Here is a 72,089-nt window from a genome sequence, read left to right as displayed (position 1 = left end):
CTTCCTAAACTTACGGGGTATTTACACTTTATCCTCCTCAAGCTCAAATATATACACTTTACCCACCATGAATACTAGTCAAAGTTAAAAATACAACAAAAAAGTGTAATGAAATTATTGCCCATTTATTCATGAAATTATCCATGGAGATAATTTCAGAAACCTCTCATTAGGTTCCTAATAGTTCATTGCCCTCTCTTAAGGTTCTAAAACTATCATCGACCTCCCTTAGAACCAATTTTCTGGTAACAATTCTGCCCAATCTTAAAAAAGCAATAATAAGGAATAATTTTAGGTGTGGAAATTATTTATGTCAAAAGTGCCCCTCAACTATTATACTAGTTAAATTAAATATTTGATTTAACTTGTTAATTCAACTTATAGGGTCATTACTACACATGGTAAACAAAAATTTTCCATTATCCATAACAAAAAATAACAACTTTCAAAATTTAACAAAAGAAAATTTTTTTGCCATACCTTAATATTCTTGTTATTACCACAATTATATGAAAATTTAGCCTAACTAAAATCTCTTTATATTTTATTCCTTTTATTTATCAAGTACATAAATTGAAAAAGGATGTCTAGTATTCGATCCCTTTTTAGATGTCAAATTAGATTTTCTTTTTTTGTATTTCAAATTATGATTAATTTAGTTTGTAAATGGCTTAATTGTTTCTCATGTCTTTAATTTAATTTATCAAGTGCATTATGCCTAATTCTTTTATTTGTGAAGTATATAAAAATTTAAAAATATACACCTAGAATTGGCTTTATTTTTAGATGACAAATTAATTAAATTTTTACAATCCAAATTATGGTTAATGTAGTTAGAAAATGTTTAACTCTTTTCATTTACATGTATGTGTAAAATATCCTAAATTATAAGAGAAATAAAGCCATTTGGCCATTAGTGATGTAAGCGTTGTGTCCCAAATAATTGTCAGGAGAGGTAAGTAAAATTTCTAAAACCTCAAGGGAAAGCAATGAAATTGCCAGAAAACTCAGGGAAGGTTTTTGAAATTATCCCTTATCTATAACTTAGTAGTATTTCCTTTCATTGCTAAAAAATATACATCTTCTTTATCATATCAACTATACAATAATATCAAACTAAAAAAAAGCTGAATAAAGTTTATATTTAGTTTATATTCTTAAAATTTTTTCTATCAGTTAGTATTCATTTTTATATAAGCTTTGTTCAATTTATTATAATTTAAGTCCTTCAATTAAAATAAATAACACAAAATACAGTAAAGTAAACATAGATACCAAATTTCTTTTCAGGAAAGAGGTAATACTAAACTTGTTTTTTGTTTAAAAAAGTAGTTTTTTATTATTTAGTTTATGTGAACTTTTGGGTTAATACTATTGTCAATTTTGTTGTAGTATTTATAGTTTACTATTATTACCTTTTCTTCTCAAAAAAATAAAATTTTGATTTAATCTTGATTTTTCTTCTCTAAGTTTAAAAATGAGGTATATCAACCATTTTTTAGCAAATTTGATTAATAATTTCATATTCGAGTAATTTGATAAAAAAATGACAATGATATTAGTCTAAAAGTTTAAATAAATTAAAATGATAAAAAATTACTTTAAAAATGAGTTTGATATTACCTTTTTTATATAAATTTTAGCGATTATATTTATTTTGTTTGGCTTAAAGTCTAATATATCGAACAAAACAAATATAGAAGTAAAAATTAATCCAACAGGAAAAATCTCAAGGATATAAACTAAACATTAACTTTCTTTAACTTTTTATTGTTTGATATTTCGGTATAGTTGATACAATAGAGAAGATATAAATCTTTTCGCAATGAAAGGAAATGGTATTGAGTTATAAATAATTTCATTAACAAAAGTGCAAAAATATCATTGCACTCGCTTTTTTCGTATTTCTGACTTTGATTAGTTTTTGTGGGAAGTGAAATGCATATATTTAAGACTTGGGAGGTAAAGTTTGACTACCCCCTAAGTTTAGGGGGCAAAGTGTTATTAACTCAAAAAAAGAAAAAGCAAAGTACTCTCTTGTCCAGTTGATCATACCGTACGTTTCTTTTTGAGTTGTCCCAATTCTCAAAATCTATCACATTAAAAGTGCAAGTTTCCGAATTACCTTTAACTCTCAAAATTTGTCACATTAATATTGCTATTTTCCAACCTAACGTTACTAAGATGGTTAAAATTTGGACAGTGCACATGAAACACGTGAACTATGTGGGTATTTTTCATTTTAATTGAATTTGTCCCAAGTATCAATTCACCAAAAGTGTTGCGTTTGTGGGCAAATGTGGAATGTGATTCCTCCACAAAACAATCAAGCAACCATACATATTGCTTTTATTCGGAGAACATCCATATTTGACAAAGTATGCTGCATATTTCATAATGTTTTTACCTTTCGGGAAAAAAAAAGGAAAAATTGCAAAAACAATCCTTAGACTATTTTTCTAGTCCTGATTTAGTCCTCACTATTTTCTGATTCTTCAGCCTCTCAACTTTTGGTTTGTCCTAAAGTAGAGTTCATTAATTTTCTAATGGGACTTACATACCTTGTCTAAGTAATACTCCATCGGTCCTACTTTGATAGTCCTAGTTGTTTTTTCACACAGTTTAAGAAAAAGTAGTTAACTTTGTTGGAACAATCAATTTAGGTAGCTATTTTCCTAAAATACCCTCACATTAATTAGAGTACATCTTATGGAAACTTGAATTGATGGTAAAAAAAAAATAAACTCTCAAGAAATGGGGTAGGTTTATAGTAACAATAACTTACATTGAATAAGGGTATTTTAGGAAAATTAAAATACAACTACATTCTTCAATTGGAAAGTGGACTACAATTTGGAACAGACGAAAAAGGAAAACAGGACTATCAAAGTGGGACGGAAGGAGTAACAATCACATGTTTTTCACATTTTATTGATTAAAGGGGTAATTAGCATGGATATTTAATAAATCGATCTCCTTCTATTAATTGCCTTGATTTGTGTATGCACGTGTAATATCTTATATGTGTATAATACAACACGATATGTAACTGTCACATACATATTCATTTGTAGACATATGAGAGTGTGTATACACTACTCTTTAATCAAGCAGAGAGATTATACATGCATCTCTGCTTATGTTTGTGTGTGATTAAATAAGAAGCAACAAGGTATTTTATTTATATATGATTCAAGAATTAATTACTTTCAAATCAATATATATGATTTGCAAATCAATGTGCCTCTATATGTGTATATTTATAGTTAAGAACGTGAAAAAAAGTATACATTTAATTGGTGTCACAAGTGCATATATGGTTATCTTTTATGACACTACAATATCTCACAAAATAGGTTAATTGTTGTACATGGAACAGTATATATGGTACAGTTCATCTATTAAAACAGCAATGAAATCAGATGATCCTCCACCAATAGCAATTCAAATTTGATTTAATCGATAATGAAGACAATACCGATTTTCATTTGGTCAATATTCACTTGTAAAACCTGAAGGTTAATAAACCAAAAAAAAGAAAAAAAAAAAAAAGCCATCACACCCTATTTGAACAGCTATTTTTTGAAGGAGCACATCCTTAGTTTGATCACCACAGGCCTAATGGCCGATCTATATGTCCTCTAATCAACTGTGCATTACCTCATCCTATAGTTTTCGAGCCTAATGATATTGGAATATTTCCTCCAAATTCATAAAATAAAGTAAAATATGGTGCCACACTGCACATTATAATCATCAACCTATATCTACAGTAAGCAACTCATGATTAGAGAGTATTAATTTTGCCTTGCAGAATAGTTACTTGTTAATTCTCATTAGCTTTTGTACAACGGATTTAAACTTTTCACACTTAAAAACATGCCAATGCTTGAAATCATCTTCTTTTCTTTTTTTATTTTTTTAAGAAAAAAATTTAGATAAATTCGACGTCGATTACCGTCACGAGCCGGAAAGGGCATGTTCTATAATCATAAGTTGCTTATCGAATACACGACCTTTGTTGAAGATGAAGAAGTCGTATATTCACATTTGAAACCAACCTTGATTTGTCACGCTTACCTAGAGAAAAAAAAACTGTTACTGCCCCATCTTCTTCCTTTTGTTGACAAACATGAATATGACTCAGGAAACTGACGAGTGACGACAAATCATCCATACTCCCTTCGAGGTGGCCAGTGGATTTCCCAAGCATTGTTACATCAGCAATTTGTGTAATGCCAAAAAATTTTGCCATATTGATAAAGCCTTAGCTATGAGTGACGTGAATAGTCTCACTTTTCTCGCTGTAACATCCCATTTTCCAACTGGGAATCACCATGCAATTTGTCCAGGCATTCTTTAGACCCTTCCTCGAATTAACGCTCCAATGTTGAACACTACTTTGATTCTTTCCTCATTTTTCTGCACTTTTTCAATACTCTTATAGCCTATAAATTGTCAATTCTTCCATAATCATGAACTATTATTGTCTTCTTTTCTTGCTCCATCTCCCAGTCTTAATCCTACTAGATCCGAATGAGTCAGTTTTGGGCACTTTTTCCTGTCACTTTCCTCGTGTTCATCCTTGCTTCTGTTGAAAGTAGCAGTGGTGAAACAGATGCTCAAACCTACATCATCAGAATCCAAAATGACTTAAAACCATCTGCGTTTTCTGATCCTGAAGAATGGTACAGTGCTACTCTTCAAAGCCTGGATTCAACTTCACAGGCATTTGATCAAGAGCCTAAAATTTCCCATACAAGAAAAAAATCCCAAGATTTCCTCCATGCCTACAAAACTGTTTTTCATGGCTTCTCTGCTAGACTCACGCTAAAACAGGTGCAAGAGCTCAAAAACCGCCCTGGTGTTCTTGCTGTATTACCTGACAAACTTCGCCAACTCCAAACCACCCGGTCACCTCAATTTCTAGGAATTTCATCTTCTGACAACCCAGCTGGGCTCTTGAAAGATTCTGATTCAGGATCTAATATTGTGATAGGACTTTTAGACACCGGTATTTGGCCTGAACATCGGAGTTTTCATGATGAAGGCCTCGGTCCTATCCCGAGTCACTGGAAAGGCGAGTGCACTGAAGGTGAAAAGTTCACGAAAAACCATTGCAACAAGAAGATCATCGGTGCTCGGTACTTTGCCTCTGGTTATGAAGCTAGAAATGGCAGAATGGACCAGAGCATTGAGGTAATGTCTCCGCGGGACACTGACGGCCATGGCACTCACACAGCTGCCACAGCTGCAGGAAGAGCAGTTAGCAATGCCACCTTACTTGGTTTCGCCACAGGCGTCGCCGCAGGGATGGCTCCCAAAGCACGTATTGCAGTGTACAAAATATGCTGGAAAAGAGGTTGTATGGAATCTGATATCCTTGCAGCTTTTGATAAGGCTGTTGAGGATGGTGTCGACGTCATTTCCATCTCCGTTGGCGGCGGAGCTGCAACCTACAATCTCGATCCAATTGCAATTGGGGCCTTTGGGGCTATGGAGAAAGGTGTTTTTGTTTCTGCTTCTGCAGGAAATGAAGGTCCAAACAAGTTTACAGTCACAAACGTGGCTCCCTGGATCACTAGTGTTGGTGCTAGCACAATTGACCGAAAATTCCCAGCCAATCTTGTGCTTAAAGATGGGCAAGTACTAAGAGGATCAGCCATATATCATGGCCACCGCTCTTTCCAAAGAACACCTTTACCATTGATATATGGGGGAAATGCCTCCATAGATTTAAGCCATGGTACTCCTGGTCATTTTAGTAGCTTCTCTGCCGGTATTTGCATGCCTGGCTCTCTTGACACAAAGAAAGTAAAGGGAAAGATAGTGGTGTGTGATCGAGGTGGCTCTCCACGCGTTGCAAAAGGAGAAGTTGTGAGGATGGCTGGTGGATTAGGTGTAATTGTCGCCAATGTTGCACCACTAGGCGAAGGTCTCATCGCAGATGCCCACTTAATCCCAGGACTAGCTCTGGGTGAATCAGATGGTAATAATGTTCGGGCATATATAAACTCAACCCCTGATCCTCGAGCAACGATGGTTTTCCGAGGGACACAGGTCGGAGTAAAACCGGCGCCGGTGGTCGCATCATTCTCGTCTAGGGGTCCCAATGGTGAATCAATCTATGTTCTCAAGCCAGATATCATTGCGCCAGGTGTCAACATCTTAGCAGCATGGCCGGATGGCGTGTCACCTACTGAGCTACCCACGGACACGCGTCGTACAAATTTTAACATAGTTTCAGGAACTTCCATGTCTTGTCCTCACGTGTCTGGCATAGCAGCGTTGCTCAAAGGAGCACATCCTGACTGGTCACCGGCGATGACCCGATCAGCTCTTATGACAACGGCATACATGCATGATCGCGATGGCAGGCCTCTACTAGACGAAACATCGTACCAGGAATCCACAGTCTGGGATACGGGTGCAGGCCATGTAAACCCTGAGAAAGCACTTGATCCAGGCCTGGTATATGATTTGTCATCCATTGATTTCGTGAATTTTCTCTGTGCCTCTAATTACAGCCGTGAGGCAATTAAAGAAATTACTCGACATGGTGCAAAGTGCCCACGGAAGCATAACATGCCTTGGGATATAAATTATCCTGCGATTGTGGTAGTATTTGACAAAACAGAGATGTCTGATTTTAATCTTAATGTCACAAGAACTGTGACGAATGTCGGGGAAGGGGCATCTAGCTACAGCGTGGTGGTAACAAATCCCAAAGGTTCGAGAGTCAGTGTCAATCCACCAAAGATGGATTTTAGCACAAGAGGGCAAAAACAGAGTTTTGTGGTTCAAATTAAAGGTGACAAGTTGGAGGTGGCACCAGGGAATGCGGTGACTGAGTGGGGTATGGTGACATGGTCCGACGGTAAGCACCAAGTAGGATCACCTGTAGTTGTAGTTTGGAGGGATGTGTTTTAATGTTGAATCAAGTGCTATCTATTATTAGAAAGACAACTTTTTTGATATCTATGAAAAGATCATCGTAGAAAAATAGAGACTATAAATATATATATATATATATAAGTTAAGCTGGGATTTGAAACATGGTTTTGTTGTGGCAATGTGGTTCAATTTGTTTTAATATCATCAATATAACAATGCAATTTTCTTTAATCTTTATTGTGGCAACACTGTGTTTCACTAGTTAAAAGTTGGCGGTGGCACATAAGTATTGGTAACTGGCTGATGCATATGGTAAACTTGTTGCTTGCATATGCCTATCATTTAACAAGGGATATTAGAGTATAGAAAGAAACCCATTACAGAAATAATTGACTTCATAACCATGCATGATTTAATGGAGAATCTAGCCAGCATAGAGACACAGACATCTATATTAATTAATTTTTTATTGAAAGGGACTAAATCAACACCTCTTAATAAAAAATTCATGCTTTTCATTTTCAATAATACTATAATGCCTTAGCCTAGCGTTAACCATCCGACTTTGCCGCATTGTAATTAGGCAAAAAAAAAAAAAAAAAGTGCCATGCTTATGTATATTGATTGCATTTTTGGATTTATCGAAGCTTTGCATCATGCACAAAGTACAAACACAAAGCCAAGAAGATAAAAATTAAAAGCAAAACCAGTAGAATTTCTTATTAGTGAGAGTTTTACATTTAAAAAACAGATATAGTAATATCAATACTCAATTAAGTATAAAGAGACAATTGAATTTGGTGGGTAATAGAAAAGGAGTTATCTTCAATCAATTCAATTTGTTGCAATGAAAAAAATAATCAGCAAGAAAAAATTAAAAGTTTTAGAAAAATATTTGTTTACTTTTAGCTGCAACTTGAAAGCCAGGGACACATGAATAAATTAACTTTTGGCTTCGTCTTTGTGCACCGGCTGTGAAATGCACTTTGATTGTACCTTCATCCACATACATTCGCTGGGTTCTATTGAGTTCTTGTTTACTGCTAATTCAAAAGTTCTGAGGAAAAAAATCAATCGAGTATGTGTTAATGTGTAAATGCTCGCTGTGAGTTACCGTTTAACGATTGACAGTAACGGTGGTTCTTCTTAGTTTTGCAATTTTCATTAGTTAGACAAGGATAGAGATTCTATGCACTATGATGAAAAATGTGTATTGTTGCTAAATTTGTTGCCGTTATTTCTAAGGCTAGAAAATTTGGATTTCCATTTTAATAGCTCAATTGAGCTTTTTTTTATTATTTATTCTCAGAGGAAAGTATGAAAAGAATATCGTAAATACATCTGTTTAATGTGGAGATTGATTCTGAAGTCATTTTGAATACCAATTTTTTTTTTAAAAAAGTAAAAGTTTAAGTTGGAATAAGACCTTTTCTCTCATTTTTCTCATTATTTCAATGGTATTTTGTCTGGATGCGACAGTACAGTACTGTTATGGAGTTGAGTTAAGGTAGGGTGGCGAGGATTTAGTTTACTCATTTTGGCAGTTCCATTTAGAGTGTTATTTTTTAAATTTTTTGTAAAAAAATATATTATAATCATTTAATATACATGAAGTAAAAAGATGATTAAAAAATATGGTCACGTAAAACGTAAAATTTTTCATTTGGGACACTTCGATCCAAACAAGGCTTTATCGGGCAAGTTTTGTAGCTCTGTTATCTAGTACTGGTTAGGTGAGACCCTGCAAAACTAAAATGTTCATTTTTTTTCCCATGATTCCCAAGTTGGTTACCACCTCAGGGCTGCCACTCAAACTGCCCAATCAGCTACAATTCAAGGTCTTTCTATCAAATTAGTTTCTTCCTATTTATATAGGTATGTATTTCTGATTTCATGTTGTTGTTCTATTTAGTTTTTAGCTAAATTCACTGCTAAGATGTCTATGTAATGAGGAATACATTTAATGTGCTCTCAATATCTTGCTTTGAGGGTTATGAGGCTTGTCCGGCAAGGGTTTATGGAGGGAGATTTCTCTTTGTTTCTCATTGCTTTAAGACTACCAAATTTCCATTTAATCGAGTCTAGAATTTCATACTGTCAAAACACTTGTGTTATTATGCAATTCTTTTTTAATTTTTTTTTGTCTTTCTGACTGGGAAATTTTTTAAGTTCAGATTTATTAACAATCAAAGACATGATATATGAGAAACAACTCAGTTTTTGGGGAATGTTATCCGTTCTAGATATGCTCAGGTTCCGTTAGTTTCTTTAAATATTTTTTGTTTTGTGCTAAGGGCTAAACTTGAAAATTTCAGATAATGTACATTACAACTCTTTCTCTTCCTTCTCCTTTCTTTACATGCAGATATTTCACATTGGTTCAAAGAATTCACAAGGTTAAGCTACAAACTCTGTCGATGATGTTGTTGCATCAGCCGTTCAGTTTGGTGATTAATACCTTGTAAGCACATAATCTTGACTAGCTCCAACATTTCATGTCCATTTTTTTTTTGGCTTGGATGCATTAATTGGCATATGATATTGGCTGAGCTCCACATGAGTGTTGTATCCTGTGCTTAACATGTGTCTCTGCTCTGGTTTACTTACATTTGAGAGTGGCAGTGGTTTTGTTAATTTTGCTGTTTGGACTTTAGGAAGATCAAGTGCCTTTTGGAGGAGAACTATCCTGTTGCAAAGATGCAGGGTCAACCTAGTTATTTTATCAGATGTCCATTGATTTCATCTTCCTTTATTGACGGCATTTATTTTGTATGTTTCTGTTGTACATGGCAGTGTATTGATATCCTAATGCCACCAAGTCACTGCCTTCCAATTCGACGCTCTCCAAACCCTGACCCCTCTTTTTGACATTTCATGCTTTTATAGCTTTGTCCATAGTTGCCTGTCTTTCTAAGTTTGAAATTTGGGGCTGTGACTAGGAGTGTCAATTAGATCGAGTCATGGGTTGACGGGTTGGGTTCAGACACGGGTATTCCAGACAACTCGTCAACGCGAACACGACCCGTTTATTTTATCAGGTCAGGTGTCTTGACCTGAACACGAATCGCAATGTTCGCGGGTCACTCGAACCTGACGTATTTCAACCTGCCAAATTAATGATAAGTTGATCACCTAAAACAGAAGTATAGAACTACTACTAATTAGACTAATTACCCGTTTGGTTGCCACTCCGGAATGGCAATGATAACCACTATCAAAATCTCTTCACTCGGAATAGGTTTATGCTATTCCTTTTCAGGTGTTTGGTTTAGGAAAAGCAATGGGAATGATTATTGATTTTGTTGTTTGGTTTATTCACAATCATCAATGGGAATGCAAGCCCAATTCAACATCTATTTTCCTGTGAATAAATAAAAATGATACGAACATCAAATTTATGGCCGGATTTCATAGCTTGGTTTCGAATCCATGGCCAGATTTCATAACTTGGTTTCGAATCCATGGCCGGATTTCATATAAATCCATGGCCGGATTGTGGATTGTAACCAAATTGAATGCGTAGTCGGCCGGATTACTGAACAATGTGTTCACTATAACTCGTGTTCAAGTCGTGCAAGAGGTTGAAGCTCATTGAAGTCCAGATCCCTTCCTTGGTTGTTCTTGTTTTCCTATGAATAAATAAAAATGATACGAACATCGAATCCATGGCTGCATTGCATAGCTTGGTTTCTAATCCATGGCTGGATTTCGTAACTTGGTTTCGAATCTATGGCTGGATTTCATATAAATCCATGACCGGATTGTGGATTGTACACCAGATTGAATGCGTAGTAGGCTGGATTACTGAACAATGTGTTCACCATAGCTCGTGTTCAAGTCATGCAAGAGGTTGAAGCTCATTGAAGTCCGGATCCCTTTCTTGGTTGTTCTTGTTTGCCTTATTTTCCTGTGAATAAATAAAAATGATCCATGTCAGATTGCATAGCTTGGTTTCGAATCCTTGGCCGGATTGCATAATTTGGTTTCGAATCCATGGCCAAATTGTGGATTGTACACCGGATTGAATGCGAGTCGGCCGGATTACTAGACCCTGTGTTTAAGAAAAAATATTAAAAATGAAACACCAAATCACCAAACTATGGCGATGATATTTACATATTTCTGCATATAGATCATATGCAATTTTATTGATAAAGATCCTATTTGAGACTTGAAGTTTAATCAAACAAGAGACTTATTAGATATTTTAGGAATTAGGATTTTGATAAAATATTTTTTTTATATTTATTAAATTATTTTTTATTCGTAAACGGGTTAAGTTGGTCAGCTGAGTCAACCCGTGATTGATCTAGACTCAACCTGATTTTTTTCAGGTCTGACGAGTCTAATCTAATTTCAACCCGAACCCATGAAGGCTCAACCCAAATCCATTAATTTTGTGTTAGGTTGTTTTCGGGTCATGTCGAAAATTGCCACCCCTAGCTGTGACCCTTATGAAACATATTGCAAAAATGTTTGATGATATTGACATATTTTACTGTGTGATCAGAGGCAGTCGAAAACTACGTAACTCAGATTCTTGAGCCCGTGATTTGCAGATGAAGGTAGTTGTTTTATCCTTATAAGGTCCCTTTGACCCTGTCTATCAATTTTGAGTTTTCAAGGACCAACTTGGACTGTGACTGATTGATTCTGAATATCTGATTATTTTCTATATAAGAACTTGCATATGTTCTTGTCATACATGACCAAAGTTCGATGGAATGTCATTAAAAGGAACGGTGCTATTTGCTTTTGTGATGAAAATTGTCAAGTTGTTGCTGTATTTCTGCTAGCTACAGTTGTTCAACTTCACAACAATTCATGCCTAAGTATCAATTCACCAAAAGTGTTGCGTATGTGGGCAAATGTGGAATATGATTCCTCCACAAAACAGATAAGCAACTATACATATTTGCAAAACATCCATACTTGACAAAGTATGTTACATATTTCAAAATGTTTTTATCTCTCGGGAAAAGCAAAAATTGCAAAAGCAATTAGTCCTCACTATTTTCTGATTGTTCAGTCCCTCAACTTTTGGTTTGTCCTAAAGTGGAGCTCATTAATTTTTCTAGTGGGGCTTGTATACCTTGTCTAAGTAATAACAATCACAAGTTTTTCACATTTTCTGATTAAAGAGGTAAGCATGAAGCATGGATATATAATAAATCTCCTTCAATTAATTGCCTTGACTTGTGTGTGCACGTGTAATATGCGTATAATACAACGCAAAATGTAACTATCACATGCATATTCATTTGTATACATATGAAAGCGTGTATACACTACTCTTTAATTAAGCTGAGAGATTACACAGACATCTCTGCTTATGTTTGTGTGTGATTAAATAAGAAGTAACAAAGTATTTTATTTATGTATGATTCAAGATTTCATTACTTTCAAATCAATATATATGATTTGAAAATCAATGTGGGTCTATATGTGTATATTTATAGTTAAGAATGTGAAAAAAATACACATTTAATTGGTGTCACAAGTGCAGATATGGTTGTCTTTTATGACACTACAATATCTCACGATAGTTTTTTTTTTTAGACAAACTGTTCTAAGTTGCAATTAGAATGTTTTAAATTGAAGTTCTTTTCCATAATCAAATCACAAAAAATGGCCATATATTCATTGTAAAGAAGGATTTCTACTAGTCTAATGTACTAAAATAATCCACTAGTACTCCAATTGTTTTAGAATGTTTTAAATTGAAGTTCTTTTCCATAATCAAATCACAAAAAATGGCCATATATTCATTGTAAAGAAGGATTTCTACTAGTCTAATGTACTAAAATAATCCACTAGTACTCCAATTGTTTTAGAATGTTTTAAATTTAAGTTCTTTTCCATAATCAAATCACAAAAAATGGCCATATATTCATTATAAAGAAGGATTTCTACGAGTCTAATGTACTAAAATAATCCACTAGTACTCCAATTGTTTTAGATGTGCTCCTAATATTTGCAACCCACTGATTTACACTTTCTCTCGTCTTGAATGAGCAGCAAACATGCTTCAAGAAAGCAATTGCACTATCAAACAAAGTCTCAAGCATTACATGCTTTGCAAGTAGCTCAGCTCAAACATTTGGCCCAAGATTATACCTTTCTTGACAGATTTCCAATCAACTGCTATCTGCAATATGCAACATGTACTTCTGATTGCATCCATCATCGGGCAGAGTAGTCCTCTCATTCTCATCTCATCAAGTAAACATGAAATAGTAGGTTGATTGCCCTCCTTAGCATATCCTCTAATTAATATATCATAAACTACATGATCAGGACTTATTCCCCTTTTTAACATGTCATCAAATACTTGTTTTGCTTCAATCATGAATCCTTTGTTAGTTAATCCAAAAATCAAGGAACTATATGCAAACAAATTAGGCAGAATAACCTTTTTAACCATCAATTTCTGACTGCCATCCAAGTAGTGTAAAAATGCTTGTCAGTAGCAAATCCAGCATCTGTCATTTCTCTATCGACCATCTCAACATGGCTCAATTCCCTTTCCTTGCACATGCCATCAGTTAGGACAGTGTATGAAATTTCATAAGCATTCTCTTTGCTAAAATGCAATTTTGCTCATGCCTAAAGAAATTAGAAAGAAGTGTAGAAGAAACGTCGAACAACCTATTCACGACTGGTCTAATGGCCCTATAACAGAATGGCCTTCATTAGGAAGCTGAACACCACCACCAACCTGAAGCTGATTTCCTACCCTTCTACCCTGAGCACCTGGAGCATATTTGCATGTGATTCCACATATAAGAATTTGGTTCCCCTGCAGCCAACACAACATCAGAATATATCTCATATCATAATAACTTGAACATAATTCTTCTACAACACTACCATAGAGCTTACGTCATTCAATGTGGTATATTCCCTCAGATGCCACTACAGATTGTTGTTGTTGTTATTCTAGGAACGGAAAACAAAATTCCTTTTCCAACCAATTTGAACCCCATTGACCATGACTGGTAATAGGCCTCTACTGTACTTCCATCTACCCTTTGAAATTGCCCTATTTATCTGATTGCCGTGGTGTTTTTTGAGGGTGATAAAGTATACTGGATGAGTTAATGGAAGTTGGAGTCCCTCAAACTCTGAAAAAAAAATTTCAAAACAATGAAAAATATGGAAATTTAAAGTGGATATGTAATAAATGTGGTGTTTTGCTTTGTTTTATTTTTTTTTGTGTTTATTTAAATACCCCATTAATCCCTGTATAAGAGGTCGTATATACAAATAAGAGAAATATAGATAAAGATTCATTAATAACCTATCAAACACCCATTACTAATAATCTAACAAATTCTCCTAAAAGCTGTTACTATGGCAATGCCTACATATGCAATGCCATGCTTCAAACTACCAGTAAGATTGTGCAAGGACATAAATTCAATGATGGCAAATTTCTGGTGGGGGGAAGAGGATGGAAAAAGAAAAGTCCACTGGTGTTCATGGGAAAAGCTACCAATAGGGAAGGATAAAAAATGATTAGGATTCAGAGACCTTCAAAAATTCAACAAGTCTCTTCTGGGAAAACAGGTGTGGGATTGCTGACATGTCCCAACTTACTGCTAAGCAAAGCTCTAAAAGCAAAATACTACCCCAAGGATTCAATTCTAAACTGCAAGGTGAAAAAGAATGCATCATGGATATGGCAAAGTTTAGTGGGAGCAAGAGAAGAGGTCAAAAAGGGAGCAAGGAAGAAAATTGGCAATGGAAAGAGTATAAGAATATGGGAGGATGCATGGATGCATGGATGCAGGATGATTGAGATGGAAAACTAACATCACCCAAGCCTCAGGATTGTAAGCTCAACAAAGTGGAAGACCTGATCTCAAATTTCATATGGAAAACAAATATCATTTTCAGGACTTTCAGAGCTGATGAGACAAGTTAGATTCTGAAGATGCCTATAAGCTTAGCAGGAAGACCAGATAGCTACTTTTGGAGTCACAGCAGCACTGGACAGTACACAGTTAGATCTACCTATGAAGCAATGACCAGTGAGAAAAGCCAGAAAGGACAATAGGGCAACAAGGATGGAGAGACAAGCTTTGCAAGAGAGAAAGAAAAAGCTTGGAAACAACTATGGAGACTGAAAATCAAGTACAAACAAAAACTTTTTATCTGGAAATGCCTTAATCATGCAATACCAGTGAGAGAATCATTATTTAGTAGGATAGGAAAAAAGGGAAATGGTGTGCAAGAACTGTGGCTTAGATGTAGAGACTGTGGAACATCTCTTCTTCCATTGTAGGAAGGCTTAAGATATATGAAAAATGGCACCCCTCTAATGGGATGGATAACAGGATTACTTAGGAAACTTTAAGTGCTAGTGGACACAACTCTTAGAAGCAAAGAAAAGGACAGATGGCTGGGAACACATTGCTCTAACAGTGGACATACTGTGGCAAATATAGAAGGCTAGAACTGAAAAGGAGTTCAAAGACAAAGACAGACATCCAATGGATATAATACAAAAAGCAGTGAAGGAATGGGAAGAAAATAGACAAGTTTAACACATACCAACTCAGATGAGCATCTCAGAAACAGAGGCAGCTAATGAAGAGATTCAAAGAGAAGAAGAAGAAAACAGTACTCGTGGAATATGTGTGGAAGTGGGACAACATAAAGGACAACATATGGGGATTGGAATTTCAACAAAGAACAACCAAAACCAGTGGAAAGCAGCATGTAAATTAAAAGAAAGAACGACTGGTTCAATATTGCTGGACTATTTGCAAGCAATCAAGCTAGTACTGAGCAAGGTATGGGAACAAGTGTGGGAATGTATCAAAGTCCCGATATCATCCCATCAAATCCTAAACCTATTTAAGAAGCCATCATCGAAGGACATTAAAGTTACTGCAAATCTAGAGGACATCATCAATCTTAGCTCAATGTTTAGGAAATACTCATTTGATAAGCAGGATGTTAAACATAGTAGGCTGACTAAAAGTTTGAGCAAACTTGCTCGAAACATAACTTTTGATGAGGAATGTGTAGATCCTCAATGTATTAGTACACTCTTGTGTGTCTCAAATTGAGCCTTTGCTCAACATGTAACTTCATCTTCATTATGAATAAAGATTTCTACCGTTTTAGGAAAAAAAATAAAAAAACATCAAGATCAAGATTACAAATTCATTAGTAACACAATATACAAACGAATGAAAACATCAGAGCTAAAGAAGAAGAGATAAAGATAACATAAAAGATAAAACAATAGAAAAGAATGCTCGATGGTTTAGTGGAAGTTGGAGTCCTCCATCTCTGAACAAAATTTTTCAAAACAATGGAAATTTAAAGTGGATAAGTATTAAAGATCAGTACCTGCATAAAAAGAGAAATACAAGGGATAGAGATTCACTAATAATCTAACAAATAATGCATAAGAATACAAGAGCAAAGACAAATACAGATTCACTAATAATCTATCTAACAAACATCAATCATCAATCAATAAAGATGAACATGAAAAAATTACAAATTAAGCAAGAAAAGATATTAAAGAAAATTAAACAATAAAAGATATTAAAAATGAATATGAAGAAAATATGGCAAATTAAATAAGGAAAATATCAATCAATAAGCAAGATTACAAATTAAAATGAATACCAAACAACGTCTGGGGATGAAGGCTACATACTAAAATGTTCTCCCTCATCTCATGATGAGGAGGGAGATCAAGTCCAAGAATCTTCCGGTGTAGAAATTTGCTAATAATGGCGTTGTCCGGAGGCAAAAAGAAATGATAGTCTGATCTTAAAGCCATGATGTTGTTACAATTCTTCGAACTTGAAACTGGAAGTAATTGAATTGTGGTGGGGGCGAGATTACAGTTAACGCTAATGAATAGGAATAGACAAATAGGGGTACAGTTATTTTATGATGGTTATTATGGATTTTGTCCCTTTTCGTCTTTTTACCTCTTTCAAGACCCATCCGCTTTTATACGGATCTCTTTCCCCGTGGTTCGATACAATCAATTCGCTTTTTTGAGATGACTTTTTCTTTATATTTTTCTTTTTATGGGCTTAATAGTGTGGTTTCATGCTTCTGATAGTAGTCCCATTCGAAAGATTTGTGGAGGGAGGTGCTAAGCTGAAGAGGCAAAATTTGTTCTTTTTTAGTGTTTTTAGTTGCCGGATGAGGAATAAATATACGAGTCTTGTTGAATAGTTAAGGTAAGCTTTGTTGAGTAGCCTATAGCAAATAAGTGTCTTGAAATTGTCTTTTGCATTGTTTTAGTGGGTAATCTTTTGGTCTAGTCTGTATATTAATGAAGAATGGCTAGTGTGTTCCTCTTCATTCATTTAAATAGTTTGGGGTCTCTGTTAAAAAGTTTTCATTTTTCCCTTTTAGAGAATTTATGTCGAAACTTTATGGAAACCTGAACTTAAAAGAGAACTAGAGGGTCTTATGTATATGGAATTTTGTATAATTTGATACTTGTGATCCTAAGAACTTGAATTGGAGAAGGTGGGTTATACATATAAGTTGAGTGAATGTCTTTGACATTTCTTCATACATATTATATGCATTGATTTGCACAATAAATGGGGTTTTCATGTACTAAGAAGAAAGGGATGACGAGTCCAATTAATTTGCATTCTTATATTATGAGGAGAATAGAGAGAGTTGTGTGAGAGGAACTTGTGATCTTTATAACTGAAAATGTAAGTGGTTGAAAAATTGGAATGCTTGGCAAGCTTTGTGTGGTAGATTTAGTAGCCTCACGTTATATCGACATGTGCTGTCCTACTTAGCCTGTAATTTAATTTCAGCTGATTTGCAGTTTTTATAGCATCATCCATTGATGCTATTAAGGTTTGGTAGTTTAATATCATCCATTGAGCTATTAAGGTTGATGGCCAAGTCTAAGAGTTCTTTTCATCCCTGTGCCACATGCCTTGGATAACAAGTGAACTACTCCCCTGAGTGACCTCTGAACTTGGTTCTTTTTTGGCAAAAATGATTGTACTTGTGCTTTGAGGCTGGATTTTTCTCTCTATGTGCGCATGGAAGCGCTGGACAGAGTTTGCTGAAGCTGAGAAAGAACATGTGAATTGAGAGGATTGGATGAAAGATTGGCACATGCTTATTTGACATCAATTTTACAAATGTAGAAATTGCATTTATGGTGGAAAATCTTAGGTTAGAAGTTTGTGAGGAATGACTTACAAACATTTGTTGTCCCTCAACTTGCTGAGATAGGTTGCTTAAGTACAATGAACCGCTTACGCGAAGATGGCACTGAATTTAAGTGCTATACCTGGTTGATCTATCCTAGTTGTGTAACAGGATGACAAAGAAGAATTTCACACTGGGCTCTATTTGCTTTGGTGATAAGTTTCATGATTAACACTCAAGGTAAAATCCAGATTGTTAATTTCTGTGCACAAATAATATGTCCTTAAAGTTTTGTATGAGGAAATCACTGATCACCTTTTCCATCCAATTGAAGAGCATTTTCCAACGTGTGCATGTCAAAATGCCATATTTCTAGCTTTATTTGGTTCTCATTTAACTGTTGGAACAACAGGAAGTTTCTTGGAATATGGTTCTGGAAGATGTTAGGGACATAGGAACTGAGGTTAATTAGTAATATCCCCTGTTAGTAAACTGTTGTATCTCTCACTTGCACATCTCTGCTTATCTACAGAAGTAGTGAAAGAGCGAAGGATGTTATGCTTTTTCCTCATCGAACACGTGATTTTGATTTCCTCGTGATTTTTTCTCTTTGCACGATGTACTGGTGTTGTCTGTTTGCTTTGTTCTTTTCTTGCCTCCACTTCTTGCTTATCTCCATAGGGTTATATTCACAAAACATAAAAACCTCTCTACCACTTCTCCTCTCCTGACTTTCCTTTCAAAAATTATAATGCCAAAATCTTCAGTATTCTTAAGCCTCTTTGCTCTTTGGTTATTTCTTGTAAGTTTGCAGCTTCCTTACTTTTAGTTTCAACGCCACAAGTGGGAGAGAATAAACAATTGAATTAAAAGAAGGAGATAAAGATTCGAAAAACTGGTGTTGGAATCCTCTGGAGCATATGGATGGTATCATTTCCGACTCAAGATTTGGGATTTTAGTTTAGGGCTTTTCTTTGTTTTCCCCAAATTTATAATATTAATATGCCTTTGTTTTCTCTGATTATTTTTTTTCACTGTATTTTTTTCCTAGAAGCCACCTTCTCCGTCTGGGGATGAAGGCTGCATACTAATACGTTCTCCCTCATCTCATCATAAGGAGAGAGATCGAGTCCAAGAATCTTACGGTGTAGAAATTCGCTAATAATGGCGTTGTCTGAAGGCAAGAAGAAATGATGGTCTGATTTTAAAGCCATGATGCTAGTACAGTTCTTCGAACTTGAAGCTGGAAGTAATTGAATTGTGACGGGGGCGAGATTATAGTTAACGTTGATGAATAGGAATAGACGAATAGGGGTACAGTTAGTTTATGGTGGTTATTATGAATTTTGTCCTTTTTTGTCGTTTTGCCTCTTTCAAGACCCACCCACTTTTATACGGACCTCTTTCCCCGTGGTCCAATACAATTAATTCGCTTTTTGAGATGACTTTTTCCTTTATTTTTTTATGGGCTTAATAATGTGGTTGCATGCATCTGATAATAGTCATATTCGAAAGATTTGTGGAGGGACATGCTAAGCTGAAGAGTCAGAATTTGTTCTTTTTGAGTGTTTTTAGTTGCCAAATGAGGAATAAATATGCGGGTCTTGTTGAATAGTTAAGGTAAGCTTTGTTGAGTAGCCAGTAGCAGATAAGTGTCTTGAAATTGTCTTTTGCATTGTTTTAGTGGGTAATCTTTTGGTCTAGTCTATATTGTCGCGCCCCTTTTTTCGCGATAAAAAATAAATATTTACAAAAGATGTGATTTTATATAAAAATAAGTGAAAAGGACCTAGAATGAGACTTTAAAAAATACGATAGTTTGGGTCCAAAATTTAGTATAAAAGGGTTTTTAAGAAAAAAAGGAGTTGCCACTTGGTATTGAGTTTGGGTGTACCAAGTCACCCCAAAAATATTTTTGATAAAAATGAAATAAAATAAAATCTTTTTCGACAACTCTAGATATTTGAAAAACAAGAGAAAATGAGTTCGAGAGTCACGGTTGAAGAAAGAGAAGACAAACATTCGATTAATTCAAAACTAAGGCACCCTTTCAATCTAATCTAAACTAGTTGCGAGGTTTAATAAACAATTTTTCTAATCTAACCCTGAAATTTATCAAGTTTGAATGTTTCCTACATGGATGCAAATCTAAATTTATAAAAACGTCGAGAGAGACAAAATGTCCATTCAATGGTTTAATTGATACTAATCGTATTAATTGCGAAGGCCAAAATAATTTCTTGAAGGGGTCACGAGTATGCGAATGATGAAATTAAAAGAAAAGAAAGTTAAATTATATATATAGGTATAAGTGGCCAAAGAATAGGGAATGCAATATAATGGGTATGGGAGGCAAAAACTCGTGACATAATTTTCTTATACAGGGATTAATGGGGTATTTAAACTAAAAAATTATAATCACCCATTTTTCGTATTTGAAAAGTAATTCTCCTAACAGGAACAAGCAAATGAACTAACTTATTTCATAATTTCTTAAATGAGGTGCAATCCTAAATGATATGATTAACACATATAGAGGGTAGGGAATAATATAATAGGAATTATCATGCAAATGATAAAAGATTCTAAAATAAAAATATGCATGAAAATATAATGAATGTCACACAAAAATGAATCTAACGCATGAACGATCTAACGGTCTAGCATTGGATTAACTCATTTCTAAAAATCCTTACTAGCGTTAGACTAGCAAATAAGCGGAGGGAGAAGCCACAACGAGCGTTGGACTAGTGTAGTGACGTCATGCATTCTTAATATATAGTAAGACAAATAAGGCATAAATTAAAACAAATAAACATGTAAGAGTACGTAGTACATAAGACACAAACATAATATCTAGATACAAAATTTTAAGAAAAGCGGATAAAACACATAACACATAAGCCATATAAACACGTAAAAATCTATCTATTACAATGAAAAATCTAACTACAATCTAAAATAGGGAAATAAAAAATCATATCTACCCTATCTATTACAATAGGGGACCTAATTACAATCTAAAATGGGAAAATATAATAAAACAAATCTAATTATCCTATCTATTACATTTTTTTGAGATATTTAAATGTCTCTTAAATAATAATAAAAATTAACTAAACAAATATAATAAAATTTGAATGAACTTAAATCAAATAAATAAAGCATATAAAAATATATAAACACATAGAAACATGTAGGAGCAAATAAGAGCACGTAATTGACATTGAAATAATAATAATAGGGGTATCTCCCTTTTGAAGTAGTGACTAAATGGAGTCAAATTGCCATATTTATACTCAAAATGAACAAAAGAATCATGGCACCAATTTAATTGAAAAATAATAATAATGATAAAAAAAAACTAAATTCACCTTAATATGTCAAACGTAAAGAAATTTAAGAACATCTAAAAATTACAAGTTAAATATATTCAAAAGTAACATAATTAGCTATTAAAGAAAAGAAACAATCAAAATAAAGAGAGTCAAAATTCACTAGAGACTAAATTCAAAATTAAAAAATTTTTAGGGTCAAAAATATAATTTTTCTAAAGTTTAAGGGTCAAACTTAAATAAATAATAAAGTTCAGGGACAAAAGTGAAATTATTTTAAGAGCCTAAGTGAAAGATATTTAAAATTTTCTGAGCCACAGTAAAACTACTCCAAAGATCAAGGACTAAAGTGAAAATTTTGGTTTCTGATTTGGGCAAGAAAAAGGCCGTCAGGCCTTTCTTTTATTTTTTCTTGGGCCGGAAATTCCTAAGCCCAGCCGAAACCTAAAAGAAATAAACAAAAACCTATTCCAAAAACCCAACCAAAAAAATAACCACAAGCCCACCAGAAAAAAAAATTAGCCCAATTCATTTTCTTTTCACTTCTTTTTATTTTCTTTCCTTTTCTTTTTCCTTCTTTTTGCTTCTCTTCTTCTTCTTCTTTTTTCTTCTTCTTCCACTCTGCTTCAGCTGGCGGCCATGAAAGCCGCCGGTCGCAAAAAATTATTAAAATACACACCCCAACTCGATTTTTCGCGTAGATTCCATTTTCGGAGTTTTTTTTTACAAAAAAAACAGTCACGATTTTGCTTCTCCAAAATCACTCAAATCTCACGCAAAAATTGTAAATTTTATACCAAAACACTACTTATGACTTCTACAATCCAACCATAACCTTAAACATCAGTGGCAACAACAAAATGAAAGCCAGAGACAAATAAGCAGCAACATGCATTGAATCTAATTAATTGAGGAAATGAAAAGCTAGAAAAAGGAAAAAAGAAATACCTTAATGAAGGTTGTAGTTTTTTTTTTGACTAAAATTTTGATGAAATTCCAAGCTTCAATCCAACCGGTTGCTACCTCTCTTCTTTTTTTTTTTGTGTGTGAGTGTGTTGGGAGAAGAGGGAGATGGCCGAGATTGGAAATTGGGGAGTTAAGTTGGAGTTCTTTTTTTTTGTAGGTGTGGCCTTTTTGGAAGAAAAGAAGAAGCCTCCAGCCGAGAGCTCCTTTTCTTCTTCTTGTGTTTCTTTTTCTTTCGTGTGCCTCTGCCCAAGTCCGCCGAGAAGGAGAAAAAATGAGGTTCTCCAAAGTGGGGAGTTTGGTTCTTGTCCACTTATGGCTTTTTGCCAAATGAAAAGAAAGGTAAATACGAACATGGAGTGTAAAAATGGATTAATAGTGCATTTGGTAAAAAAAATGATTAGGATGATTTTTTTATTTCTTGATTTGTTTTGTTTTCTTTCTTTTTCTTTTGTTTGTTTTTTTTAAACCAACCTAAAAATCAATAAAATAAAAATAAATAAATAAAACCGCATTAAAATACAAAGAAAAATAACTCATTAAATAGATAAATATTCAAGAAAACATTAAAATTTAACAAAAATTTAGTGTCTACAACTTGCCTCTTTTTGTCTAGAGTTTCGAAAAAACTCAAAACAAAGACGTAGACACCAAAATGCTCACCTGTTTCTTCTAACTACTGCTGAGCTAAAACAATAAGCCAACATTTGGTTATAATTATTGGGCCAAAATGATGCAATAACGTTGCAAAAGATGTGACCGAACCCATGTAAAGTTGCCTACGTATCCCATCATGGGAATCAAGACAAACGCTGTTCGAATACAAGTGATCCACAATGAAACAAGTGCACTAACCATCTGTGATCTTTACAGAGTTAAAGAAGTCTGAGCTCTCAGAACTTCTAAATATAAAATACAAAATAACTGAGAAAGCACAATTATTAATCAAAACAGTTAAGAAAACTAGATTGTCATAATTAGAAAAAAAATGCGGGGAGGGACGCGGTTACGCTCCAAGAATGGGGATTTGATTTTCAAGAAGTGAGATAGAAGGGTGTGCAGCGAATGCTGGGACTCACCAACAGGAAATTAAATTTGATTGTTAAGAAGGGGGGTAGAGGGTTACGCGGCGGACGCTGAGACTCACCAATAGGAAATTAAATTTGATTTTCAAGAAGGGGGGTAGAAGGTTGTGCGGCGGACGCTGAGACTCACCAACAAAAAATTAAATGTGATTATCAAAAATCTAGACTGTTCAATAAGATTGAATCCAAACCCCGACGCCTATCAAGAGAATGAAAAAATGCTCGAAACCTAGATAATCAGTGGGATGAAACCCGAATCTAAATATCTAACGAAAGAAATGAAAACGCAAGTTCTATACTATCAAACTGGAAGATTAAAATGCATGTTGCTCAAGAATAACAAACCATGACAAACTTACTTGGTGAATTTGCAATCTTTTTTTTTCAAACTTTAGAAGAAAAACAAATGAAAGAAACACCTTTTTTTATTGAAAATGTCCAAAGTGATGAACTTTAAAACTTGAAGAATACCAGTGGCAACTCTTCCTTCAAGAGATTTGAGAGGCACATACATATGTCACTATCCTCTCGATTTTTAAAGACTTTTTTTTTTCAAAGCCGATTTGGAATGCATTACCAAAATTGGAGTTCACACCTTTTGATATTTGCCCCAGTGTAAATCATGTTTAACAAATGCCACATTTTTCATGCTTTCGGAAAGGCAGAAAGGGTAATCACATAATACCGATCCCTTGTGATCCCTTTGGCCTTGAGAATCATGCAAGCATGATCTTTCAATATCAAAACTGCTCTCCAGAAGTTGTGCTGCAACTTGTCTTGAATCCTCTCAATTTTCTAGCATCAGGCAGCCACACTTCACTTTGTATCACAAATCAACTTTTTCTAATGACCAGATTTGAATGAATGGCCTTTGAAAAAGAAAGATGTCGCACTTAACCCCTTTCGATGTCGTCCATCTTGATGACCTTAACCTTTTGAATTTTTACTAAGGTCACCCCCCTTTTTCCTTTCCTTTTTTTTTTTAAAAAAAAAAGGTGTCCGTTTTTACCTTGAGATATAGACAAGACAATTTTAAACTCAACTGTATCAATCTAGTCATAGTTTGACAATTAGTGGCATCAATGAGACAATCCTCTCTGGCATGTTTCAGAAAAGTTGTATTTACATCATTTGCCAATTAAAAAAAATTTTCAAAATATTGCAAAAGAGGAAGGTTGACACTATTTCAACTCTTGCAATTGGGTTCGGGTGGGGTATATCAAGAGGTTAGGACTTGAAAGCAAATCATATGATGAGTTTGGAATACTTTTGATATCGCATGCTTTCGAAATTTTGCCCCAGTGTAGGGCTGATAAGAAATGGAAATTTTTCCCCAGTTTAATTTTAACCGAACTTCTCTTTTTTTCTATTCTTTTTTTTTTCTTTCTTTTCTCAAAGAAATAAAATTGCCCCAGTATGGAGTTAGTGATCTTAAGGGGCTGCCAAGCAAAAAAGGATAAGGTACTCTGAAAAGTCAAAAGGGAAAAACTAAGGATAAGATATCAAAATGGAAAAAGAAAAGAAAGTTTGCCTTAAACCCCTCTCTTGCAGTAATTTTCAAAAGATTTTTTATAATCAAATGAAAAACTTTTTGCATATGCCTATATTGATTGGTTGAGAAAAAACTTGTCCATCCATTTTCATGAGAATAAGCGCCTCCGGATAGCACTCTTTGAACAATAAATGGTCCTTGTCAAGTTGGAGCAAACTTTTCTTTAATCTCCTCTTGAATCAGAGGAATTCGCTTCAAAATTTTATCCCTGACTTCAAATAGATGAGATTTCCCTTTCTTGTTATAAACAATGAACCATCCTTTGTTGATAACGTTGTCCATGAAAAATAATGTTCAACCTCTTTTCTTCCATTGGAGACAACGACTCATTATCCTCTTTGATCCATTCGATTTTTTCTACCTGCGCCTTCATCAAAATGCACAAGGACGGGATCTCAATTTTGGCTGGTATTACCATTTTCATTCGAAACATAAGAGGAAAAGGTGTTGCCCCAACTTAAAAATATAATCTCCAAGTGAAATGCTCCCAAAGTTCAATAGCAAAAGTTTACAAAATTGAAGGAAAAACTCTTTTTTCCTTTTTTTTTTCTTTCACTCTTTTTTTCTTTCTTTTTTTTTTAAGTTGGCTGCTGAAATATGTACTCCTTCTGAATAAATAGCCGATCCTCCACTTTACAATGTAGCATTATTGCCCCATTTTTTATTCGTGATTGATCTCCAAATTTGCAAGATTTTAACTTGCGCTTTTTCCTTGGTCTTAACCATAAACACCTGCACAAGGGGGATTTTTCAAAGTACAATATGCACTTGATTGATTTTTTTTTTTCACGAATAATTACTGTTAATGCAAAGTGTTGACTTATTAAAGTCAAATTTTGAATAATAAATTTGAAGTCCACTTGATTCTTAGGCATACTCTACAGATGTATTATAAAATTTTGCCTCGATTTAGGCCAAAAAAAATTTTTGTTTAGATAACTTATCATTTATTTGATAAAACGAGAAAACTATACTCCCCAAAATTTAGAAAACAATCAAAGTCTAATTTGTGATGTGCATTGGTGTCTCATTAAGAACATGAAATACAAAAGAAATTGCATTTTTCAAATGAAAAGAAAGCCAAAGAATGTCATGCTTAAATTCGTATAGAAGATTCCATGATGAACCTCTCAAAACAAAACCAAATTGCAATAAATCTTGTCCTCACTTAAGATCAACAATTGAGGGGCAAGGACCATTCTTTCTCGTTAACTCACCTCTGAGGATCAAATCAAATGGGTATTATTTCTAATTTTCAGGTGGCTAAAGAAACAAAAACTAAAAACTGTACACTAGAAAATCTCTTAAACTTTGTGCTTCAATTGGATCTAATCCTTCCAATACCACATTTTAATAAAAACAAATAGTTTCTCATCCCTATTTCTTATGAAAATTCAATCAACATGTAAACTCTACAGGCGTGTAATATATGGGTAGAAGAGATAGTTAAATACATTGAAACAGGTTATGACTTTGTGATCACGAGTGATTGGTAGATCCCTTAGGGGCTTGATCCTTACTTCAAGTTGTCATGAAAAATAAGTTAGCAATGGACTTTATGAGCTAACAATGTCGCTTGAAAACAATAGTTAAAAGAAAAATGACTTTTAAGGATATTGCACTTAAGATCGCATGCCTTCCAAAATTGCCCCTGTTTTGGGCTATGTTTTAAAAGATTTTTTACTTTTATCACCATCACTGAGGAGATTTCAGCATTGAATTTTCTTCTTTTTTTTTTCTTCTTTATTTTCCCGTTTCCCTTTTTTTCTTAGCATATGTTTTCTTTTTCTCTATTTTCTCTTTTTCTTTCTTCTTTATTTTATTTTTGTCAATGCTGAAATCCAAATATCAATGATAGAATAAAAAACCCCTAACATTTAGAAGATAGATGCCCTTTTTTTTTCTTTTATTTTTTTTGCTTTTTTTTGTCGAATATTTCATGTCTCTTCTACAAAAATTCAGCATATTTGCTATTATTGAAAGTTTCCAAATCTCCTTCCCCGATGTGGGGTGCGATCATAAGTGCTTTTGAAACGAACCATCAATTTAGGCTCAAATGGGGATGCAAAGGATAAACAGTATTTGGATAGCAGAAAAGATGGCCAAAATATCATTCTTACTTTACATGAAAGCCAAAGTAAAGGATAACTCATTGGGAGAATTTATTCCCTTTTGACATTTGAAAATTTCATCAATGTAGGGTTGTGATCACTAAGGCTCTTATTTGAAACAAAATTGTGCTTGTGATGGTTCAAAAAGGAGACCGAATGATAAAAACTATATGGATAGAGAAACGAAAGCATAAAGCATCATCCCAAATTCTCAAAACAAATAAGAGTAATGAACATTTTTACTTTTAACTAGATGTGGATTGAATTTGATTAGACATAATGAACCTTTTCAAAGTAAAAAATGCCCTACTCTGAAGTGTATTAATCAGGGCGGCTAATTTTTTAGGCTTGATAGAATTGGGCAATATATGAATGACAAAAAGAAAAGAAAAAAATAAAATACTAAAGCCATCATACTTAGTCTCTTGAGACAAACTAATAAGTTCAAGTGATCCCTTTTGATTTCTATTTTTGGACACTCTCATTGAATTATTTGGGCCACAAATCTCGTGCATGCGAAGACTTTAGAAAGCTAAACATATAAATTTCATGCAAGAGATGACAAAATTGGGAATCTAAATTTAGTCTTATTTCTCGAGATCCACCATGAAGTCTCCATATGAGTTGAAAAAAAAAATCGAATGCAAATAAATATATATAAAATTGTAAACAAGAATAGCCTAAATGAAAACTTTGTTATTACAAATGTTTAAAACAAAATTTTTGCTCGGCTATACAAATGAGAAAAGAAAAATTTCTAAGAAACTCCCTTTCACACATATACACGCTCTTTCTCTTTTTTTTTTTTAGACAAAATGTGCCAGAAACCAAAAACAAAAAGTTTTTATTTTATTTTATTTTTTTGTTTTTGACAAACTATATCACACAATCTCTTAGATGATCTAAACTGGCACTTCCAAATGGAAGCTCCATGTTTTGCATTGCAAAATCTACCCAAAAACCAAGTAATACTTCTAATTTTTAAAATTTATCCAACCAAAATTGTTGTTAGATATACAAAACACATTTTTGCCTTTTTAAAATATCATTTATGAATGTAGGGGAAGGGGAAAAAAGAAAAAGAAAAAGACCCATAGGCAAAACTGCAAATCCAGTATGCATGTCCTATGGGAGAACCCTTTTATGTCAAGGGTTAGCCTAATATGAAAAATGTAATCCTTTAAGATAGGCACCATACAATACCTGATGGATCCGATCAATTTACTGGCATTCGTCTGAAAAGTAATTTAAAAATTTGGCCAATTGAAACGGCAGGAAAAATTTGAGCTAACAGAATGAGGACAAAATCCGAATGGATTGATTGATTTGGATGGCGCAATAAGAGATGTCAAAAATCAATTTAGTATAAAAGAGTCAACTCTTGAAAAGATTGCAATATTTTGACTAGTTTCTTTAGTGAAACATGGATTGAAACCCCAAAAGAGGATAAACTGATTAAATAAATTGAATAGAATGGATGGTTCATTCAAAAATCGAATGGATTGCCAACTCATTGTAGTTTGAAATTTCATTGCGATGCATTAGTCTATGAACCTTTTAAAATCAGGATTTGACTTCGATATATTTATCATCTCAACAATGAGGAATTATTTCTTCAACTTAATGTCCTTTACATAAGAAATTTTTACCAATTTTGATAAAATGGCCAAAATATGATTATTAGATGCTCATATTCTAACGTGCAAAAGTTACTCTATCATCTTCGAGACCAATGTCATTATAGAAGGGATCAGATCCTACCTTACCTTGTGCACTACCCCTTTGGATGGTACAAAAAATATAAACGTGCAAGTCTCATTGGATTACATATCCGAAACACAGGGTGATTTATTTCTAATATAGGATTCCTTATATGGCATTCCCTCTATGGTTGATGTACGATGACAGTTTATTAAAACAAGTAAATATGCAGTAATGCGGATTAAATATGACTTAAAGAAACCCTTTTTATATGCTAGGGTAAGCCTAAAATGAAGTGCAATATTATGGCACTAAAATGCAATAACTTGTAATTTAGATGTGCAATAAACTATCTAATTATGTGGGTTCTTAAAAAAGTGTCATGCAGGACTCTTATTATCTAAAGTTGGTGAATGCACAAGAAAAGAAAACAAAGAGAGGTTAGTACAACAAATAACATATAACAAGTTGGAACAAGAAAATGATACAAAAATGTAAAGTAAAGAAAGAGAGGTAGAATCTCTCCCCTGGTGTCTAGTGCTCCTATTCAGATAAGGTCGACTCTATCTTAGGCGATTTCTAATATGGATGCATAAGATTTGGCTTACTAATACATCTAGACTCGATAAGGTTTCAGGCTCCCTAGCCTTCAGATCAAGAGACAAAGGGTCATCAATCCCAAGGCCTTCGGTCAGTGGCTCGAGTGATCCCTTAGGCATCGCTATGGGCTCATAGCACACCATCCGCATACCTAAGGAAATTGATCCTAATTCTACAAGAAAATGTGGGATGGTGCCTACGAAAAAAATTAAAAATAGGGTAAAGCAATGCATGCACGTATGAAGTGCTTCCTTTTGAGGAAAGGGATTATCACTAAAACACACGTAAAGGCTCTAAGGTGATATTCCTCCCACCCAAGATGCAAAACGCGATACGAATAAGTAAATAAGCAAAAGTAAATAGGCAAACCATTCATCACATACACAAAAAACAGAGAAACGAATACGAGTGTGAAATGCAAAACATCCTAAAAAATAAAAATCTAATCTAAAACATCCAAATATGATAAGTGAAAGGGTTAGAAAGAGAAAAGACAACTAAACCAAATGTTTGGACTCTCTAACGTCTCCAATGGATTCGCCAAGTTGTCGCGCACTTTTTTTGCGATAAAAAATAAGTATTTACAAAAGATGTGATTTTATATAAAAATAAGTGAAAAAGTACCTAAAATGGGACTTCAAAAAATGCGACAGTTTGGGTCCAAAATTTAGTTTAAATGGGTTTTTAAGAAAAAGAAAAGTCGCCACTTGGTATTGAGTTTGGGTATACCAAGTCACCCCAAAAATATTTTTGATAAAAATAAAATAAAATAAAATATTTTTCGACAACTCCAGGCATAGTTATTAAACCCGGCCTGGAAAGGAGACCGGCGAAGGAGGTGGGTCAACGGGTTATTGGTTCAACCAGTGGGTGAGTGGTTGAACCAGTGGGTCACTAAATATATTTAAATATTATATCTTATAATTTTTTATATAGGATATATGATATAAATTTTAATAAATAATGTCATAACAAATGCTCATTTGATTTAATTTGCTATAGAATAATTAATTCAAACAAGAATCATTAAAACATAAATTTAATTAGTGATCCACCAAATTTCAAGTGTAAAATTTTATCTATGTTTAGTGTAATTATCTAGGTTACTTACAAATTTTAAGTGCAAAAAATTATTAAAAACAATATTTGTCTTTAAAATAAATTATATAATATGTTATTTTTGAAATCTATTTTATAATTTATAGAATTTGGGGGTCATAAGTTTGTATTAAAAGATTTCAAATAAATTTGTTTTGGAGAAATAAAAAAAGAATAAAGATAAAATTGATAAAACGTTCATATAGTATAAGAATGATAACTAATTAACATGTAGCGAAATAGCCTAGTGGTGAGCTTGTCATAAACCTTGCCTAAGGTCATAGGTTTGAATTCAGCCAACAATTTGTAAAATTTTTTCCTCAAAACCGGTTTCTTCACAAAATCGGCCGGATTTCCGGTTTAATCCGGTTGAACCACTGGGTCGTTGACTAGTCAACGATTCCAGTGCTTAACCGATCTAATTAGAGATCCGGCCCGGTCTACTGGCGGGTACACCGGGTTGACCGGTTCGACCGCCGGGCCGGGCCGGATTTTATAACTATGACTCCAGGTCTTTGAAAATAAGAGAAAATGAGTTCGGGAGTCACGGTTAAAAAAGGGGAAAGCAAAGGTTCGATTAACTCAAACCTAAGGTACCCTTTCAATTTAGTCTAAACTAGTTGCGAGGTTTAGTCAAAAATTTTTCTAATATAACCCTTAAATTTATCACATTTGAATGTTTCCTACATAGATGCAAATCTAAATTTATAAAAACGTCGAGAGGGATAAAATATCCATTTAAGGGTTTAATTGATACCAATCGCATTAATTACGAAGGGCAAAATAATTCCTTGAAGGGGTCACGAGTATGCGAATGATGAAATTAAAAGAAAAGAAAGTTAAATTATATATATAGGTATAAGTGGCCAAAGAATAGAGAATGCAATATAATGGGTATGGGAGGTAAAAACTCGTGACATAATTTTCTTATACAGGGATTAATGGGGTATTTAAATTAAAAAATTATAATCACCCATTTCCCATGTTTGAAGAATAATTCTCCTAACATGAACAAGCAAATGAACTAACTTATTTCACAATTTCTTAAATGAGGTGCAATCCTAAATGATATGAGTAACCCATATAGAGGATATGGAATAATATAATAGGAAGTATCATGCAATTGAGAAAAGATTCTAAATAAAAATATGCATGAAAATGTAATGAATGTCACACAAAAATGAATCTAATGCACGAACGATCTAAGAGTTTAGAATTGGACTAGTCCATTTCTGAAAATCCTTACTAGCGTTGGACTATCAAGTAAGCGGAGGGAGAAGCCACAACTAGCGTTGGACTAGTGTAGTGACGTCATGCATTCTTAATACATAGTAAGATAGGGCATAAATAAAAATAAATAAACATATAAGAGCATGTAGCACATATCACACAAACATAATATTTGGATGCAAAAATTCTAAAAAAATGGATAAAGCACATAACACATAAGCCACATAAACACGCAAAAACCTATCTATTACAGTGAAAAATCTAACTACAATCTAAAATGATAAAATAAAAAATCCTATCTACCCTATCTATTACAATAGGGGACCTAATTACAATCTAAAATGGGAAATATAATAAAACAAATCTAGTTATCCTATCTATTACATTTTTTTGAGATATTTAAATGCTTCTCAAATAATTATAAAAATTAACCAAACAAATATAAGAAAATTTGAATGGACATTTAAATCAAATAAATAAATCATATAAAAGTATATAAACACATAAGAACACGTAGGAGCACATAAGAGCACGTAATTGACATTGAAATAATAATAATAATAGGGGTACCTCCATTTTGAAGTAATGACTAAATGGAGTCAAATTGCCCTATTTATACTCAAAATGAACAAAAGAATCATAGCACCAATTTAATTGAAAAATAATAATAATAAAGAAACTAAATTCACTTTAATATGTCAAACGTAAAGAAATTTAAGAACATTTAAAAATTTCAAATTAAATATATTCAAAAGTAACATAATTAACTATTAAAGAAAAGAAACAATCATAGTAAAGAGAGTCAAAATCCAATAGGGACTAAATTGCAAAATTAAAAAATTTTTAGGGTCAAAAATATAATTTTTCTAAAATTTAAGGGTCAAAATTAAATAAATAATAAAGTTTAGGGATCAAAGTGTAATTATTTTAAGGGCCTAATTGAAAGATGATTTAAAATTTTCTAGTCTCTTCTTTTTCTTTTCTTTCCTTTTCTTTTTCTTCTTTTTCCTTCTCTTCTTCTTCTTCCACTTTGGCCAGCTGAAGAAGGTGGTCATGAAAGCCGCCGCGGCGCCGTCACTGTTCGCCGGCGACCTCTCCGGTTGCATAAAAATACCAAAATACACACCCCAACTCGATTTTTCGCGTAGATTCTATTTTCGGAGTTATTTTTTACAAAAAATAAAGAAAGAAAAGTGGTCAAATGGCCAAAAAACAGTCACGGTTTTGCTTCCCCAAAATCACTCAAATCTTACCCAAAAATTGTAAATTTTATACCAAAACACTACTTGTGACTTCTACAATCCAACCATAACCTTAAACGAACAAAAAAAGCCCCGTTTAATTCTGACTTTTCATTTAAGCATTTTCTCAAACACTCAACACGCATTCACAAGACCATCTCCCTTTTCTTAATGTTATTCATAGCTTACCCCAAAAACTTCAACAACATCAGTGGCAACAACAAAACGAAAGCCAAAGACAAATAAGCAGTAACATGCATTTAATCCAATTAATTGAGGAAATGAAAAGCTAGAAAAAGGAAAAAGAAATACCTCAATGAAGGTTGTAGTTTTTTTTTTTTTGACTAAAATTTTGATAAAATTCCAAGCTTTAATCCAACCGGTTGCTACCTCTTTTTTTTGTGTGTGTGAGTGTGTTGGGAGAAGAGTGAGATGGTCGAGAGTGGAAATTGAGGAGTTAAGTTTGAATCCTCTTTTTTCGTAGGTGTGGCCTTTTTGGAAGAAAAGAAGAAGCCCTCAGCCGAGAGCTCATTTTCTTCTTCTTGTGTTTCTTTTTCTTTCGCATGCCTCTGCCCATGTCAACCGAGAAGGAGAAAAAATAAGGTTCTCCAAAGTGGGGAGTTTGGTTCTTGTCCAATGATGACTTTTTACCAAATGAAAAGGAAGGTGAATAGGAATATGGAGTGTAAAAATGGGTTAATAGTGCATTTGGTAAAAAAATTAATTAGGATGATTTTTTTATTTCTTGATTTGTTTTGTTTTCTTTCTTTTTCTTTTGTTTTTTTTAAACAAACCTAAAAATCAATAAAAATAAAAATAAATGAATAAAAAGCACATTAAAATACAAAAAAAAATAAATAACTCATTAAATAAATAAATATTCAATAAAATATTAAAATTTAACAAAAATTTGATATCTACATATATATTAATCAAGAGTGGCTAGTGCGTTCCTCTGCATTCATTTAAATAGTTTGGGGTCTCTGTTAAAAAATTTCCGTTCTTTCCTTCTAGAGAATTTATGCCGAAACTTTATGGAGACCTGAATTTAAAAAAGAACTAGAGGGTCTTACGAACTATAGGGTCTTATGTATATGGAATTTTGTCTAATTTGATACTTGTGATCCTAAAAAACTTGAATTGAAGAAATTGGAAAAAGTGGGTTATACATATAAGTTGAGTGAATGTCTATGACATTTCTTTATACATATCATATGCATTGATTTGCACAATAAATGGAGTTTTCATGTACTAAGAAAAAAGGGATGACGAGTCCAATTAATATGCATTCTTATACTATGAGGAGAATCGAGAGAGTTGTGTGAGCGGAACTTGTGATCTTTATAACTGAAAATATAAGTGGTTGAAAAATTGGAATGCTTGGCAGGCTTTGTGTGGTAGATTTAGTAGCCTCGCGTTATCTCGACCTGTGCTGTCTTACTTAGCCTGTAATTTAATTTCAGCTGATTTGCAATATTTTATAGCATTTAAGGTTTGGTAGTTTAACATCATCCATTGAGCTATTAAGGTTGATGGCCAAGTCTAAGAGTGTTTTTCATCCATGTGCCACATGCCTTGGATAACAAGTGAACTGCTCCTCTGAGTGACCTCTGAACTTGGATCTTTTTTAGCAAAAACGATTGTACTTGTGCTTTGAGGCTGGATTTTTCTCTTTGTGTGTGCATGGAAGCGCTGGACAGAGTTTGCTAAATCTGAGAAAGAATATGTGAATTGAGAGGACTGGATGAAAGATTGGCACTTGCTTCCTTGACATCAATTTTACAAATGTAGAAATTGCATTTATGGTGGAAAATCTCTGGTCAGAAGTTTGTGAGGAATAACTTAAAAACGTTTGTTGTCCGTCAACTTGCTGAGATAGGTTGCTTAAGTACAATGAACCGCTTACGCGAAGATGGCACTGAATTTAAGTGCTATACCTGGTTGCCCTATCCTAGTTGTGTAACAGGATGACAAAGAAGAATTTCACATTGGGCTCTATTTGCTTTGGTGATGAGTTTCATGATTAACACTCAAGGTAAAACCCAAATTGTTAATTTCTGTGCACAAATAATATGTCCTTAAAGTGTTGTATGAGGAAATCATCGGTCACCTTTTCCATCCTATTGAGCAGCATTGTCCAATGGTGTGCATGTCAAAATGCCATATTTCTAGCTTTATTTGGTTCTCATTTAGCTGTTGGAACAACAGGAAGCTTCTTGGTCATATGCTAGCCCTTTGACGGGCATTGGAATATGGTTCTGGAAGATGTTAGAGACATAGGAACTGAGGTTAATTAGTAATATCCCTTGTTAGTAAACTGCTCTATCTCTCACTTGCACATCTCTACTTGTTTACAGAAGTAGTAATAGAGCGAAGGATGTTATGCTTTTTCGTCATCAAACACATGATTTCCTCGTGATTTTTCCTCTTTGCACGATGCACAGGTGTTGTCTGTTTCCCTTGTTCTTTTCTTGCCTCCATTTTTGGCTTATCTCCATAGGGTTAGCTTCACAAAACATAAAAACCTCTCCGCCACTTCTCCTCGACTGGCTTTCCTTTCCAAAATTATAATGCCAAAATCTTCACTATTCTTAAGCCTCTTTGCTCTTTGCTTATTTTCTTGTAAGTTTGCAGTTTCCTTGCTCTTAGTTTCAGCGCGACAAGTGGGAGAGAATAAACAATAGAATTAAAAGAAGGAGATGGAGATTCGAAAAACTGGTGTTGGAATCCTCTGGAGCGTATGGACGGCATCATTTCCAGCTCAAGGTTTGGAATTTTGGTTTAGGACGTTTCTTTGTTTTCTCCAAATTTATAATATTAATATGCTTTTGTTTTCTCTGATTATTCTTCTTTGCTGTATTTTTTTTCCTAGAAGCCACCTTCTCCGTCTGGGGATGAAGACTGCATACTAATACGTCCTCCCTCATCTCATGATGAGGAGGGAGATCGAGTCCAAGAATCTTCCGGTGCAGAAATTCACTAATAATGGCGTTGTCCGGAGGCAAGAAGAAATGATAGTCTGATTTTAAAGCCATGACGCTGGTACAGTTCTTCGAACTTCAAACTGGAAGTAATTGAATTGTGGCTGGGGCGAGATTACAGTTAACGCTGATGAATAGGAATAGGCGAATAGGGGTACAGTTAATTTATGGTGGTTATTATGGATTTTGTCCTTTTTCGTCTTTTTGCCTCTTTCAAGACCCACTCGCTTTTATACGGACCTCTTTCCCCGTGGTCCGATACAATCAATTAGCTTTTTGAGATGACTTTTTCCTTTATTTTTTTCTTTGTATGGGTTTAATAATGTGGTTTCGTGCATCTGAAGTAGTCCTATTTGAAAGATTTGTGGAGGGAGGTGCTAAGCTGAAGAGGCAGATTTGTTTTTTTTGAGTGTTTTTAGTTGCCGGATGAGGAATAAATATGCAAGTCTTGTTGAATAGTTAAGGTAAGCTTTGTTGAGTAGCCTGTAGCAGATAAGTGTCTTGAAATTACCTTTTGCATTGTTTTAGTGGGTAATCTTTTGGTTTAGTCTATATATTAATCAAGAATGGCTAGTGTGTTCCTCTGCATTCATTTAAATAGTTAGGGGTCTCTGTTAAAAAATTTCCGCTCTTCCCTTCTAGAGAATTTATGCCGAACTTTATGGAGACCTGAACTTAAAAGAGAACTAGAGGGTCTTACGTACTCGAGGGTCTTATGTATATGAAATTTTGTCTAATTTGATACTTGTCATCCTAAGAAACTTGAATTGGAGAAATTGGAGAAAGTGGGTTATACATATAAGTTGAGTGAATGTCTTTGACATTTCTTCATACATATCATATGCATTGATTTGCACAATAAATGGGGTTTTCATGTACTGAGAAAAAAGAGATAACGAGTCCAATTAATATGCATTCTTATATTATGAGGAGAATCGAGAGAGTTGTGTGAGAGGAACTTGTGATCTTTATAACTGAAAATGTAAGTGGTTGAAAAATTGGAATGCTTGGCAGGCATTGTGTGGTAGATTTAGTAGCCTCGCGTTATCTCGACCTGTGCTGTCTTACTTAGCCCGTAATTTAATTTTAGCTGATTTGCAATATTTTATAGCATTTAAGGTTTGGTAGTTTAACATCATCCATTGAGCTATTAAGGTTGATAGCCAAGTCTAAGAGTTCTTTTCATCCCTGTGCCACATGCCTTGGATAACAAGTGAACTGCTCCTCTGAGTGACCTCTGAACTTGGTTCTCTTTTGGCAAAAACGATTGTACTTGTACTTTGAGGCTGGATTTTTCTCTCTATGTATGCGTGGAAGCGCTGGACAGAGTTTGCTGAATCTGAGAAAGAACATGTGAATTGAGAGGACTGGATGAAAGATTGGCACCTGCTTCCTTGACATCAATTTTACAAATGTAGAAATTGCATTTATGGTGGAAAATCTCTGGTCAGAAGTTTGTGAGGAATAACTTAGAAACGTTTGTTGTCCGTCAACTTGCTGAGATAGGTTGCTTAAGTACAATGAACCGCTTACGCGAAGATGGCACTGAATTTAAGTGCTATACCTGGTTGCTCTATCCTGGTTGTGTAACAGGATGACAAAGAAGAATTTCACACTGGACTCTATTTGCTGTGGTGATGAGTTTCATGATTAACACTCTAGGTAAAATCCAGATTGTTAATTTTTGTGCACAAATAATATGTCCTTAAAGTTTTGTATGAGGAAATCATCGGTCACCTTTTCCATCCAATTAAGTAGCATGTTCCAATGGTGTGCATGTCAAAATGCCATATTTCTAGCTTCATTTGATTCTCATTTAAGTGTTGGAACAACAAGAAGCTTCTTAGTCATATGCAAGCCCTTTGACAAGCATTGGAATATGGTTCTGGAAAATGTTAGGGACATAGGAACTGAGGTTAATTAGTAATATCCCCTGTTAGTAAATTGTTGTATCTCTCACTTGCACATCTCTGCTTGTCTACAGCAGTAGTAAAAGAGCGAAGGATGTTATGCTTTTTCATCGTCGAACACATGATTTCCTCGTGATTTTTCCTCTTTGCACGATGCACTGGTGTTGTATGTTTCCCTTGTTCATTTCTTGCCTCCACTTCTGGCTTATCTCCATAGGGTTAGCTTCATAAAACACAAAAACCTCTCCGCCACTTCTCCTCTCCTGGCTTCCCTTTCCAAAATTATAATGCCAAAATCTTCACTATTCTTAAGCCTCTTTGCTCTTTGCTTATTTTCTTGTAAGTTTGCAGCTTCCTTGCTCTTTGTTTCAACACCACAAGTGGGACAGAATAAACAATTGAATTAAAAGAAGGAGATGGAGATTCGAAAAACTGGTGTTGGAATCCTCCGGAGCATATGGACGGCATCATTTTCGGCTCAAGGTTTGGGATTTTGGTTTAGGGTTTTTCTTTATTTTTTCCAAATTTATAATATTAATATGTTTTTGTTTTCTCTGATTATTCTCCTTCGCTGTATTTTTTTCCTAGAAGCCACTTACTCCAAGACCTCCAAGACACTCCTATACTGCCACCGATGTTAGCGTTTATGGCTGAACCCCCAAAAGCCACCATTGGACCCTGAAGAAATTCATGAAAAGGAGTTTGATATGCAGGGGAGAAAGTAAATCAATCCAAGGAAAGTGCAGCTGAGTTGGGAAGTGAATAACGAAAGGATGTTTCTGGAAATTCTGCAGGAAATTTGTCTAACATAGTGTCTTTTCAAAAAGGAATTTTTGTTAAGAGTTGGCATCCGCCTGAGAATGCATATTATCATGCAATTTTTTGGTAAGTGTCTTCAGATTTCTTGAAGTCATTCATTAACATGTATAAATGGTAAGTTCTTGCTTATCTTTTTCTATTGTTTGTTCTTTTTTAATTACAAAAGTCTAAGTTATATTCTTGTTTGTTTGTTAATGGATTTTCTCATTTGTGAGAAGGTTTCAATCTTTTGGATTTTTCACAGACTAATCAAAGTTCATCAATTTTCTTTAAATGTCTTTGATAACGTGACAATTAGTAAAGTAATTAATTATACTTCCTTTTGATAAAAATTAAAATTTTTGTTTCGTCATGAGAGATATTTATATATAGCTAAAACAAATATTGTTGGGTTTTAAAATATAAAAGAAAGAATTTTGATTTATCAGGTCTAGAAAAGCAGATTGTGTGTGTCAATGCTAGGATTTTAGACCACTCATGCAAAAATGATACGAATTAATGGTTGGTATAGTGTTGTGAACACTTTATATTGTGGGACTGATCTTTTTCAGGTAGTGACAGGATTCATGTTCTTGTTGTAGATGGTAGGCTTTAAATTCAATATTTGGAAGTTATGATGTGAGCTTCATCTTTATGTGGCTACAAAGTTTCAATTGGATTTAGTGATTGTGCAGATTTATCAGTTTAGAATAACTTGTTTGTTTTCCTTGTCATTTTCTTTATTTTAGTTGGAATTGCCAGGTTCATAGGATTGTTTGCTAGTAGGGAATGATGTTTTAATTGTTCAAAAGAACTTCTAAAGCAGATAAGGGTTGAGCCTTGATCATCGATATCTGGTGATTTCTGTTGCTACTATCATTGACTTGCAACAGGCTCATGGTTTCTTTATGTAATGCGGTCAATTATCTATTGGTAAGATGATATTTGCAAGGGAAATTGTTATTGCAGAAAAGGCTCATGCAAGTCTTTCATAACGTTCTGATAATGTTAAGTTAGGGAGGAATTATAATTCAATTATGTATTTGCAACTTGTTTTAAAGAATTGCAGAGAGGTCAGAAATTAAATATCTACTTGTGATATTATGAAATTAAGTCTTATTACCTTTTTGTGCTTAATGCATTACCCATTAAGTAAGCCTGTAAATAAGTAGTGTTTTTACCAAGAATGACATAGTTCTTGAAAGGACTCTGAATATCCAGTATGCAGTGGGAAAAAGATGATTTGGTCATATGCTGGTCATGATTCACTAAGCCAAATATCAGTAGTTAAAGGCACTTGAGCATGGAGATCTCTTTGCTATAATTATGTTGTTATGCCTTTCTGAGTTGGTTACCTATTGTACAAACAATTTGCTCCTCTGCAATTATAGATTTGTTGACATTAATAGTAGGGATCGGCAGAGAAACATCAGGAACAGAATGAGTCTTAATCTTATCTTGTTAATGGGAACTCCCTTGTCTTCAACATCTCAGGCTGTGAAAACTATTCTGGAAAGAAAAGTGTAGTTCATCATTTTGGTATTTTCATATTTGCACATGAATTTGATCACTGCAAGAACAGAGGGTAACGTTAGTTTGTGTTGAAGATTCAGTTTGTTTGTTGCTTCTTCTACTCCTGACATTTATGTCACCTAATAGGTACCATAGAGTTCTTATGCTCATGATATTTATATCTTTTACTGCAGATACAAGAAATTTGTCGCTGGAGGAAGTGATTCATATCTTTGTTGAAAATGAGAACTGTCTGGTGAGCAGGCTGATAGAGAAGATTAGTTCTGCATTGGTTGCTTGTACTTTCTAAGATGAGCTTGTTGTTACTTTGGATGTAGCTGGGTTATTCATGAGAACCACCCAGGTAAATCTTTGGTCCACTCTCTTTGCGGAGGCAGCACTTTTCCTGGATGAATAGGAGAGCTCATTGGTGATGTGGTAGACTAAATGGTGAAAGAATTGGTATTGAGGAGAAAAGAAACAAGATTCTTCATCACAAGATATAAAGCAGTAACATTCAGAACCGATAAGTTCTGGGATATAGCTTTCCGTAAAGGAGAGGTTGCATCAGTTTGATTGAAAAGAATGCCTCCGATCAAGAACAATGATTTTACATCAGCAGCCAACTTATTAGGACCTATAAGGATACATGAGTGAGAATATGAAAACAGATAGCTTTGTAGCTCTATTGTACTGACTTTTTTATGTGAATTTTGGTATTTCTCACCTAAGTTTGAGAGGGATATCTGATGATGGGTTTACATGCATAAAGTCAGGCCTTATCCTGTAACTCTGTGAAAGTGGTGTATCATACTTGTGTTTATACTTGGAGATAAGATTAATAAATTATCTCAGTTCCAGTTACAGAATGAGAAGTATAAAACATAGAAGCCCCAAAGAATTTCCTTTTTTTTTTTGGTAATAAAAGGATTGCATAAAATAAAAACAATTAAGTCAGTACATCACATATTTGTGTGGGAAAAGAAACACCCCTCAAATCATCACAAAAACAGTTCCTAGCTGGGAAAGAAACCCCCAAGAATTTCATTTAGAAATAATGGTAAGCCATTGGTACTCGTTGTAGTACAGTAAGGCACTCTAAAATCAAAAGGACCTGATCTGTGTTGGACATTTCAAGCAATTGTGACTTCTCAACCATTTCCAGAGCACCATTTATGAAGTAAAAAGATCCTAGATGACCACAGGGATCTGATTGTCTCGGAACTAGTAGTCTTCTGGTGTACTCCTGTAGTCTATCAAAACAAACAATTCCATTTACCCAGGAAAGTGGTTATCTGCAGCAGGAAGGGTCACCTTAGTCAAGCATATGCCTATTACACAGGCGGCCAATATCTACTACCGTCTTTTGCGTTGAAGAATTAATCTCCTCATGTAGCTTATACTTCCCAGTATTGTTAAATTATAAGTCAGTGATTAACTCTGAGAATTATCTAATTGAGAGATTTAAAAAAAAAGATAAAAGTAGACAGCAGAGACAAAGCTTGATCATAGGGCAATATCCAATTTTGATGCACCATACCAGCAAAGCAGTACAGTCAAAACACAACCTAAATTTGATACGCATCATCTCCACGTTGTCTTATACTTTAACGAAGGCACCATAATGCATTTCTATATTTTATCTGGGTAGATTAGCGGACAACTAGAAAATTGAGATGGTAGACATGTGAACTTTAGGAGGTCTGAACAGAATTAGCAAACAAAGAATAGAACTCTGAACAAACCCTTACTAGCTGCAATTTTATCATATTTTCAAGAAATTAATATAAACAAAGATAATTTATTGGTTACAAAATAAGCTCTACTAAGTAAAAACTGCCTCTGTGATTACTTCAACCAAGAAAAAGAAAGAAAAATAACATAAATTATTGATTGTAAAGTCTGTTCTCAGTAATTAGTTCATTAAACGACTCTAAAATAAAAAACAAGTGCAGTACTGCTGTCTGTTTAAGGGTACGGAGTTGCGAAATAACTCAGTGGGATGATATTCTCCTCATAATAGGACAAGTACCCACAAATACCTTTCTGAAACAATAGTTTGGATCGTTTCTCAAATGATGAGGAGGAAGGGGATCCGCAAATCATAATCCTCGTCAACTTCTTCTCCACTTGGTCATATAAATAAAAGGGAGACGGGAAGTAGAAAAAACCAGTGCTCTCATGTACTACAACCTTGCCATCAGGCAGTATACCTACAGCACAAAACTCGCGGTTGGGCTCCTGCGGCATAGTATTAAAAGAACAGTTAATCTTATATATATCGGCAATATATACGCTATCACAATTAGATATATAATACACTAGTGTCAATACCTGTGCTACGCACGGAGCTTACGTTATTCAAAGAAATTAAAATAGAGGGTAAATTTGAAAAAAGTTAAAAAAATTATATCAGCATAATTAATATTTAATATTTGTCTAACAATAGTTCAAAATATGACAAAATGTGTAGATCATTCAAGAATTGCGTTTTTACGGAAGATGGATCTTGAAATAATAATAGAAATTTATATTAGAAAATGAATGATATATGGATAAAAATAAATGTAATTGCATGTTTTTTTTGATTTCAAAATAAAATACTTACAAACATTATGCATTCGATTTGATAATCTTTTATACCAATCAACTTTTAGTATAAAAATTAATATTGGTGGTTTAATTAATTCTATTGGATTTTGTGGAGTTTGTACTACAAAAAAAGTTCAGCGAAACTTGTATTTCTTGGAAGTGAATTTGTTGAACTTTTTAAAAATATTTTAGTGGGATCACAATGGTGTAAGATTCATTTTGTGATTAGTTATTTTCTTCTTTGTAATCTTGCAAGTTTGGAATTAAGATGCCATTGAAATTAATAATAGAATCAATGGGGACTAATAGGGGCCATAGCCCCCGCCCCCTAGTTTTAAAAATTTTAATTTATATTGTGTAAATATTTGTGTAAAACAAAGTTGGCCCTCCTAATATTTTATAATTTTAGTTTATATTATGAAAAAATATATATGTATATATGTGTGCGTGTATGTGTGTATGTGTGTGAATTAACAACATTTAAGTTAAAATTTGCTCTTACAAAAGTTATTTATTTTTTACATCCCTTTATAATTAAAGTTAATATTTGATATTTTTAAATGTCATATATTTAAATAGATGAAAATTATTTCAAAATGAAATACTTACAAACATTATGCATTCGATTTGATAATCTTGTACAAATGTGCGAACATTTTTTATACCAATCAACTTTTAGTATGAAAATTAATATTGGTGGTTTAATTAATTCTATTGAATTTTGTGGAGTTCGTACTACAAAAAACTGTTCAGCGAAACTTGTATTTCTTAGAAATGAATTTGCTGAACCTTTTTAAAATATTTCAATGGGATCACTATGGTATAAGATTTGTTTTGTGATCAGTATTTTTTTTCTTTGTAACCTTGTAGGTTTGGAATTAAGATGCCATTGAAGTCAATGATGGAACCAATGAGGGCTAATGGGAGCCACAGCCCTCCCTCCTCATGTTTTAAAAATTTTAATTCACATTGTGTAAATATTTGTATAAAACAAAGTTGGACATTCTAAAAAAGTTATTTATTTTTTACATCCCTTTATAATTAAAGTTAATATTTGGTATTTTTAGATATCATATATTTAAATAGATGAAAATTATTTCAAAATAAAATACTTACAAACATTATGCATTCAGTTTGATAATTTTGTATAAAGATGAGAACATTTTTTCACATCAATCAATTTTTAATATGAAAATCAATATTAAAAATCAATATTGGTGGTTTAATTAATTCTGTTGAATTTTGTGGAGCTCATACTACAAAAAAAAAATGTTCAGTGAGACTTGTATTTCTTAGAAGTGAACTTGCTTAATCTTTTTAAAATATTTCAGTGGGATCACTATAGTGTAAGATTCGTTTTGTGATCAGCTATTTTCTCCTTTTATAATCTTGCAGGTTTGGAATTAAAACGTTATTAAAATCAATGATGGAACCAATGGGGGACTAATGGGCGCCATAGCCCCCCCACCCCAAGTTTTAAAAATTTTAATTCATATTATGTAAATATTTGTGTAAAATAAAGTTGACCCTCCTAATTTTTTACAATTTTAGTTTATATTACGAGAATATATATATATATATGTATATATGTGTACGTTTGTGTGTGAATTAACTATCTTTGAATTAATTTTTTCTTAAAAAAGTTATTTATTTTTTACATTCCTTTAATTTTTTCTTAAAATTAATATTTGATATTTTTAGATGTCATATATTTAAATAGATGAAAATTATTTTGAACATAACACATATAAATAATTATGTTAAGAAAAATTTTAGCCCCTCTAGAAAAAAAATCTTGTCTTCGTCACTGATTGAAATGTATGTAAGTGGGATTCATCGATGGTGAGAGTATAATACATAATCTTTTTTTCACTGTATTTAATTTGTGTGATGACAAATGAAAATGGGTAAAATAGGTCAGTGATCATCAGTTTTGTGAATGATTATGAGAGTAAAATACATTATGACGATAAGATACGTAGAATTGTGAAAATTGTAATTCAAACAAGCTACTATATTTTGGATATGTGAATTTCGTAGTTGCGAGTTTCTTAAATTAACAGTTAGTTATTGCTATCAGTGATATGGTAAGTGTTAGTAGTAAATGTAAGACATGAATTAAAATTTGCAGATATCATTTTGTAGGGGTGGTTGTTATTTGTTAGTTAAAATTTAGGAGTTTTAATCTTATGGGTTAGTGAGTCGCGTAAATTGAAGAGTGAAAAGAGATAAGGAGAAGATAAGGATTATTGAATTCAAATAAATCTAAAATTATAGTATAAAGGGATTCAGATTGATTCAGATTCTAATGCCTGTGAAAGCTCTTAGCCAAAAACCTGTTCTTTAATACATATAGATATAGATATGCAAAATGCAACATTTCAAATTCAAATTCAAACTATATATCATGCATCTAATGATGAAAGGATATACACCACCAATGTATAGAAAACTAATTATTGAAAGAAAATAAGATTAGTTTTAAAAAGCTCGCATTATTAAGAAAAAATAAAAAAAAAGTACTGTACCTTTATATTGAATAAACACATGTTCACTCATTAATTCACAGATAAAAATCTCGTAAGTGATATAATTCTTGTCTTAAAACTTTGTTTAACTCATAGAAATATTAATCTTAATTAAATGATCGTGACATCCCTGTTTCAAGTTTCAACCCATCTCTTTTCTTATCCTCCGTGTAATTATAGAAAAAAAATGATATAAATCTTATAGAATTGGTGACAAACAATCTCCACGTGAACAACATTGTGCTTGTTAAAGATTGGGGAGATCGCTAGTTTGGTCCCTCACATTTTTCAAAAAAAAAGTTTTAGTCAATCACATTTATAAATCAGCCAAAATAGTCTATCAAATAAAAACTTTGCTCGTTTAGTCCCAGAGCTCATTTTTGCTCAAAGTTTCAGCCAAAAAACATAAGCCTACTTTGTGTATTCATAATTGCTAAGGCAAAATGAAACACTCAATTTTTATTTTTGATTGTAGATGTAACCAACTTCCTATTAAGAATATGGCTGAAAGAGATGGTAGAAAAGGAGCTCCAATATTAAGATTTTCATTGGTGCATAAACTGATTATGTACAACTACTGATAAACAACAGAATATGTGATATTTATTGGGTCAGGAGCAACCCCCCGCTTAAAAGCTTCCACACTTGGTTGACCAAAATGAGGATTCTAAAATATTGTATGAGCAATAGGTCTTATGTATAAAAAATTTTGGTGGATGAAAATTGAGGGAAAGGGGAGGTTTTTTTTTTTTTGGTTAAAGGAAACAAATTTTGTTCATATTTTTTACCTTGAAATTATGGGCACATGAGATAAGCGTTCATTTTTTTTTGGTCGGAAAATTGAGCAAAAATAAGTTTTAAGACCAAACACGCAAGATTTTTATATTTATGGACTATTCTGGCTGATTTTAAGTGTGAGGGACTAAAAAGGTTTTTTTTCTTTGAAAATGTGATAAACTAATTTGATAATTTTTCCTAAAAGAGTTGGAATTTTACATGGGTAACAAGAGGTATAAGCGAACCATGTCAAGTCAAATTTTGGTTTAATTGATCTACGTTTATTCATTTTCATAAAGTTTGAATTCGACAAGCTTTCAATGTAATTCACCTCGAGTTTAAACCTAATAAATTTTTTAATGTAGTTAAAATTGAAAATTTCTCTTAATAAATAATAAAAATACAGGAACATACATGTCACTGTTAATAAAAAATATTAAAAATCATGTAAACTCAAACTTTGCTTGACTCGATTGGCTCGTCAAATCGATTCGAACTCGACCGTAGTTCATCATTATTGATTGGGATTGAGTCAAACTTTGATAGAGTTATTTTACCTTCCTGCGTAACACCATTATGTTAAAATTAATTAGGTTGTGTAGTCACTGAATTTTACTCCTAACATTTAAAGTAAATCCACTCAATGCCCAATAAATATTTTTCACATTCAAACAAATTATCCGGAAAAGTCTTAAAAGACGATTTGATAAAAACAACAAACAAATATATTACAAATATATTAAACATTCAAACATTGTATAGCTGTTGTTGTTTCGTTTGCGTTTCTGAGCTGGAAGTCTGGTGAAAAAGAGGGGGGTAAAATGGAAAGTGATTGCAGCAATGGGAACTGGACGGAGGAAGTAGAGGACCTGGTCCATGGCGGACAGATAGACAAGGCCATCTCTGTTCTTGAAACTGTAATGTCAAAGCTAGAGAAGAAACCCCAAAAGGGCTCTTCTTCTTCTTCTGAATTGGCCGCTGCTCTTTTGGACTTGTCTAAACTTTACTCATCTAAAGGTCTATCTCTCAAAGCTGATCAAACTCGCTCTCTTGCTTTCCAAATCAATTTACAATGTCAATCTACTGGACTGCCTACAAAAGGGTAAGATTCTTTTCTGCTTTACCTTGTTTTCCTCATTGGTGTTTGATAGACTATTTGATAAAAAATCGTAGCTTTCGGATTTTTGTGATATCTGTTTGGGAAAGAGGCAGGAAGGGTTTTTGTTGTTTGTTCAAGTTGAGTCAGACCCACGTCCTGATTGGTGTTTTGTTGAGAATTATTGTCATTAAATTGAGGTACTAACATGCAAAATGATAAGGAATGTCGTGCCGCTGCCCCCTGGGATGTAGTTATTTGATTGAGTTCCTGCAAATTTGGACCTTTTACAATGGAAGTTTGGTCTTTTTCCTTTTTTTTTTAACTCTAATTTGAATGAAATTTTGGTTAAGGTCAATTGGAGAAGGTGTTCTGATGTCAGATTTCATTTTCAGAGGTTTAAATGTAGTCAAGGAGTCATCTTGTGATGGAATAACAGAAAGCCATAATACACGAGATGAGGCTTCGACTTGTGGTCAAATTTCTGTAGATGGTTTGTATTCCCTTCTTTTTGCTTTTTTAGTTTTCTTGGTTCTATAATTTTCCAATTAGTTATAGGAGAAGTTTCTTTCTCTTCTTGCTTGCATTGATATTAGTTTGTGTAAATCAAAATCTAATTGGACTGCTTTCTGTTTTCAAGAATATCAGCAGGAATCTTCAAGCTTGCTGAAGGATGTGTCAGCACAAGAAGGCGGTTCTGATGATGGTATGTGCACATATATCCCCTTGTTGCTTTTTTACTGTAGAAATGAGTTTTTGAAGGGACCAACAGTTTTGGCCCTCTATGTTATGCATTAAAGCTATTAGAATTGCCATTTCCCTATTTGGTACATTTCTTTGTTTACATTAATGTGGCTGGTGGAGTTGGTAAGAGCTCAATTGTCGAAAATGGCATAGTTTTTGAAACTAAGTGATCATAAAGAGTCAAGTCTGAAATATTGGGGACTGGATGGGAGTATCCTATATAACAAGGGGCACAAGCATACATGTCAAAATTGCAAATTTCCTCTTTTTGGATTTGGCATGTTGCACTTAGATATTTGGGGTGAAGCTTGATATACAATTGCCCTTATTAAGTAGTGGTATTTCACTGGTATATCTGGAAATGTTTACCATGTAAATTGCAAATTAGTCCTTCCTCGCGATTCACTGTCTTGTATAAGAATTCCTGTAGTAGTTGACTGGAAATACAAGCACTCAACTTGCCCTTCATGGGAGGTTTTAAGCTCAGAGTTGTATTAGCTAAAACAATTTTTTTGAGCTTATATGGAGGTGAATTTGTCTTGATAGTAAAAAAAAGCAAGTTGCAACAGATAATAACATGGAGACTTGTTTATGTGGTTTGCGTCTTCCAAAAGGTGATGGGCGTGCCATTTGGAAGGACAGTAGAAAAGCAAATAGATTTTCTCTTCATTTGATGATATGTGTTACAAAGCATAGTCTTCTTTCTGGTAATAGTGGCATATTCTGTTTGGATATTATATGTCACATTATACAGAAATAAAAATTTTCTCTAACCATCCACAGCAGAAAATAAGCTAATGTGGGGTAGCATTACCATGCAGTAATTTTCTTTTCTTTGTCTTAATAAAGACAAGCAAGACAATTGTTATCTGAGAACTCCCACAGGAACTTTCTTTCATACCCTGGAATTTGATATGTGCCATGATTTTGAAAAACCATGTTGTCACATTGGTTGTCAGATGCAAGTAATTCTACTTGTTAGTTTGACAAAGTTTCATGTTACTTTTCTTTTGCTCATCTAACTTGACAATGTGGTTCTTATCTTGATTGTTTATTCCTCTTTCTAATCCTGTAGCTGTGAATTCTCTGTTGGCATAGGTGTGCTTTTGAAACCACCCACTTGGTAGAAATTGCAAGAAGAGGGGAAAAGAAAGAGCAAGAAGAAAGTCACATGAAAATTTTCATACAAAGTTGCTACCTGGATGCTTGTGATTCTCATTGTTGTTTGTCATTAAAATCACTTAAGAAAATGTTAAATTCATCTCATTTAAGCTTCTAATGGTTGCTAAAATAGGCAACAAGTTATCGACAATGACTATGATATAAAATGAGGTTGAAAAGGATGTGCTATAGAATTTTTATTGGGTTCTATTGCATCTTTGTGTTGTTAGTCAACCAACATTTTGAGCAATTGGATTATGTAATTTAATTTTCATCTGCACCTTTGTGTTTAAACTGATTGAAACAATTTGTGAGATATAGCTTAGGCTTTACAGTTTTGATCAATTCTCCTGATGTACTAGATAAAAGTTAGGGCCATTTTTTTTCTTAAGGTTTGTTTGTTTTGCCGTATTCTATTTTTTGGCTTCAAGGGCATATTGTTTACGCTTTCAGTTTGCATATATGATAAAGTGTTGCCGTTGTGTACAGATTGGGAAGCTGCTGCAGATCGTGCTCCGGATGAATTACTTTCACCTGAAAGCTTGCCGGAAGTGTCAAAGCTTTCATTGGAAGATGCCCAAGTTCAAGGTCTGAAGAGACGTGGACGGGGAACATTTTCATATGGGAGACATGGCATGTATAGTGATGAGCAATCAAATTATCCAGTGATTGACGATGCAGAAGAAAAAGCTGATTCCCGGTCATCAACAGCGGAAAATGCAACAAAAGATTGTAAATTCATGTTTGCTCCTTTTGTCAATATTGCCTACATCTGCGTGTATAGCAATTCATATTTACTTCTTTTATAATTAGAGAATTGAAGATTAGAGCCAATTTTTGAAATACTAGCTAATAATACTTCGCACTTTGATCTTAACTATGAGTTATTTTTGGGTTAACATGATATTTAGAACTCTTCCTGTCAGGTTATGTACTATGTGGCTGGGAATTTCTGGTTCTGAAACTTCCCTTCTGAAGATTTTGGTTGATGACTACAACCAAGTTCTCATAGTGGCTTATCATTTGTGCTGTTAATGTTTTTCAGGGAATTATGGTACAAGGCATGTTCTTGTGCTGGCTGACTTCCCTCCAAGCACAACCACGAGTGACCTGGAGAAGTTGTTGGAGAGATTCAGGGATCAAGGAGTTGCGATTCGTTGGGTTAATGATACAGTTGCACTTGCAGTATTCAGATCACCATCAACTGGTAAATGAAGAACTTTTTCTTTTCTTTTTCTTCCCCTCTTTCTGCATTAAAAACTATTATTAACATCTTTTTGCAGTTGACACATGTCGAACTGAAACACCTACATGTGTGTCTCATTTGATGTTGTTGTGCTTCTAGATTTTTTGGTAGTTTCATAATTGATGGTTTTTTAGTATACCAATGCTTAAGCACTTGGAATTCGATTTATCACATGCTGATGACTTTGTTTTTTCCCCTTTTTCCTCCTTGTGGGGTTTTAATGATGACCAATTGTGTGCTTTGCTCCTAGGGTTTGACTGCATATGGATGGGCTGCTAGGCTATAAATACTAGGGATAAATTAGAGGCTGACTGGGTTGATTCTACAAGTCTGATTTCAGAGAAAATCCAGCAACAACCAACTTTATCTTAGGCGCAGTAATTCCATTGGTTAATATTTGAAGAAGTCTTTTTCATTTTAAGGAGGCAAGCCGAAATCATCCAAGACTTTACTGGTGCTAATGAATTGAATGTCCTGAAAAACCAGTGGAAATCTTGTGAAAAGATATCATCTGCAAATAGGTTTTTGCTATTAACAGGTACTTGGTCGCTCTCTAGTTAAGGAAAAATGCAGAAGGTTACTAGTAGGTTTGGAGTCCAGGCATCTGCATTGATGTCTGATTTCTGCTTGGCCAACTTAGACATGCATTTAAGAATTTGGGCCTCGAAATAAGAAGCCATAATAAATTGTCACATTCTGGTTTTCATTTGTTTATCAGTGGAATTCTCCATCTCCCCCTCCCCAACCCCCCGACTCCCAAAAAAAAAAAAACAAAAAAGGAGAAAAAAATTGACTCCCCCATATTATACCTAAGGTTTTGAGGTGCATTTGGGCAAAAACATAGATAAGATTTTCCTTGATTATATGGCTTATATCAGAAAAGTCTTGTGTGCACTACTTGGTACTGAGGAATTTCTCAGTTGTTCTTCATTTTCAATTCTTTAGCAGCTGAAGCCCCATTCGGAGCTCATGTCATTATTTTTACTCAAAACTGCTGGATTCTAATCTATTAATGCTACATTCGTGAATCTGATTACAGCATATTAGGATGTGCAGTATTGTTATCGTAAAATCTTTATATATACAAAAGCCTAAAACAATACTAAGAGCTGGCGGTATCCTGCTGTAGAATTTTTAATCTTTGAGTGGATGTTTATTTTGAGTAAGATACATGTAATTGTGTTGGATTTCTAATCTTAAGAAAGCCAGAATTGGGTAAACTTTTTTGACATTTGTCCACCTTGTATAGGAAAGTAAAACTTGAATTTATACGACCTTAATGTTCCAAAAAGAAGAGCCAATAGCTAGGCATGTGCCTCTTCTCTCTCTCTCTCTCACACACACACAGACACCCTCTCACTACCCATGATATTACTAAATTTTCAAATATTTTCTTTATAGTTTGTTTCCTCAGACAATACGCTAATCCTCTGGTCGCTTTCCTATACAGCAGAGGTTTTATAATTTTTGTGCATCTGTAAATGCAGATATTGTTTATTCAGTCTCTATTCTGGTTTTTGGGATATTTTTACAGTTGAATCTAGTCCCGTTCAAATTCTTCTCTACAAATTTCTCAATACACAGATTTAAGTTTGTTTCCTCATCTGCTGAACTTAGATTATTGTTGATATTCGTGCTTTCTAATTTGAACTTTTGTGCAAACAGCTCTTGAGGCAAGCATGTGCATGCAGTGTCCATTTACAGTGCGTGTACTTGATGAGACTGATGAACTCTTGAGGTCCATTCCATTGAGAGGTAATTGTTGGCTATCCCTTAGAGGCAAGCGAAGAATCTATTTGATTGTTAATGTTTGGCAACACAAAAGTAAATTGATCAGGTTTCTTTATGCTTGAAGCTTGATTATATGTATCACATGTATGCTTTGTGGTTGAAGTCTGCAAAGTTTTTCTGCCTATTAACATCAAGTGACTGTTTATAGTAGAAATAGCGATCTGGATCATTGATCACTAGATGTTGAATCCTTTGCAATTTGTTGCACTAAATTACCTTGGCTTAAGAAATCCAGAGTTTCAGATTTGATCAATGTTTAATGAAAGATATAGTGAAACTTGTGGAGCAATGAAATATGAGGATTGAGGAGTGGTAACTCATCTTCAATTGTCCTTTTCACTATGATATCTCTTCTTTTCAACCTTCTTCTATCCTTTCTTCTGGCATATTTTCTTCTTTGATAATTTGTAAAATTTGATAGGCATTGCATGTCATCTCGTTCTACTGTCAGCATCCATTCATTGGCTTAAAAACCAGCTACTTTCTCTGGACCCAAATATTACTTTGGGAAGCACAGTACAACTGCTGATATTATTCAAAATCAAGTCTGATTTGAAGCTTTCGCATGTATGGAGCAAAGAAACTTTCCTAGTATATATGAGATCCTTGGTTCGCTGGTAGCCAGCTTGAATTTCAAAATTGCATGGGTTGCCAAAGCACGACGGGTGCAAATTTGACTTTCTTTTGCTGTTCACTAAGAAACTTAACATTGTTGGACAGTAGTTACTATTGAAGAGGCTTGTCTACAAGCCTATCTCAGAGAGAGAGAGGGATTTGTTTCTGGAGGATAATTTGCATTTGCATTTCTTGAAAAACTTTCTTCCGCCGACTGCGGCTTCTGAGTAAAGCTTATGTGCTGACTTAGCTGAACTTCGACTTTCTGGCGTTGCGATCGATTACATTAGCAAAGCATAAATACAATTACTTTTATTCTTAGTCGTGTTGATGCTAATGGAAACCTTCATGTAATCCAGATCTGGAACCTCCTCGTCTGAGGCCCAAGACATCAGCAAGAACTGCTCAAAGACTTATTGCTCAAAGTATGGGAATAAAGTTGTCCTCCACAACATTTGGATCCAAGGAACTAAGGGAACAAGAAGAAGCCAGGAGGAACCGTATAGTTTACAGGAAAAACATGAAGGATGATGCTTGGGGGGATGATGATAACTAACTTGTTAATCATAGCCTTTGAAGTGATAGTAATCTTCCTTACTCTAGCAACATTTTGCTGCACCTTATCATCATTTTTATAGAACATCATGGGTATTCATTGGTGGCTGCAGATTTGTTTCGTAGATTATTTGTGTTTTCTTTGTCCTTCTCCCATGGAAGAACCAATTTCATCACAGACCATTCCTTCTGCTTTTGCCTTCTTCCAGTTTGTGGGGGAAAATCGATTTGCTCTTTGCTTTTTTAGCGTACAAATTCAATGATACAAGCTTTTAATTGGAATTGGAATGAACAATGATTAGCAAAGTGATTACAACTATGACATTCTACTGTAAGCTAATAAGATAGAAAGATTATAGCTCTTACTTTTTGCTTATTTTTAACTCTACACATTTTGTCTGATGAATCTGACGCCTTTAATTTGTTCTAAAGATATCTCAAAAGATATTCTCGCGTTATTTAACAATTCTAAATTTTACAATATACTTTCGCGTTGTTTAGCAATACACTAAATTGAAATTACATCGATGTCAAAGTTAAGAGTTTCGTTTTGCTATTCGCACGAAGTTTGACATTCCACCCTCCCCTGGCCGCCCTACTATTGTCCTCATCTGAACATACGCTGCATCAGAAACTGCAAAAAAAGTATACAATTCCCCAGGTGATCTTCACTCGTGACTTTGACCACCCGCTCTGAAAATAGAGTAGGTCGGTATTACACGTGCAACTAGATGTACGTTGTAGAGCAATTTGATGACAAAATTTTGAATACTCCATTAACATGCTTCAAAATTCTAGTTTCGTGACGGTTTAAATCTTGTCTCTCATCAATTATCATTAATATATAATTTTTGTTAAAATCCAGCGGTTACTTAGAGATACATCCATTTGATATGATGATAGTTCAGTTTTCATCGGTCCATTCGTGCTACCTAGTACTGAATGAGACTAGGATGACAAACTCAAAGCTAGACACTTATTAGGTATGGTTTTTATCAAATTTTGGAGGTGATTTTCATATTTTTTTTAGAAAATGGGTAGTTTTTTATTTTATTTTATTGTTGAATTACTTATCCATATACATCCAATAATAATGTGTTTGGTTGCCATTGCATGCATGGACTAGGAAGACTTCCAATCCCCTTTTACCAACGAATGGCTCCTATTTTGGCGGCTTTGTTGTGCATTAAGTGGAGGACCCTGACCTATGCATGTATTGTAGGACAGGGATGACCTGTATAGGACAAAGAAAAACAACAGCTAGAAGCATAGAGGACAAGTTTCAGTCCCAATCTTGAATCATAGTCTGAGCATGCACCTTGGACCAGCTAACTAGGAGAATTTTGTGGTTGAGATTTTGAAACTTTCTCTGTGCCCAATAATTCATGTCACTGCGGGAAAGATGCTTGCATCAATTGAATTTTCAGACTTCTCATTTTGGTGGATCATGTTCCTCACCAGTCACCAGCAAAGGGGGGATTGATTCAAATGCAGAGTTTGTTCAGAATTTGCCATGTGAATTTCATTCAAATCTTTAATTTGGCGGATTCTATATGTTAACTTGATCTATTTATTTGGTTGTATTCATGGTTTGTGGACTAAAAGAAGGAAAGATTGCAAATGTTACGCATTCTATATAGTGATGGTCAAAGATTGAGAAGTTTTGTTGTGATCAATGGAATATCATTGCTTTGTTTTTTTTTTTGAGTTTAATATTGATGGACAGCTTAAATAGTAATTACACAACTAATTGATTATGTTATCTTTAAACTATTAAACAATTTTCCATGTGGCTGAAAATTGATCCAATTTAAAATAGTTTGTTGAGTGAGCCTTGCAAGAGTTGAGGAAGTAATAAGAAATCATTGGTCATCCACTATATAATCACATTTTAGACACGAACAAAATTTTATTTTGTAAGGTTTGAAGATTGAAGAATCTTTTTCTTTTTTAATTTATTATTCTTTTGTCACAATGTTCCATGAGCAATTTACTCATATTTTAGACATGGCCCAAGCATTCACTGACAGGATTATAATACAACAATGATTTTAGGAATCATTTTGGATTATAACGTATTGCAGCCAATTTAACATTAGACCAAATTTTTTTTTTTCTTTAAGTACAAGAGAGTAGACAATTAATAAGAAGATCTTTTTTAGTACAAAATGATCATCAGAAATAAAAAAAAAAAAAAATCTTTTAGCGGAAGAGATGAGTAGTGAGAAGTGATCCAAGAATCTTTTAAATGGGCGTTGAAGGGGCATTGATTAAATACAAAAGATCATCAGAAAACTAATAAGGATCTCAATTCATATAATAGTCAGAACAACTTAGTTAGTTGATTATGATTATACTTAATGGGTTTATGGAGGCACCAATTAATACCCTCTATTCCACGTCCAATGCACACACAGTCTAATGTTCTTGGTCAATTTTGTTGCTCTATGGATTAAAGGAAAAATAAAATGTAGCTGCATATGCTACTTTTATCAAGAACAAAACAAAACTAATCAGTCTAATCATGTGGCTACGCGCGACACTAATAGTTTTCTCTCTCTCTCTCTTTCTGTTTTTCTTGTATGAATAAAATTTGAGTGGTTCGGTTCTGGTCATTATCAAAAGTAAGGACTCGTATCGATGTGAAAACATGACTTTTTACGAGAAAATGATCCATCTTTTACCAATTGAGCCAAGTTATGTTGGCAATAGTCTTTTCTCTTTCACTAATTTACTATAGCACCTTCCGAGTTTGGCAGAACATAGGCAGGCTATCAGATATATCAACTCAATACATGGAAAGTTTAGATTTTTAAATGTCAAAGAAATTTTAATGGGTTGGTGTATTTTGCGTAAATATAGTGATGATGAAAAAAAAAAAAAAAGAATCCAGAAATCCATACATCGGGAGGTGAATTTTTTGAGGGCAGCATATAAGGAAGAGTTGCTAAGTCATTAGGCTAAATTTAGGGAGACAAGAAGCTCAGAGAGCTAGAATGCAGAAGAAAAAGAGACAACTGGAAGAGGAGAGTAAGATTGGAAACCGACAATAAAATATGTAAATATCAGTGGAGAAATTTGAGGAGTAAAAGCGGGAGAAATTATAGGAAAACAGGGAAATAAATATGTATGCATGTATTTTACCAAGAAAAAAAAAAGAATCATATACAAGGAAAGAAATGAAAAAAAGGCTGTTATAATAATGTTATCAATTTTCATATCCTATGCCATAATTGATCATAACCATATGCCGGCATTCTATAAATTCTAGACCCAAAAAATTGGAACCACAAATCATCACCACTTCTATTATCGTCATGATTAAACCTCCACAAGAAAAAAATCTCAACTTCAGCATTAGATTTTAGTTTTTCAAAAGCACTAGAATGGCTACATTCTCTTCGTCAAAAGTACATGGACTCCCACTATTGTTACTGATTCTGGTATCATCTATCATGCTTTCTCCAGTAAAATGTGAATATCCACCTACTTTTCCACCTCCAATTGGGATATATCAAGTGAAGCAATGCTTGAAAGCACTTCCCGGAATCAGTGGTGCTTGCACTTCTGACATTCTCAAGTATCTCGTGGGACCTCGGGATGGCATTATCAATCTCAAATGTTGTAAAGCTGTGATCAAGATTGTGAGTTCATGCAGGCTCAGAAATCTCCCAATTGACCCAATATTTCCTCCAATGGTCCTAGGAGTTTGTGCAAGAAATTATTATGGTTATTTAGAGCCATGGAATTGAGGCCATGAGAAAAAGTAACAATGGGTGATGATGAGACTATTTCATGCATTTAAAAAAAAAAAAACCCGTTTGGAAAATTAGGTTGTTTCTTGATCATGCATGGCAAATATTAGGTTAGATTTTATTTACCTTGATCTAGTCATAAAGAAGTTGTAGCATATGTGGGAAGGTTGGTTTAGTCAAAAATGTAACATATGTGGTACAACTTCTTGATGTGAGTAGATGAAAGCTAGATTGCTAAGCTTGTTTTTGTAAGTGTGCTTGTCAATTTTAATAAAGTTCTTTGGCTTATTTAGTTTGGCATGAAATCCATTATGTAAGTAGTTCAAATCATGAACTCTACTTTGTTTTTATCAAATTGAAAGGTATGGTTTCAAATTTTCTCGAAGGTCAATTACCACCTAACAGAATATTTCCCTATACCACCGCATGGTTTTCTTGAAAAAGGGAATCACTTTTTGTTGCTAAGTCCTGATAATGCAATTATTCAATGCATGACTTGGATAGGCTTCCGTTTATGGGTCTTAATGCCAACAAAATTTAACTCTACCATGTGTATTGCACTTGCATCAAACTAATAGATAAGACCAACAAATATACTTCTAAAATAAGTGTAAGTTAAAGATAAAAAAAAGTTACACATGATATATGTCGAGGAGGTTTGATTTAGTAGTTAAAATTGAAATGCTATAAACTAGAGGTTCTGGATTTTAATTTTCCTGTCATTTTTCATCTCCTAAATCTCAAACCTCCCCTGCTAGTTGGGAAAAAAAAGAAAGTTATATGTGATACATGAGTTAATTCAATAATTCTTGATCAAATTACTTGATGAATTGAGTTTTTTTTTTTTAAGATGTCAACTTAATGTATGATATATTAACATATTTCCTTCTATTTGTAAGCAACAACATCAGCGTTAAGCCTATTAATATCACTAAATATTCTCAAACATTCAATGAAAATTGCATTCTTGCTGTACCAATCAGTTCGTTTTTCATATGGACCGGAACTGTTTAATAACTTGTCGACATAAGTTGGTAACGCCGAACCACTTCTTCAAAAAAAAAATCTTGTGTTCGAGTTACATTATCGATCTGATTATTGCATTGACGAACGATTTATAAAAACCCTGTATGCAAATTATGGCAAACTTATCTAAACTTTTTCCCTACTAAAAGTTTAGATCATTATCGATGTGGTGACAGAACAGACCACATCGCATTGGCAATGCCAGACTACTATCGATGTGGTGACCCGAGACAAACTTACCTGAACCTTTTCCTACGTTTAACAAAAAAATTCAATTTACTCAATGATTTTGAACTTTTACAGTCGTTTAGATCATATACGTACCTTAGGCAAGCTTTCTGAACTTATTATGCCTTTTGACACTATTATTTTGGTGAAATGTATATACTATTTACTTAAATTTTTCGTAACAATGACTCAGCAGGGATGAGCAACACATTTTCTACAGATTTAAAATTAACTCTACTAGATTTACAAAAACATTTTGTATCATTACGATTGAAAGCGTTTATTTATGTTATATTACCTATAATCACTATATTTCATTTAGCGATAGCTTGATTGTTGCTTCCCAAATTATTGCCTTCTTTGTTAATATCTAGTCCAATGGAAGTGATGAATTGGGACGCGACTCTTACGGGTTATTTAACGGGTGCCCAATAAGCACTCGTTAAGATGTGTTTCAAGCGTTAATTTTTTTAAAAATTAAAATTAATCAGAATAAATGTATAAATACATAGAAGGATAATAATTGTAATCTTTTAGTTTTAAATGAATAATAACTATGTAAAAATTAAAATTCAATTTTTACATAGAATTACTCTTAGGAAAAGTGTACACATAGTCCATTCATCTCATGAGATAAGAACAAATAGGATGCATGATTATCGACAATCAAGCTGCGAAACCCCCACACGGTATCGCTTTCCAATTTCATCTTTCCGTGGTCGCAAATAATGATTCTCTGTTTTTGTTCAGATTCTATGTCTATTTTACATCCAGATTTGCACGTGAAAAATGTTGGATTTTGAGGATTCATATCCTATTCTTATGATTGCTCGGCCATCTCTGTCTTATCCACTTTCCATATGTTCAACAGTGTGTGAAACATGGAAACGCCCGCAATCTCATTTCGTAAGAATTCGATCGAATACGGAATCAGCAAGCCGAAATCTTGATTTCGTTTTTCACCAATGCAATTCATTTGTACTCGTGTCCCATCTTTGTGCGTTTCAATTGGAATAGACGACCCATTTCTCTCATACCAAAAAAAATTCACATAAAGTGAGATCAATTTGAGCCATGTATTCTGAACTTGCAGAAATGGTAAGGTATCGGATATGACAGTGTAATTTTTCTCTGTTCTTCAGTTCTGTAATATCTATTTTTTAGATATCACAGTATATGTTTGATAGTAATATAACTTCTGTCATTAGTGTAAATTTTAATGAATGAAATTAAGATGTTTTATCAAGAAAAATATTTCAAAAAAGACTCAATTTTCTTGTAAATTGTGGTGGGTTGTAGCCACATCCTAAACTTGCTTCAAGTTTGCAGCTTCAATTGTCTTGTTCTTGGCTTATATTTAAAAATAAATCAATAAAATTAGTAAATACCAAACACTCACTTGGCAAAATCGCAATTATCCAATTAGTTTGAACAATTATGTGATCAAAATTCAATCTTCAACTTTCTCCATAGATTTAAGAAACAAACACCACTTGGGGGCATTTCCGAACCATCTCCTTCCTTCTAGAGCGGTGGTCAAACACTATAAAATGCATATGATTTTGTCCCATTTTTCTTGTCTATTTTCAAATTTAGCTCAATATTAAAGAATTAACTCCAAACAATTTCTTAGAATATTAGTTCAAGATTTTGCGAGATATTCCGTGTTTTCGGCTTATTCAGTCAATTTGCCGGTCATGACCAACTAAAAGCAAAATCTTTCGGCTTGTTTCGTACTATGGAAAAGTTTCAAGATTTAATATCCTTCAAAAAAAGAAGAAGATGAGGAAAGTTAATTTAATATCCACTTCAAAATTTCAAAGTAAATCGTATGAATTCATGTTTGCTTGTATGGAAGGGTAAGCATCTTATGCCAGGCAGAAGAAATCTCTTTATAAGTCATATTCAAACCTGAAGAATATAGTATTCATCGTGTTTTGCGAGATTCCTCTTGGCACCCTTTAATTTAATGCACGAAATTATTTTTTTCTTATTAGCATTTGTATAAGATTTTTGGAGGACCCCATGCACACTTGTTAAACGATTTTGAATGTACATCTAAATGGGATTTGGTTAATTTGTGAACATGGTTGTGTACATCAGTGATCATAGTTTATCAATATGAACCAGCAATTTTTCTGTTACAATTGATTAAAGGTCTATAATTAGGATGATGAGTGAATTGATTCACACTAAAATTTAGGTTTGCAAGTAAGGTAAAAAATCGAACTAAATTAGTATGTAAATAATGTTATCTTAATCCAAAATGAATTCCCAAATCAATCATTTTCGCCATACATGCATGTATTTTTATGACGTTTCATGGGATATTGGTTGACATAAGATAAAATTTGTAACTGAAGCAAGGGATCAAGTTTTGATCTGTTCAAGTATGGAATAGATTGGAGATCGAAAATGTGATACTTCTATTTGTTATTTTCTCATATCTGATTCATCTGTAGAAATTTCGAATCTGGTATATCTGTTGATTCTTCAAATTTATAGTATCCGTGACATGTCTTATGATACATTTTTTGTCATTAGTGCAGATCTCATGAATAAATTATGATTTTATTATACAATAAAAACTAAGTTTGACGCATACGATGACTTTGTAAAAGTACAAGAATTATGTAGAAGGTTTTATAAGGTTGGAGGGCTTTGAGTGTGATTTACTCGAAAAGAAAAAACGAAAAATTAAGAAAGAAATCAAGAAATGAAAACCATCAGTAGGTATAAATACAGCAGAGAGATGAAAGAAGCAGCAAAGGTAATAGAAGAAAAACATTAGAATAGGAATGGGCGTAGCTGCAGAAGCATAAATTGCACGCGGTAGAACTTTTCAACTACTTTATGGCCTACAAACACTTGCCAGTTTATCAACAGCCAAAAGAAGGGGCAGGTGGTCAAAATTAAACGAAGAATTTGTGTATTTGGTTTGGTAAAATGAATTTATGAGAATGGAAATGTCAACCAAATTTTGCATTTGAACTAGGAAAGGTGAATGATGCATTGGCTAGATGCAATGTTACAGAGTAAAAGCAAATCAAATTTATCATGGTCTGAAATTTGGTACATTGGGATAGAATCTATAGGTTCATATGGGAGTCTCACTTTTTTTAATCATGTAACTGGATATCTTTCAGTCAAATACTAAAAGTTATATTAACAGAAAATACTCAAAGGTTGGTGTAGATTGGAGGGGTAAAATGTAGGACTTATTCAGAAATGGAAATTTTTTTATAGAGTATCAAGTAAATTAAATTTAGTATAGATAATATTAGAGGTGTAAACTACAATCCAATTATGTTGACCTGCCAAAATCTCCCCATTAAGAAGAGGATTTGGATACAAGATGAACTTTGAATGGGTCTAAATTGGTAATCTAATAAAAACTCATTTAATTGATGGGTAGTGGTTGATTCGCCTCACCAATTTATACCTATTTAAAAATAATTATACATTCAAACTCAATTTTTGGTGGGCAATAAGTTGGATAAATTTGAATTTTCTACCAATCTAATAACAATAAAATATCATTATTTCTTGTCAAATAACATGCAAAAAAAAAGTAGAATTTCAAATAAGTCATAAATGGATAATTAGGTATACTATACCCATTTATTAAATGTGTATGAATACGTTGACCCATTTATTAAATAAATATAAATGAGTTGTCTCAATTATGCCTATTATCCAATTATGATCTATCCAAACTCGTCGGAATAACTCATTATGACACCTCCAGATAATACATACTATGATAGTGCAAAATTAGCTTATTATCTATGAAAAGTATTCATATTACGTCATACACGTACTGACGTTAGTCACTAAGATGTAAAACCATCTATTAACGCATAAATAAAGATAAGTTCAGTACATATATTAAGCTAATTATGAGAGTTACTATAATCTCTTTTCTAAACAAAGCAAACAAAGAAAGAAAGAACAAGAAAAAAGTTAATGCCAAGAAACGTCTGTATTTTGGTATATTCACCAGATTTCAGTGAAATTCCGCTGAAAATTTGTCAAATTAATAGCCATTCCTCGTTTTATTGCCTATATAAATATATTCATCACCTCGACATGGTAACACATCCATATTCATAAACATGCCAAATTTACAATTAGATAAGATGAAAAGGATAAAATAAAGGGTAAACTATTTTAGGCGTCCTTAAACTATTTCAATCGTTAACCTTTGGCTTTTTATCTATTTTAAGTCTCAAATTAGCTTCTCAACAATCAAAAAAAAGAATCAAGTTTTGGTCCTTTTAATCAATTTTCATGCTTACATCCATCAAATTTTGCCCTTAGATTCGTTAGCTTTAACGGTGAAAATTAACGGAGGGATCAAACTTTGACTTTTTTTTATTGTTCAGGAGTCAATTTAATTAAAAGCTGAAATAGATGAAGAACCAACAATTAATTGAGAGTCGAAATAATTTAGAGGATACCTAGATAGTTTATCATAGAATCCAAAATGATAATAATAATAAACCTTGGAAGACACTTGGTGGTGCCATAAAGATTAAACCATAAAAATGTTTTGACATAAGATCCATTATTGCAAGCTTGGCGGCAGGTAGATGTATACATTCTCCGGTATTTGAACACCTCCAAAAGTTCCAACCTCCAACAAAAAGAATACTCACGTTGCTTAATCTTGACAGGCAATTTTTTTTTATTTTTTATTTTTTTTCGACACAGGGGTGTCCGGGTCAATCTTTACGAGGCCCGACTAATTTCCTGCGAGTCGGGCCCGGCGCCCCAACCAGGCCCGAACACGTTAAGTGCGCGGAGGAATCCAGTGGAGCGGAGACTCGAACTTGTGACCTCAAGATTCACTGGTGAGAGGAGCTGCCGCTGGACCATTCACGCGGGACAATCTTGACGGGCAATTGGCCCCCTCCAAAATGGTCAGGCAATTAATTGAGTCCGGCCTTGATTTATTCTTCTTGAATCCAGGAGAGGCCCCCCCACCAGGCTGTGTCTGAAGAAGTGGCCATACTTGGAAAGTCAATCCAATCTAATAAAAAAAAAATAAAAAGTTTATCGTGTGTTGACCAGTCCAACTCATCATGGAAGAATCAGAAAGTCTGACCGGTAAAACGAGCCCAAACAACCAAAAAAAAAAATACACTACTTTCTGAAAATTCATTAATCAAAAACAGTGACCCCTCTAGAATTTTCAAACTGGTCTCGGTCCTTTTTGATTCAAACCCAGCTTTATTAAATTAGCCGCTTTCTTTTACCATTTTCATTGTTAGATATACCTCAAAATCTCCATTGTTTTTCTCCCAATCATCTCTCCATCTTCTTTCTCTCTTGTGCAGTTGTGCCAAAATCCCACAATACATCAGTAACTCAGCTTTTGTTCTATACTAAAAACTTAGCAATTAGTACTACTTTTTTTCTTTTGTTCTTTCAATCAACATCTTTTGATTTTATACATGGAAGACATAGATATTCCTCAGTATTTTCTCTGTCCCATTTCTCTTCAGATCATGAAAGATCCAGTGACAACAATAACTGGGATCACATACGATAGAGAAAGCATTGAACATTGGCTGCAGACAGCTGAAGATGCAGCCTGTCCTGTTACAAAGCAGCCTCTTCCAAGGGACTCTGACTTGACACCAAATCACATGCTCCGCCGGCTGATCCAGGCTTGGTGCACTACCAACGCTAAGTATGGAATTGATCAAATTCCTACCCCGAAATCGCCTCTGAAGAAATCTTATATTTTCAAGCTCATTCGGGACCTGAAAATCGCTCAGTTTAGTCAAAATGCTTTGAAGAAACTGGACGAACTTGCCAATGAGGATATTGAGTGGAATAGAAAATGCATGGTGGAAGCCGGCGTGACGAAAGTGATGGTTTTGTTGATCATTAGATGCTTCAAAGAAGGTAAGACTAAAGGCCTTGAGGAAGCTTTGAGCATACTGTATCGTATATGGAGTCCTACAGCGGAAAATAAGCAATTGGTTGCAGAAAATAATGATCTTTTCGAATCTCTAACATGGGTTTTAAGGATTGATATTGACAATCATGTCGTGGTAAAAACTCATGCTGTTAAGATCCTGAAGATGACCACAGAAGTTGCGAGTTCAAGCCTAATCGGGAAGCTAAAGCTCGATTTCTTCATGGTTATGACTAGTATTTTACGTGGTAAACTTTCTCCACAAGCAATTAAGGCTGCATTGCATGTCTTGATTCAATCATGTCCTTGGGGGACAAACAGGATGAAGATCATAGAAGCCGGGGCTGTTTTTGATGTGATCGAGCTCGAATTAAGCAACCCTGAGAAGAAAACTACTGAGCTTATATTCCGTCTTTTGGCTCAGTTGTGTTCATGTGCTGATGGAAGAGCTGAGCTTCTGAAGCACAGTGCTGGAATTGCAATGCTGTCCAAAAGAACCCTCAGGATTTCTGCTGCGACCGATGATCGATCGATGCATATATTTGCTCAGATCACGAAATTTTCAGCCACAAATGAAGTTCTGATTGAGATGCTGAGAGTTGGAGCTGTGTCAAAGCTCTGCATGATTCTTCAAGCGCATTGTGAAGCACATTTGAAGAGGATAGCACAAGGGATCCTCAGGTTGCATTCCAATGTTTGGAATAATTCTCCTTGTATACAAGTTTATCTCTTAACAAGAAATGCTAGGTAGCTAAAAAAAAAAGAGTAATTTATATGATATCATATGTATAAGCAATTGTGCAGATACAAGAATGGCTGGCTAAAAAAGTAGGTCAGATCCAAATAGTCAGTACGTACAGTAATTTTATTTGAAGATCTTGTGATCAAATTTCTTACCTTTCTGATAGAATCTTTTTCCATCTTCTTTAATTTGTGTAATATTTTGTATCAGTTAACCCCCTTTTTTTTTTAACTCTTCTCATTCTTTGACATCAATTCATGAGTTTTTTTTTTTTCAATTTTGAAAGTTAGAGGTAAAGAGAGATTAAAAGTGTCTCCATGTAGCCTAATAATATAAAGAGGGGGAAAATATAGTGGAAAATAGAAATTTTGAGTCTAGTATTACATGAGGACTAGAAGTAAAATGGCCGAGCATCCTTTTTTTTTTTTTTTTCGGTCAAATAAGGATAAGGTACTAGGTGGAATATGCTCAAGAGTATCTAATTACTCATGCATTTGGAGATATTCTACCGTATGGTCTATCTGTATCTAATTAAGTGACATGTAAATTAAAGTCCTCTTAAAGTGATTATAATTTTTTATCAGATGTAAATACACAATGAAGCTTGAATGCAATGATCAATATCAGTGCTAGCTTCTAATTACAACAGTTTAACACATTGCTTAAAGTAAAGAAAATATGGGTAAATTAATGCAACAATTTTTTTGTAGTCAGAGTTCCATTAATCCACTATATTAGAATCAATACAATCTGATTATAATCCATCGACACTGTTAATAATTTATAGATGGTGAGATAAACAATAGCATGGATTTAGAATATGCTCACATTTAATTGTGGCATATATACTACAATTAATTAATATAGTTTTTACTAACTTGAACATTATGTCGACAGAGTTAAAACCCGAATTAGAGAATGTATGGAGAGGAAAAAAAAATATAGCCATTGGAATTGAATGACCACATTTCTACAATAGGATGGTAGATTATTTAGGATAATTTTTTGAACAAAATACTGTAACACTTTTTTGATATGATGTAATAGGATGGTGGACTATTTAGGATTATTTAGGATAGTTTTTACTCACTTGAACATTAGGTCGACAGAGTTAAAGCCCGAATTAGAGAAAGTATGGATTGAAAAAAAATTCTACCCATCGGAATTGAATGACCACATTTGTACAATAGGATTGTAGACTAATTGGGATTTTGTTGAACCAAATACCATAGCACTTTTTTAACGTGATGTAAATGAAATAAAAAGTGGTTGAAAAATACATTTATGGTGCAAGTAAATAAATTTGTGCAAATAATCCACTATCCAATATATTACTAACACCTAAACTAATTCTATTATCAAAAAGAGAACTTTTCTTTCTTTGAAAACAAAACATGAATTAATGTTTTGTTCAATAACAATGTAAATACTAGTGGTTTTAGATGCATGATAATTCAAATTTGCATGCATTCTAAATTCATTAGCTTATACAGCCAGTGAAATAGTTGAATATGTTGCTCTTTCAAAATATGTTGCTCTTTCAACTAAACTTGGTCTAGCAGCTTCCACATGAGACTTCCACATAACTCGTAGTCAAAATTTGTGCTTCAAAACGTATTTGTAGTTGTCACTGTTACAACAATTCAAACCATTGAAGTTTCTCTAAATCCTAAGCCACCATAAGCTGACATAATCCACTTACATTTTCTAGAGATAAACACCCTTTTCTTTGTAAGTTTTCATGAAAAAGACTTTGCTGATCTGTTTTAAATCCACGCATTTGGCCAGTAAGACTACTATTCAGTTATAAAACTTACCGGACCTTGAAATTCAACTAATCCTATGATTAAAAATTTTAGATGAAACCCAACGGTGTGAAGAAAGCCATCGTAATATTCAACATTTTACCAAATGTCTCCCCAGGTTGCTCACCAATCAAATCAATCTATTTTAAAATGTTTAGTGCTAGTAATAATTGCTATTGGCTCTGAAAGATGTGTTGAAACAACCAGATTTGTTGCTCCCAAGCAATAATGCCGGTCATCACTTCCTTCAGATTTAAAATTCTGGCCACTTAAATCTCTTTATATACTATTTTTTTTATTTCATTCTAAAAAAACTTCTTAAAATACAGCTTCATCACTTTTCTCCTTCCTAAATATTCAATTGTGTGTATCAATCTTCCCTTGTGGTACTTAAATCTTCTCAATCAAATGGACTCAGCAGATAAGTTTTGATTCCTCTTTCATTTGCTCATCATGTGACTTAAATAACCCCCCAATATTGCAAATTTGGTTTTGTTTCAGAAAATAATTCGATTGTAACGGACTTTTATACACAAAACTCTTGTATAATTTACCCCAAAATAATATGCCTGGATAAGAATTGTATACATAGAAGTCCGTTGCAAGAAAAATACTTTCAGAAACAATCTCAGGGATAAAACTTTTGCGGATTATTCAGTTTATTCGCTAGAGGTATATGCATATCATGTGAGCAAATGAAATAGCAATCAGAGCTTTATCTGGTAATTGTATTTGATTAAGAAACTTTAGATACTACAAGGCAAGATTGATGCAATTGATAATTCATGGGGGCAAAGTGATGAAATCATACATTTGGAGGGGGTTCTTTGGAATTTACGCTTTTCTTTTTTTAATGATTTGCTTGCTAAGTATTGATCAACTATGGTATTACTTGTCAATGAGGTCTTGATTTAATAGTTAAAATTTAGATCCCAAAATGTGAAAATTCTGCATTCTAATCTCTCTGTTCCCTCCCTGCTTCTTAAATTCGACCCCTTTCCTGCCAGAAAAAATAAATTAAAAAAATACGGTATTTCTTGGCAGTTGGCATTACTACTTGCCACATTGGAGATACCATCAAGCATCAACAAAGTCGGTTTGAACATGTTAACTTGTTAAATGCCATTGACAGATGAAAAAAAAATAAATAAACGGAAAGGCTATTCATATCTTTGAAACTCAGATAAATGGGATAATGAACATAAGTCATCAAACACACAAAAGTCATGAATTAATTACATCATTTGACTACACTGATTTAGGGTCGGCACATGCAATATAAGTACTAAATATGAGATTTGATGGGCATGGAGTTTAGATGATTATGATGTATTTAACTGGCGAATTTCGGAAAAAGAAAATCAAAACAAAATAAGTTACAAAAGGTGCAAGTATAAGAGAAAATTTTTGCTCCAAAAAAAAAAAGTTTAAGAGAAAATGCATGGTCTAAGTCAAAAGAAATAATGAACAAACAGACCGTGGAAGTCAACGCTATTTCATTCCAATTCAGAATCCAATTATATCAAGTCTACGGTATGAGGTTTAAACAACTTTTTCAAAGTACTAAATAACTTTGTTAAAGTGCAAGTTGCTACTAAGCCGTGCCAGGCACTCTGGCATGTTCAAGTAAGTTTTTTTTTTTTTTTTTACAGAAACGTTAGGAAATATATTGATTTTAAAACAAATTATACAAACTTGAGCAACGGCCCATAAGGAGCTCTACAATTGTGTCATTTGACATTGAGGACTTAGATATTCCTCATCTTGCGCTATGTTCAAGTAAGTACATACAACAGTTATCAAATTTCTTAGCTCTTCCTAAAATCTTGTCTTTTGTGTTGCTTATTTAGTGTAATAATTTCTATCAGTTAATTTGGGTTTTACTGTCTTCTCATTAATCTTTGACATCATATCATGGGTTAATTCATTTAATTTAGAAATTAGAGTTGTAGAGAAATTCAAAGGGTTACTGCATACCTTAATATCATATGAGGGCGGAAAAACCATAGAAATCTTCGATTCTCACCGTAACTATTTCATACATGTAAAGTCCTTTTAAAGCGATTATTGTTTATTATGAGGTTTAAGTACACATTGAAGCTAGCATATGAAGATTAGGAATGCTAGATTCTACGTACAATAGTTGAACAGAATGCTTAAGGATATTGTAGGTACATACAAACATGTTTTTTAATCAGATTACAATAAGTCCACAATGATGGAATCCAAAATATTCAATTATAATTCATCGACATTCTAACTACAATAGTAATATTTAATTGTTACAGTTTTCACTCTTTTTTTTCTTAATTTTTTCAACAGGGAAGAGATGAAACTTAAAAAGTAGGGCGGCATTAGGGAGATTTGAATTCAGAACTTATAATTTCTAGAATACTAAGTCCATAGATTTAAAACCCGAACTAGAGAACAACATAAGGAGAAAAAAATACCATTTGAAAGGGAAGGACCACATCTCTATACTAGATTTCATATTGGTAAATGAAAGGGTAAGTATGTTGCGATTGGTAAATGAAAGGGTAAGTATGTTGCGAATATTATAACCACCTAGAAAAAATTTCACAATCAAAATGGAATTTTTTTTTAAGAAGAAAGTATGAATTTATATGTCTACACTAATATCTTATTTTCTAGTGAATTTGGATGTATATTAATTAATGAATTTCAAAATTTGCATATACAACGTGCATTTTAAATCATTATATGGTGTGTACACTATCAGCAGAGAAAAGATTAATTCATAAAATAGATTGTCATTTTAATTAAACTTGGTATACATAATTTATACTTAAGACTTCCAACATAACTTCTCGCAACTTGTACATCAAATTGGATTTGCAGTTGTAACCACTTGGTGAGATTCTTTCCACCAAATAATTAAAAATTGGTTTGAAACCAGTCAAAACCATTGAAGACCCTCTAAATTCTAAGCCACCATATGCTTATATATATCCGCGTACATTTTATAAAGATAACCTTCCTTTTCTTGATCAGTTTTCAGGCATTATGCTTTACCAATCTGTTTTCAATGCACGGATTAACGGCTAATAAGACTACTGTTGAGTCAGAACTTGCCAAACTTTGAAATTCTACTAATCCTATGATCAAAAATTGCCAGACTTTGAAATTCTACAAATCCTATGATTAAAAATTGCGAATGAATCCAATGGTGAGAAACAAGCCATCATAACATTCAACATCCATCAAATTAGGGTTAAAAGATGAAACAAATTATTTGATACTTAAATCGAGTTCGACTTGATAAGAGTTCGTTCGAGTTTGGTTTGTCAATTAATCAAATCAAGATTGAACAGCGTTTTATATTCGATAATATTTAAATTCGAAAAAAATTCATTCAACTTCAGTTCAGTAAATAAACAAGTCAAGATTAATAAAAAAAAATTTCAAACTCATTAAAATGATCAAACAAGAATGAACACTTGAGTGTTCGGGTTAATTAGGTTCGTTTACACCCCTACATCAAATGTCTCTCCAGATTGGATCCAAAAGAAAAAAAAGTGATAATTGCTTACCCAATCCAGTCTATTTTCTTTTAACATACTAGTAAGAATTACTATTGGCTCGAAAATGATGTATTGAAAAGAACTAGTTGTGATGTTGGTAGGCAATAACTAATTGTGGTCCTGAGTTAGTTCAGATTTAATGATTCCGGTCAATGAAATCTTTTTGTTATATCCAAAAATCCCCCTCCAAGAATACAGTTTTCTCCCTGTGTCCCCATAAATGTTGAATTGCATCAATCTGTCCCTGCATCACTTAAATTTTCTCAACTAAATACAATTAACAGATAATTAGTTCTAAATCCTATTTTCTCTTTCATTTCTCCACGTGATATGCATATACTAGCAAAAAAAGACTAATGGCCCCTAAATCTTTCAGGCTTGGTTTTCTTTCAAAAAATAATGGACTTCTATACATAAAATTCTTGTACATATCACCCCCAAAAAAAGGCCTAAATAGGGTTGTATACAGAAAAGTCACCTATGCGCAGGGGTACCTTTGGACAAGAAATTAGGTTTGAAATATTTGGAGGTTCTTTCTGCCCCTGGCATGTGCATGTCATTTGAGCAAATAAATGAAAGAGTAATTAGGACTATTAACTGCTAATTGTACTTAATCTACAAAATTTGAATACGTAGTACTAAGGGAAATTGATGCAATTGAACATTAATTCTTGGGGGAAAGCGATGAAACCATAGTTTTGAAGGTACTTTCTTAAAAATTAACCTCTTTTTTATTTTTATTTTTTAAAATTTGCTTGCTAAGGATAGGGCAACTACGGCATCAATTGGTAATTGGCATTACTACTTCCTACCCTGGTCGAGAAACTATCAAATTGTCAAATGAAGAAAAGAAAATGATAGAGACTTACAACTGCATAAAGGAAAAGGTTTGTATTTTTTCATAAGATCATATCCTTAGAAACTTAAATAAATAGCATAACAAGTACATTATTCGTCAAACATAAAAATTTCATTAATTAATTACATTATTTCAACAAGCTACATGATTACACTGAAATACGGTCAGGGCACGCAATTTAAGTACTAAATACGGAATTTGAGAGGGATGGACTTCGGATAAACATGACATATTTAACTGCCGATTTCAGGAGAAAAGACAATCAAAACAAATAAACATAGAAAAAATACGAGAAAAAGCACGGTCTGAGTCTTACAAAAGAACAGGCAAATCTATGGGAGGTTCAACTGAGCCTAATATATATATATAGAGAGAGAGAGACTCACCATATCCATTTCATACATGTTAAATCAAAGTGCTTTAGAAGTGATTATCATCTATTATCAGATATAAATAAACAATGAAGCTGGAATATAAGAACTTGAACGCGATCCACAATTCGCAACTTTTTACAATCAAAAGGAAAAGAAAAAAATTTTTTGTGACAAAAATTTTTTTTTGTTATTTCAAATAAGCTTGATCTACATAAGACTTCCACAACTTGTAGTTTTAAAATCCTTTCATCATTTTTTACACCCTTTTCACCCCCAACTATCATGCACGACTCACAAGATTTAAACACGAAACTAATAATTTGAAAGACTCTAAGATCCCACCTCAGTTAAAATTTGCATGTCAAACCTAATTTTGTAGTTGTAAACGTTACCTTGTGAGGTTCTATCAACCAAAAAATTAACAGTTGGATTCGAAACCGTTCAAACCATTGAATTTTCTCCAAATTCTAAGCCACAAAGTTCTTAAACGCTCCACTTGCATTTTTTGAAGTCAAATATCATTTCCGGTATTTGTGGAGAATTAGACTTTTGC

At 33.6% G+C, this 72,089-nt stretch overlaps 4 protein-coding genes across 5 annotated transcripts; all 4 read left to right on the top strand.

Moving 5' to 3' along the window:
- Positions 1-4,536: 4,536 nt before the first annotated feature.
- On the top strand, positions 4,537-6,985 carry LOC113772778 (subtilisin-like protease SBT1.5). Its single transcript, XM_027317259.1, has one exon. It carries the CDS (start codon positions 4,537-4,539, stop codon positions 6,928-6,930), a length of 2,394 nt encoding a protein of 797 aa, XP_027173060.1. The 3' UTR covers positions 6,931-6,985.
- Positions 6,986-46,850: 39,865 nt separating this feature from the next.
- LOC113777043 lies at positions 46,851-53,574 on the top strand. 2 transcript variants are annotated; one of them, XM_027322093.1, is made up of 7 exons: positions 46,851-47,173; positions 47,563-47,660; positions 47,808-47,873; positions 49,562-49,804; positions 50,118-50,279; positions 51,984-52,073; positions 53,084-53,574. In XM_027322093.1, the coding sequence occupies exons 1-7, from the start codon at positions 46,893-46,895 to the stop codon at positions 53,278-53,280; spliced, it is 1,137 nt and encodes a 378-aa protein (XP_027177894.1). In that variant the 5' UTR covers positions 46,851-46,892; the 3' UTR covers positions 53,281-53,574. The 2 variants fall into 2 exon arrangements, with proteins under 2 accessions (XP_027177894.1, XP_027177891.1); XM_027322090.1 differs by having other exon boundaries at positions 47,521-47,660.
- Positions 53,575-56,665: 3,091 nt separating this feature from the next.
- LOC113772762 lies at positions 56,666-57,031 on the top strand. The gene has a single exon (XM_027317256.1). It carries the CDS (start codon positions 56,666-56,668, stop codon positions 57,029-57,031), a length of 366 nt encoding a protein of 121 aa, XP_027173057.1.
- A 6,713-nt stretch (positions 57,032-63,744) lies between these two features.
- Positions 63,745-65,072, top strand: LOC113751596 (E3 ubiquitin-protein ligase PUB24-like). Its single transcript, XM_027295656.1, has one exon. The coding sequence runs from the start codon at positions 63,745-63,747 to the stop codon at positions 64,963-64,965; it is 1,221 nt and encodes a 406-aa protein (XP_027151457.1). The 3' UTR covers positions 64,966-65,072.
- The last annotated feature ends 7,017 nt before the right edge of the window (positions 65,073-72,089 follow it).

Source organism: Coffea eugenioides, chromosome 1 (genome assembly GCF_003713205.1).
Source record: "Coffea eugenioides isolate CCC68of chromosome 1, Ceug_1.0, whole genome shotgun sequence".
Lineage (NCBI taxonomy): Eukaryota > Viridiplantae > Streptophyta > Magnoliopsida > Gentianales > Rubiaceae > Coffea > Coffea eugenioides.
This window is presented reverse-complemented; position numbering and strand designations above follow the sequence as displayed.

Bases quoted from the DNA above. Each gene is read 5' to 3' on its own strand.
- LOC113772778 (XM_027317259.1), top strand. From the start codon at position 4,537: ATGAGTCAGTTTTGGGCACTTTTTCCTGTCACTTTCCTCGTGTTCATC.
- LOC113777043 (XM_027322090.1), top strand. From the start codon at position 46,893: ATGGAAAGTGATTGCAGCAATGGGAACTGGACGGAGGAAGTAGAGGAC. The intron at 47,874-49,561 runs GTATGTGCACAT...CGTTGTGTACAG, and splicing joins AGAAGGCGGTTCTGATGATG to ATTGGGAAGCTGCTGCAGAT. The intron at 49,805-50,117 runs GTAAATTCATGT...AATGTTTTTCAG, and splicing joins GGAAAATGCAACAAAAGATT to GGAATTATGGTACAAGGCAT.
- LOC113772762 (XM_027317256.1), top strand. From the start codon at position 56,666: ATGGCTACATTCTCTTCGTCAAAAGTACATGGACTCCCACTATTGTTA.
- LOC113751596 (XM_027295656.1), top strand. From the start codon at position 63,745: ATGGAAGACATAGATATTCCTCAGTATTTTCTCTGTCCCATTTCTCTT.